We start from the raw sequence: 65,318 nt of genomic DNA, 5'->3' as shown, positions 1-65,318 counted from the left end.
GGCTTTGCGAGGCTTGGGACACCATTCCTACCCATCCTGGCTAATAGCCATTGATGGACCTAACCTCCATGAATGTATCTAGTTCTTTCTTGAGCCCTCATCTTCACAACATCCCCTGGCAAGGAGTTCCACAGGTTTACAATGTGCTGCATGAAGAAAAGCTTCCATTTGTTTGTCCTAAACCCTAAAACACTACAGTTCTCCCATTGCAGCACCTCCCCAAGAGGGGGGGAACGCAGGCGATAGAAATATGACACTGTCCACCTGGGGGGTAGAGCTGTGTCTCTCAGGGGCCTGGATTTTTCACACTGCTAAGAGATGGAGTTTTGCTATGGAAGTGCAGACCAGCCCAAAGGGACGATACCAGCACTAGACACTTTGCTTCAGGTAGGATCATTTTTTTCTCCTGTGTTTCAGCCAGGGACCTCATGTTCCCCTCTTCCCCCCGCACTTCCCTGTCACCGTTTTATCGCAGCAGGGCATGTTGTGTGAGCATGGATTGTGGCCATGCTTTGGATCAGATCCAAGGCCCAGTTCAGGCTGCTTCCTTGGGAAGAGACAGGTGGACTGTGGTGAGCTCAGAAGTTCACCTGGCGAGCTAGGATTTCCTGGTGCGTGTCATTCTCATCGCCCTGGACGTACGAAGGCGTGAAAGTGACCTGCACACTCCCTTCCGTCAGCCCCCTCCCTACACAGCAGAGAGCAGCAAAGGGACGGACTAGTGATCGCCAGCTGGCGTCTTCTCCTCCCTATCGGAAAGAACCGAAGCTTGTCTCTGCCCAGACAATGTGGTTTCAGCACATATGGGGCCAAGTGCAAAGCTCTGACCGAGACGGGAATGTTCTTGGAGTTCCGAGATGTTTCGATGCAGCGTTTTGGCTCAGGCCCCACTATTAACAGAGATCCCAGTTTTGCCTCTTTCTCCCATTTTTTTCCCCGTGCTCCCTTAAAGTGGCTCTGTGTTTACTGCTCCCGATACGAAAGCCAGAGAGTGGACCACCATCAGTGCAGGTGCCCTGATCATACACCCAAGAGCGTAGGAGGTCTCTAGCTGGAGTATTTGCTGAAGAGCTGCTAGTGTCTTTTCTGCATCCTAAGGCGTTTCTTGTTAAAACTGGAAACAAAGCCAGCATTTTGCAGGTGCATTAAACACGCCTGGCTGAGAACAAGGACTCTCCTTGATCTATTGTGATTGCAGCAGAAGGTTCTAAGTGCAGCACTTGTGATTTCAGCTGCCAGTGACACTTGAGGATGTCTCCGGCTATTTCACCTGCCTGCCAAGCAGAAAGAGCTTTACCAGGAGGCAGTGAGAGAGAACTAGACAAATCTGATTTTTGCTCAGCGAGGCTCAGTTTCATTCTTTGAACACCTATGGGCAAATGCGAGCAAACTAGAAAGTGAAACTGCCCAAGGTAGTTTCTGAGCCCAAGATGAGAGGGACCAAAAGGAAACACACAGCAGGAAGTGGGAAGAGTAACACAAATACAAAGTTCTCAGTTACTCAGGTTATTATGAGCAGCACAGGAAAGGCATTTTAATAGGGGATTTTGTTTTTTAACTTTGCCCTTGTTCCTAGAGCCTCTGGTCCATGCATCTGCCCCTCATTTCACATCCTGCATGTAAGGGATGCAGTAAAAGAGAGCTACAACGCCCCATTACCGCACCAGGTAAGAGTAGAAGATCTAAAAGAGACTGTCCTGGAGAAGAAATGAACCCTTTGTGCCCATCCTTGTGTACATAGAGCGTGGGGTTAATCTCTGAGCTGCAGAAGATAGCCTCATCACAAAGAACACCGTGGGTGGTGTTCGTTAACACCCCCTTAGGTGGCTCAGCAGCCCAGGTCAGGATAAAAGGCAGCTGATCTGTGTTTGATTCCTGACTCTGCCACAGACTGCCCTGGTGACCCTGGGCCAGTCACTTAGCTTCTCTGGGCTTTGATAGCTGTTGATAGCATGGGGACGATCGCCCTGCCATCTGGGGGTGAGGGTAAAGTCATTCATGACAAAGGATAATATTGTTCGATGGGGGATGCCAGGCATCTGGGTCATACACACTGAGTCACTCTTAGAGGCAGCCGGTCCCCTTGGTGGTGTGGAAATCAATGTTCCCTCTAATTTTTTTTCCATCCATGTGCGAAATAAATTTTATGTGCACCAAGGCATATGCGGATGTGCACACCCAGGAGAAAGACCTGCTGCTGGCTGTGGGTGCTCTGCTCGGAAGCTGGGTGGCATTTGAATTTCTCCTGGGTGGCTGCCCAAGGGCCCAGCTCGTAGGGAACACAGGTCGATATCTGAGCCCCCAAATAAGTGACTCCTCGTGTCCTGGAGAGTGTTGCACTGGTCCCAGGCACAGGGCACTTTCGGGTGCGGTTTAATATCTGGGAATGGTTCGTGAGCACATCAATCCCTGCTCAACACAGTCCCCTGCACGCCTGCACTGCATGGGGACTGGTTGATAGCTGAGTGTAAGAACGTCACTGGCCCAGGGTAGCTACTGTGTATTGCAGAAAGGCCCAAGCCTTGTCGGGTGTGGGCCCGGCAGCCTGTAACCAGCCAAGGGCTGAAGGAGCAGCCATGCTGCTGGGTTAGACATTGAGGCTGTTGTTCTCCCCAGGATTTCCATGGCTTCACACAGGGGCCTGCGGCTGCCTGGAAATTTGTGGAGAGCCGTGGATGTTATGTTGAAATAACAAGCCCATTATTCTGAAACGATAGGCGTGGTAGTGTGGACGCTCGCCTTATTTCGAAATGACTCCCCAATGTAGACATGCCCTGTGATGTGTCCACATCCCCATTCTCTTGGCAAATCCCATGACAAAATGCCCTTTATGTCACTGTAACAAACTGGCTCTTCTATTGTCCCCCGTTGGATGGAATCAGAACAGCTCGCCTGTGTGTCATAGACCCTAGCTTGCTAACTGAGATTCTCCTTCCGTTCAAGTGTACAGGTGGAGCTGGCAGACCTCAGTTCGGTCCCCACTGGGGCCATGAAGTTCCAGATGGGTAGCAATCTCCCAAGCCCGAGCTGGCCCTGCATTTGTGCAGTGTTTGGGGTAGGGGGTTTGGCAAGCCAACCACAAAGCAACAATGTTCACCACAACAGTGAAGAGCAGGTGGGTGTAACTGATCAAGTGTTGCCACAATTAAATGTCAATGGAATGGCCATATGGGGGCAGCAAACCCCCAGAAAGGAGCCGTGCTGTATTGCACATGCACGCACACCAACAACCAGTGCACGTTGCTCCATTCTGTCTCCAAGAGAATTTGGGGCCTCCAGGCTGATCTCGCTTAGAAGTAGGGCTGCATGCTGACAGGCTGTTATTGCCCCATAGATAACGATCTAGGCACAAGTGGGATTGCTGTGGCAGACACCAGCCTGTCTCCGTCCCCTATCAGGGTCAGTGGGGACTGGGAGTAGGGTTGCCAGATGGTTTAACAAAAAATACCAAACCCCCCCCTCAAAAAAAAAAAACCACCAAGAAAAAATTCTGTTGAGGGGAAAAAAAAGGTAAAGACCAAAATTGTTGAGCCCCAAAAAAAAAAAAAAAAAGGGCACTGTGCCTTTAAATGGCCCTGTTCTCCTCACTCTCTCGCCCCTGCCAAACTTGGCAGGGGACAATTGTCCCCACCAGGCTTCCATCCAAGGGAAACAAGAAATACCAAATGTTTCATATGTTCTGTATTTTCTGGGGTTTTTTAACTGGTTGGGGGACCCAAAAATCAAACTGTCGGGGCGAAAACTGGACACCTGGCAACACTAACGGGAGAAGCAATGTGTTCTTAGCTGTAGGTGCCGCTCGAGCCTTTCCAGAGTGCAGGCCGGGCCATGGATCTATGAGCAAAGCCTTGTACATCACTCGGCGTTCTGACATCAACGCACAAAAACATTTTACTTCCTGGGGTTTGAAATTGGATCCTTGTGCTGGACAGTGGCTGAGCTCAGGTTCATGTGCCTGCTGCCCGTAGTTCACGCATGTGCACACACACACACACACACACCAATTAAAAATTGGGGGGAGGCAGTATCTCAGCACCCCTTGGCAAAGTGACCCCAAATTTGCGCACACCCTCAATTTAGTCTTGCGCTAAAATTTTCCAAGCTGGACCTACATCTCAGGCATCTCAGTGCATCTCAGCTTCTAAATCAGGGATGGGGACCTTTTTAGGGTTGGGGCCACTGACCCACAGAAAAATCAGTCGTGGGCTGCGCACAAGTGAGAAGCAAAAAAACCCAAACCAAACCCCCTCATTGATGTGGCCCCCGACTGAGAAGGAGAAAGACACCCACATTCCCCTCTCACACCAGAGCTAGGGGGCCAAGGCTAGTAGATTTTGTGTGCTCCAGCTCCGAGGGGGAATGGCAGGGGGGCTGGAGCACCAGTGTGGGCTCCCCAATTCTGGGGTGGGGGAGCTGAGACTTGGGGGCCTGGATCCAGGTAAGCCGGGAGCTGCATCCAGCCCCTGGGCTTTAGGTTCCCCACCCCTGTTCTAAATACAACTGGCCAGGCTTTGTGGGGCGCCTGCCCCACATCACTGCCACTGAAGATGTGTTTGGTCCTTCTGAAAATCACTCTGATATGCTGCCTGTGAATGCATTCCTGTGCCTGCCTGTATTTGGAGATCCTGGCCTTTGATCATTAGTCGGTCCCAAAGCATATTATGAGGTGGGCCGGCATTGTCCGCCCCTTTTATAGATGGGGAAACTGAGGCACGGGAAGTGTGCCTCATGGTGCTGAGGGCTCAGGAAGCTGAGGCAGTAAATGTCCATGATTTGGCAACACTTCTAGGCCCACAATTAGGGGCCTCGGCACAGTAGTGAACTGGCATTGCACCTGATGGAGGTGGGGTTGAAATATTAACACAGGGACACTGGGCAAATTCCTGGTCTTGTTATGCCTCAGGCTCATTAACATCCGTGCTGGGGAGCTGGGATCTAGCATTTAGGTCCCCGCTGAGTGGTTCCCAAATGCGCAGATGTGGCCTAAGCTGCCAGCTCAGCGCTGGCCCCACCAGCTGCTCCGGCAGAGGGGTGAGTGGGACAGGAACAGGTGCATCTGTGGCTGCCCTCCAGCCTAACGGGATGCGAGCCTCCAGAACTCCTCACACACTGTCTTATCCAGTGCCCGGTTCTCAGCTCAGGCCCTGCTGGGAGGTGTAGTTTATCCCCCCTCCCCATGGGTAACCAGGGGAGGGTCTTGCTGGGGCCTGTGGCTCACACAGAAATCCTACCCGCAAGGCTTATGTAGAAGAACTACATCTCCCAGCATCCCCCTCTAGTAGCAGCCCACACAGCCCCTTCCTCTGAGGCTCTTACAAAGGGAGCTGGCTCCGATTTGGAGAGATGCACCTTTGATTTGAGGACCATCTCGGCAGAGATCAGCCAAAGCAGCGACCATCTGGTGCTCCCTTGACTGACACCGAGGGCCACCTCCTCCCCGTATCCCCAGCCCTTCCTCTGAGCTCTGACAGCTAATATTCCCCATCCCTGTGTATCCATCAGCTGGTGGTGCGAGGCCGGGGGCAGCCTGCACCGGTTGACGGGGAACTCGCTTTTGCAGGCACGTGAAAACGCGAGCGATGGGTCCCTGTGAGGTGGAGAGATCGGTGTGAAGGCTGCTGATTGACTCCCACCCCTGGAGACGTCACCTGCCGACATGTCTGAAGGGCTCTCCCGCAAGGTAAGGGCTGGGTGTACTGTCAGACCCCAGCGGCTGGGGGTTCGTTGTCCCTGTTGGGCAGGCTCAGTGCAGGGGTTTCCTGTGGCTGTTTCCAGCCATCAGAACCAACCCCCCCAACCTCACCCAAGCCTAGCCCCTGATGCAGGAGAATGGTCCTCAAAGTCACCAATATGTTGGTCACCTGCCCCCAGGAATCGCCTAGTCCAATGGAGCGAAAAGGCATGTTCCTAGCTCTCTGCTTGGCAGCTTTCAGATGTTGGCAGGTGCCGGTGCTGGGCCCTGCGGGGGTTAAATTAAACAACATGTCCGACATGTCAGTACGGCTCTGACTTGGCAGCGCCTGAGTCCACAATGCTGAGAGTCACGGCTGATGTTCCCTGGTGTTTAGTTTCCATGCTGAGTAGGGGAAGGGGGAACAGAGACTTGGCCGCATGTGCTGGAGTCATTCCTCTGAATCCTCCAGCAATGCAAGGGTTAAAAGGGCACACCCACATCACACACACTCCTCGTGCCCCATCCTGTTCCCTTGGCCTGTGTTTCAAACACAGATCTCTAGCCTGGCGAACAGGAGACAAAGGGCCGGGTAGCTCAGACAGCTCTGTGTATAACCCTGTTGCATCAGTTGTGCCTTTTCCTGTCGTTACTCTTATGGAGGGATTGATTCTGCCAGGCACTGTGCCTCCCGCAAGGCCCACTAACTACCTGGAGAGCGGAGGGTGCAGAGCACCATCCAGGGGGAAAGGTGTCTGCTGTTGCCTTATCCCCTGGGGACCTGACTGGCTTCTACCGAGCTTTGTGCTGGCCCTAGGATTTACCTGTGAGTGGCAAGCAAGGGCCGTCTTTTCTGAGCTATTACCAGTCCACTGGCTTTACATGTTGGTGGGAACACCTTGGCTGTGTCTACATTGGCACCCTTTTCCGGAAAAGGGATGCTAATGAGACCAGTCGGAATTGCAAATGCCCCGGGGATTTAAATTTTCCCCGTGGCATTTGCATGAACATGGCTGCCGCTTTTTTCCGGCTTGGGGCTTTTTTCCGGCAAAGCCCCGAGCCGGAAAAAAGCGGCAGCCATGTTCATGCAAATGCCGCGGGGAAAATTTAAATCCCCGGGGCATTTGCAATTCCGACTGGTCTCATTAGCATCCCTTTTCCGGAAAAGGGTGCCAATGTAGACACAGCCCTTCAGCGTGTTCTGGCTCTGGGAAAGTGCCTGTAAGCCAACTCTGTCTGCTTGAAATGGGGCTTTCTGAGCAATAGGGACAGGGCCCGTTCTCATTCAGGTAGGTCACACACTGAACTTTCCAAGGCTTCGTAACCATTCGCCCTGGGAGGAGCGAGAAGAAAGGCTGGAACTGTTCTGCTTAAAGTAGGGGTGACAGGTGAGCGAGCTGGGCTATGACAGAGGTCTATACAATCATGACTGAGATAAAAGCAGGGCCAGATTGGAGGGGGGGCTAGTCGGGCAGCTGCCCAGGGTGCCATCAGGCGCTGCGTGCCTGGGGCCAGGGGCCGTGTGGTGCCTCTTAGAGCTGCCATCAGGCACCACGCACCTGGGGCCGGGAGCCGTGCAACAACCCTTAGAGCTGCAATCAGGCACCGCGAGCCCGATTGCAGCTGCAAGGTGCGCAGCACACCAGGGGCGGAGCTGTGCATGAGTCACACGCCCGCTGCCCGGGGCGCAGGAATGGCTCGAGCTGACCCTGGGTGAAAGTGAATAAGGAAGTGTGATTTACCCCTTCATGTCCCACAAGAACCAGGTGTCACCCAATGAGATGAATGGCCCCAGGTATAAACCAAACAAAAGGAAGTGTTTCAGATAAGCCACAATTAACCCGTGGAACTCATTGCCCTGGGATATTGAGAAAGTCAAAAGTATAACTGGGTTCAAAAATGAATTAGATCAGTTCAGAGCGGATAAGTCCATCAACAGCTATTAGCCAATATGTTCAGGAACGCAACCCCATGATCCAGATGTCCCTAAACCTCCAACTGCCAAAAGCATCAGGTACTGGCGACTGTCAGAGACAGGATACTGTGCTCGATGGACCCAGATCTGACCCAGTGGTCGTTCTTATGTTTTTATATTCTGTTAAGTCACTGAGTTGATGCCAATGCAAAGTTGTTTCCTATTATAGGTTAACAGCCAGTCTCAGTTGTTTGGATATGGAGAAATTCAGCCTGTGCAAGGGCCCTGCACAAATGGAACTTGCTTAGTGCATAGGTCTTGTAGGGCTGAAATGGGGCATAACTGGTCTTTGTGCTGATTAGGGATGTGAATGTGGCCAGGGAAGCTGCTACAGATGGCCTGGAGCGGCCCCTTCACCTGTCCTCCTTTTAATTACCAACTGATTGGTGACATAATAACAAGATCTGAAATATGCCAGGAAAAAACATGAGGGAGAGGAGAAGAATAATGTAGCACTGTGCTATTTTCCACTGTTAGATTTATAGAGCAAACACAAAACAATGAATCCTCTGCAGTTCTAGACCAAAATATTTTCCACCACATATCAGGAGAGAGAGAAGAGCTTGCTTTTGGGCACAGTGCGTTTGTTAACAGGTGGCATTTACCCAGAGATGTTAGAAAGCCTGGGCTAAAGTTTAGTTTGTTTGGAGGGAGACAGATCCAGAGCAGAGAAGTAAAGAGGTCTGAGAGAGTCTTCATTAGCAGATCTGACTTCAATTGTACTGATATTTTTTTTGTAAAGCATTTAGAAGCGAAAGGCTTAGCTCATGACATTTGCATGATTACATTTCAAACAAAGTTTACATAGGTGTTTACGACTTAGGGTAAGAAAGAAAAGGATTCTTTTAACAGAATTTTTTGGAGTGTCGTAGATATATGAAAACTCTGATCTTAATGATTTTTTAAAACCCTGTGTTACTAATTAATACATGGTAACTTGTTAAAACTGGAAGAACTTTACTATGGAGACTGTTTATTTGTTTGGCCTTTCAATTAGAATTTGATTCCAGGGAAGTGATTTCCATTAAGTTTTAGAATTTGTTTGGGGAGGGGTATTGGCATGAAGGCCGGATCTTTGCTATCTGGTAAAGTTCTGGCTCTTGTATGTCAATGGGCATACTCAGAAGCAGCAAGCACTAGTTATGCTGCTAGGTGTTTGTAGGATGAAGACCTTATTTGCAAGCTCTTTGAAACATGGACCTGAAGCCATGTGTTAATGTGCTCTGGGGTGTCTACTCTTTGAGCTAGTGACACACACAACGTGAAAGTTTCAAACCAAGAGAACTTTTGTTTTACAGGTCTCTATTTCACTTGCATAGCATGGATCCGAAACATTCCCCAGAGAAACTGTATAAGCCTGAGTGAATGCCTCTTACTTTCCTTTCTAGTTTCAGTAAATCTTATATTAATACTTGCAAGGGATGAATAACTATTTCTAGTTGACTCAGATTTTTTAAGCTGAGTTTTGGGTGGATAATATGTATCTAAAAGGGATAGTTTTGTGAACTGCAAAAGTCTGCAGTGTGCTAGTGTTTTGTCAGGTGCTTCCTTTTTTGGGAGCAGCTGTAGTGGAGATTCTGAAGATCTGGTGGTCTGTGGGAGTAGGTTGTTAAATTGGGGCTCAGGTGCATATTTTTTATGCATTTACTTAATAGCCATGTATTTGATTAACAAGGAGATCTTGCACGATCTCAAAATAAAAAAGGAGTCATATAAAAAATGGAAACTAGGACAAATAACAAAGGATGAATATAGGCAAGCAACACGGGAATGCAGGGGCAAGATTAGAAAGGCAAAGGCACAAAATGAGATCAAACTAGCTACAGGCATAAAGGGAAACAAGAAGACCTTTTATAAATACATTAAAAGCAAGAGGAAGACCAAGGACAGGGTAGGCCCACTGCTTAGTGAGGAGGGAGAAGCAGTAACAGGAAACTTGGAAATGGCAGAGATGCTCAATGACTTCTTTGTTTCGGTCTTCACCGAGAAGTCTGGAGGTGTGCCTAACTTAGTGAATACAAGCAGAGAGAGGGTAAGTTTAGAAGATAGGATACACAAAGAACAAGTTAAAAATCACTTAGGAAAGTTAGATGTCAGCAAGTCACCAGGTCCTGATGAAATGCATCCCAGGATACTCAAGGAGCTGATAGAGGAGGTATCTGAGCCTTTAGCTATGATCTTTGAAAAATCATGGCAGACGGGAGATTCCAGAAAACTGGAAAAGGGCAAATATTGTGCCCATCTATAAAAAGGGGAATAAGAACAACCCAGGAAACTACAGACCGGTCAGTTTAACGTCTGTCCCAGGGAAGATAATGGAGCAGGTAATTAAGGAAATCATATGCAAACACTTGGAAGGTAATAAAGTGATAGGGAATAGCCAGCACGGGTTTGTGAAGAACAAGTCATGCCAAACTAATCTGATAGCTTTCTTTGATAGGATACCGAGCCTTGTGGATAAGGGAGAAGCGGTGGATGTCATATACCTAGACTTTAGTAAGGCATTTAATACGGTCTCGCATGATATTCTTATTGATAAACTAGGCAAATATAACTTAGATAGGGCCACGATAAGGTGGGTGCATAATTGGCTGGATAACCGTAGTCAGAGAGTTGTTGTTAACGGTGCTAAATCCTGCTGGAAAGGGATAACAAGTGGAGTTCCGCAAGGGTCTGTTTTGGGACCCGTACTGTTCAATATCTTCATCAATGATGTAGATATTGGGATAGAGAGTACGCTTATTAAGTTTGCAGATGATACCAAACTGGGTGGGTTTGCAACTTCTTTGGAGGATAGGGACATAATTCAAAATGACCTTAGCAAGTTAGAGAAATGGTCAGAGGTAAACAGGATGAGGTTTAATAAAGAGAAATGCAAAGTTCTCCACTTAGGAAGGAACAATCAGTTCCATACATACAAGATGGGAAGCGACTGTCTAGGAAGGAGCATGGCGGAAAGGGATCTAGGGGTCATAGTGGACCACAAGTTGAATATGAGTCAACAGTGTGATGCTGTTGCAAAAAAAGCAAATATGATTCTAGGTTGTATCAACAGGTGTGTTGTAAGCAAAACTCGTGAAGTCATTCTGCCGCTCTACTCTGCACTAGTTAGGCCTCAGCTGGAGTACTGTGTCCAGTTCCGGGCGCCACATTTCAAGAAAGATGTGGAGAAATTGGAAAGGGTACAGAGAAGAGCGACAAGAATGATTAAAGGTTTAGAGAACATGACCTATGAAGCCAGGCTTCATGAACTGGGCTTGTTTAGTTTGGAAAAAAGAAGATTAAGGGGGGACATGATAGCGGTTTTCATATATCTAAAAGGGTGTCACAAGGAGGAAGGAGAAAATTTGTTCCTCTTGCTTACTGAGGACAGGACAAGGAGTAATGGGCTTAAAGTGCAGCAGGGGAGGTTTAGATTGGACATTAGGAAAAAAATTCTAACTGTCAGGGTGGTCAAATATTGGAATAAATTGCCAAGGGAGGTGGTGGAATCTCCCTCTCTGGAGATATTTAAGAACAGGTTAGATAGACATCTGTCAGGGATGGTGTAGACGGAGCTTGGTCCTGCCTTGAGGGCAGGGGGCTGGACTCAATGACCTCTCGAGGTCCCTTCCAGTCCTATGATTCTATGATTCATGTATCTAGCTGTTTTCAAAATGTCCCATTTTGATGTGTTTACTCTCTTGAGTTGTTAGGGTGATAATACAGGTAGTCCAAGAATTATCCCTTGTTTTAATATATGTTCTTCTTCCATACCTGTGAACTGTTTAAAATACATATTTATATCTAGGCCGCACACAAGCTCAATATTGGTGTTACACACAAGAAATGTGAACCCGCTGAAAAGAAAATTCAACCTGCCCAAGGATGGAAAATGTTAGAGGGAACCCGGCGCTGTATTCAATCCTGAGTCAGATGAGATTGCTCCTGACATCAAGGAGCCAGAATAATTGCTGCGTCAGCACCTTAGGCTTTGGCCTGGCCTGGTTAGGACTGATGCGGATGGGTCTGTTGCTTTGATCCACACCAGCTTTGTCCCCAAATTCTCATGATTAGGATTGGGAGGAACCCCCAGCTCCCCGAATCGAGCAGAGCTGGAAGTGAGCATATGGTCTCGTCTAGTAGCAATGTTGATCGTGGCACAGGAGCGGCAGAAGCTTCCTGAGAGTTGGGCTGGCCACTGGCACCCAAATCGTAGCCCTGCTTCCTCACTGCCCCATTCCCCCAAATATCTGCCCCCTCCGGCCCTTCTCCCCAGTGCTCCACTCTCTGCTCACTTCTCTACAATCCTCCCCTCCCCCCATCGCTCTCCCCTAGGGCTGGTACCCTTCCCCCTTCCAACACCTGTCTTGGCTGCATCCTGAGCAAACTCCAGCCCTGATCATTCCCCCTGCAGCTTCAACGGGAGACAAAGTCTTCTTACATCCTGACCTGAATTCCTCCCCCCCAGTCCCTGGCCCCAGCCACAGGCCCCTGCTTTTGAGTCGAAATGCCCTGGAAAGTGGCTATAGGCACCTTTTTCTGTTCTCTCTCTGGCAAGTTGCAAAGGACTCGGGATGGTTCACTCCTCTGGAGTGAGTGGGCTGAACTAGCGGGGAACGGAAAAAAAAAAACCCCAAAAAACTGGCAAAAGCGGAGGTTCTAAAACACGACAACGGACAAGGGCAGAGGTGAACTGAAGCAGCTCTGAATTCAGGCTGCCTCACCGTGTTCGCCTTGGTGGCTGCGTGAGGGACCCTGCCACTGCTCTCTGCTTCTCCTGTCCGGGCTGCTCACTCCTCGCACCGTCTGTGGGTAATGCAGTCGTTTGTAGTGCCTAGGGGCCGAAGCTGAAAGAGAGCAACCCGTCCCCAGAGAATGTAGTCTTATAGACACTGCAGGCAGTGGGCGGAAGGGGAAATGGAGGCACAGAGAGGAAGGAATCATAGGGTGGGAAGAGACCTCAGGTCATCAAATCCAACTCCCTGTTAAAAGTAGGACCGATCCCAACTCAATCATCCCAGCCAGGGCTTTGTCAAGCCGCACCTTAAAAACCTCTAAAGATGGAGATTCCACCATCTCCCTAGGGAACCCATTCCAGTGCTTCCCCACCCTCCCAGTGAAATAGTTTTTCCTAATATCCAATCTACACCTCCCCCACAGTAACTTGAGACTCCTTATTCTATCATCTGTTACCACTGAGAACAGCCTTTCTCTGTCCTCTTTGGAACCTCCCTTCAGGTAGCGGATGGCTGTTATCAAATCCCCCCTCACTCTTCTCTTCTGTTGACTAAATAAGCCCAAATCCCTCAGCCTCTCCTCGTAAGTCATATACTCCAGTCCCTAATAATTTTTATTGCCCTCTGCTGGACTCTCTCCAGTGCGTCCACGTCCTTTCTGCAACGGGGGGCCCAGAATTTGATGCAGTACTCCAGACGTGGCCTCACCAGAGCCTGATAAAGGAAAATAATCACTTCTCTAGATCCGCTGGTAAGGCTCGTAGTAATGCACCCCAATAGGCCGTTCGCTTTCTTGGCTACAAGGCCACAAGGACTTGCACAATGTCCCCCAGAGAGTCAGCAGAAGACCCAGGTCCCCTGCATCCAAGCTTGGCTCTCTGGCCATTGAACCACATCTTGCCCTAAAATTGGCTGGTGTGTCTTCCTGCGGGTTTGTTCCGCTCCTGGCCCAAGGAGGACGCATGCACGGTGGGGAGCTGCTGTCGTACCGGTGAGAATACTCCCACCAAACATGCCTGCTTTGCTGTTCCAGGTCCCAGTGACATTTGATGACGTTGCTGTCTATTTCTCTGAGGAGGAGTGGGAGATTCTGGCAGAATGGCAGAGGGAGCTTTACAAGGAGGTGATGAAGGAGAACCTGGAGACTGTGCTTTCTCTAGGTAAGACACTAATTGGCATTCCCTGCCTGCAGTACTGTGGGCAAGGTTCTCTGATGTTTTGTGTTCCACTGAAATGAGCTGGCTCAGGTGTGGAGGTGCACACTACCCTCTCGAGGATGGGGCTGGAACTGGCCATCAATGTATCTTAGGCCCCATACTGCTAGCAGCTAAGAGAGGAGTGCAATGTATGAACAGGGGGAGCCATGTCATAGCACCCTTCCTCCCAAATTCTAGCTGATTGTGACTAACAAAGCTCGTTAGAACAATGAAGTTGCAAATGGCTCTGGATGTTAGAGTGCAGTTGTAGCATTATGCACTCTCCTTCTCACCTTTCTCCCAGCTACATGCAAGGAAATTAAAATATATCTATAGTTTAACAAGATGTCCCTGAATTAAACTCCCACTCTAAGGCCTGGGTGTCTAGACTGAGTGGAAGCCATTCTGGAAGAAGGGCATTTCAAGAAAGAGCCAGCGTTACTCTCACGATAACTCTCATGACTTATCGTGTGTCTTGTGATATTCGCTGTTCTTCTTAAAGCCCCAACTCCTGGAATCGCAGGTGATTACATGAGTCCCAGCTTTCCTTAAAAGAAAATCAGTTTCTAGCCCTCCTGGTCACACCGAAAAGCTCTTCTGCGTTTCTCTTCCTCCCCCCGACCCCCAGCCTGAATCCTAAAGCTTGTCATTGTCTTTCTTGGCAAGGATTCCAGCTCCCCAAACCTGGCATTGTGTCCACGATGGAGCGAGGGGGAGAGGTCTGTGCCCAGTATCCCAGGGACGCTGCAGCTGAGATCTGCTTTGGGGGTGAGTGTGTGGCCAAGAGCCCTTGGCTCACCAGGTTCTGTAGGCAATTCTGAAGTGCACCCGTTTCTCTTCTCCTAAAGAGTTTGCACCGGCTAAGTGTAAAATCTGCACCCAGCATCTCCGATCCTGGTGGAGCAGGACCGTGTTGCTTCTATGACCTGTAACAATGAGCCCAGGGCCAGTGTCCCTGGTTTCCCATACTTGTGTAAAGCAGAGAGGTCCAACCCCGAGAACCATTAGCAATAGACCTGCCAACGCTGCCCAGGCTTCCTCCAGCTGCCAGAGGGGAGTGGCTAGGGCCCCGCCCCCAACAGAATCTTAGCGAAGGGCCTTTTGCAGTGTGGGGCTGGTGCCGGGCTGTTTCGGGGAGTCAGTGGCATAACATTGTGTTTGAACCTTCCAGGAGACGGCTGCCTAGGAGCGGACCGAGAAGCAGAAGCCATTAGGTGGGCTGCTGAGCAGCACCAGCAGCAGCCTAGAGAAAGTCCCTCCCTACCCAGCTGTGATGCTCTCGTTCAGTGGGCCTGCAGCAGCCGCAGTGAGTCCAAGCTGCAGGCGCAGCCTGGCAACCAGCTGGGGAAGGCTCTTGAGTTCCTGGGAACTGGCGCAGGAGCAAAGCGCAACAGGCACCAAGACGCCTTCAGGCTGCAGCCGAACCGCCAGCAGAGCCAGGCGGAGGAGCAGCCGCGTCCGTGGCCCAGCGGCGAGGGCAGCGTGGCCGGGCAGTGTCAGCCGAGAGCCGAGCAGGAGGCGAGGACGTTCCAGTGTCCCCACTGCGTGAAGAGCTTCCCCACGCGGCCCAAGCTCACTGAGCACCTGCGGGCGCTCTTGGGAGACCGGCCCTTCAAGTGCCTGGACTGCGGCAAGGCCTTCGGCAAACACTCGGTCTTCGTGGTGCACCGCCGCAACCACACGGGCGAGCGCCCCTACCCGTGCCCGGCCTGCGAGAAGCGCTTCCGGCACCGCTCCCACTTGACGGTGCACCAGCGCACGCACGGGGACGAGCGCCCTTACCTGTGCGCCATCTGCCAGAAGAGCTTCATCAGCAAGTCCCGGCTCACGGTGCACCAGCGCACGCACACGGGCGAGAAGCCCTACGCCTGCGCCGAGTGCCAGCGGCGTTTCAGCCACCGCTCCCACCTCATTGTGCACCAGCGCACGCACACGGGCGAGAAGCCCTACGCCTGCGCCCAGTGCGGGAAGAGCTTCATCAAACAGTACAACCTGCTGGTGCACCAGCGCACGCACACCGGGGAGAAGCCCTTCCGCTGCCCCGAGTGCGCCAAGACCTTCATCCAAAATTCCAACCTGGTGCTGCATCTGCGCACCCACTCCGGCGAGCGCCCCTACCAGTGCACCCGGTGCCAGAAGGGCTTCATCCGCCAGTCCCAGCTCACGGTGCACCAGCGCACCCACTCGGGCGAGTGCCCCCTGCCGCTGCCTCACGGGCAGCAAGAGCTTCCACCGGCCGACCAGCCTGGACGCTCACCAGCGGACTCCCCTGTTGGAGAGGGCCCTGCCATGCAGGCAGCCTGGCTGTGCCGTGCTGAACCCCAGGCAGGGCACCTAGGAGGGAAGCAGCCGACGGTGCCGGAGGCTGTCGGAGCCTGCTCCTATTCAGCCATGCCTACGTTCTTCTGGAAACACCAACAGGATCATAGGTGGGCAACACCCAGCCAAGCACCATACCTCACCCAGCACCCAGAGCACACCTCAAGACCTATGTAATGCCGCAGACCCTGCTGCCAATAGGCTCCAGGGACAGCCATGCCTTGAGCACTTTCATGACCCCTGGAAGCTCCCCCAGCATGCTGGTAGGGACCACTGCAGTGATGGGAACGAGGGTCTGTCTCTCACCCAGGCCAACAAGGAAATTCCAGATTAATCCTGCCAGGGCGTTCTCAGCTCACCTGCTCATCTGGCATGGGTAGGCAGGGGCGTGCACCCGGGGAGGGGTTCTCCCGCACAACACTGCGCACACCTGCACTGAGCGCCCCCCCGGTCCTCGCTGTGAACTGGCGTTAGCGCGCACATGGTTCTGCCCCACTGTTATGATTCTTTCTTTGTACTGCAGACGCATCTAGTCAGGGCCCAGGTGCTGTACAACACAGCACAGAAAGCCCCTCCCTGCCCCCAGTGACCTTACAGTCTGAGAAGAGAAAGCAAATGGCACCAGACAGGCAGGCGAGGGAGCCTAGGGAAGCAGTGACTGGCCAGCAGGATAGCACTGGGCTTGGCACGCCAGCTGCCTTTCCTTTCCGGTTCTGCTTTCCATCACATCTGTCTGTGTCCCCTGTTATCTCTGTTCTGCCCTCGCGCGAGCTCTCTCCTTGCCCTTCTACAGGGCCTGCCACTGCAAAGCCCGTGTGAGGAGGGGCTCAGCCCTGGTTTATCAGCATTGGGCTCTGCATTGCCCTCTGGCTACGCCAACTGGGCGTCCCACATTTTCCGGGACAGTCCCGATTTAAAATACTCTCCCCTGTTGTCCCCAGAAAGCACTGAAATGTCCCGGACATTCCAATATTTCAGCGGGGGGACGGGGAGAGAAAGCGCCGAGGCTCCCGAACCCCAACCCTGTGCGCTAATGGGCACAAACGGGAAAGCCTTCACGAGGCACGGCCCTGTGAGGCAGTGTGTGGAATCTGGCCAATGGGAGCAGGGGGAGGCCATGCCTGAAAGCAAGTAATTGCCCCCCCTCCTCCATGCTGCCACCCCGCACCCCCAGCCAGTGCACTCACCACCCCGCCACCACCCCGCACCCCCAGCCCGTGCACTCACCACCCCGCCACCACCCCGCACCCCCAGCCCGTGCACTCACCACCCCGCACCCCCAGCCCGTGCACTCACCACCCCGCACCCCCAGCCCGTGCACTCACCACCCCGCCACCACCCCGCACCCCCAGCCCGTGCACTCACCACCCCGCCACCACCCTGCACCCCCAGCCCGTGCACTCACCACCCCGCCACCACCCCGCACCCCCAGCCCGTGCACTCACCACCCCGCCACCACCCTGCACCCCCAGCCCGTGCACTCACCACCCCGCCACCACCCCGCACCCCCAGCCCGTGCACTCACCACCCCGCCACCACCCTGCACCCCCAGCCCGTGCACTCACCACCCCGCCACCACCCTGCACCCCCAGCCCGTGCACTCACCACCCCGCCACCACCCTGCACCCCCAGCCCGTGCACTCACCACCCCGCCACCACCCTGCACCCCCAGCCCGTGCACTCACCACCCCGCCACCACCCCGCATCCCCAGCCCGTGCACTCACCATCCCGCCACCACCCCGCACCCCCAGCCCGTGCACTCACCACCCCGCCACCACCCTGCACCCCCAGCCCGTGCACTCACCACCCCGCCACCACCCCGCATCCCCAGCCCGTGCACTCACCATCCCGCCACCACCCTGCACCCCCAGCCCGTGCACTCACCACCCCGCCACCACCCCGCACCCCCAGCCCGTGCACTCACCACCCCGCCACTACCCCGCACCCCCAGCCCGTGCACTCACCACCCCGCCACCACCCCGCACCCCCAGCCCGTGCACTCACCACCCCGCCACTACCCCGCACCCCCAGCCCGTGCACTCACCACCCCGCCACCACCCCGCACCCCCAGCCCGTGCACTCACCACCCCGCCACTACCCCGCACCCCCAGCCCGTGCACTCACCATCCCGCCACCACCCTGCACCCCCAGCCCGTGCACTCACCACCCCGCCACCACCCCGCACCCCCAGCCCGTGCACTCACCATCCCGCCACCACCCCGCACCCCCAGCCCGTGCACTCACCACCCCGCCACCACCCCGCACCCCAGCCCGTGCACTCACCACCCCGCCACCACCCCGCACCCCCAGCCCGTGCACTCACCACCCCGCCACCACCCCGCACCCCCAGTCCATGCACTCACCACCCCGCACCCCCAGCCCGTGCACTCACCACCCCGCCACCACCCCGCACCCCCAGTCCGTGCACTCACCACCCTGCACCCCCAGCCCATGCACTCACCACCCCGCACCCCCAACCCGTGCACTCACCACCCCGCCACCACCCCGCACCCCCAGCCCACGCACTCACCACCCCGCCACCACCCCGCACCCCCAGCCCACGCACTCACCACCCCGCCACCACCCCGCACCCCCAGCCCGTGCACTCACCACCCCGCCACCACCCCGCACCCCCAGTCCGTGCACTCACCACCCCGCCACCACCCCGCACCCCCAGCCCGTGCACTCACCACCCCGCCACCACCCCGCACCCCCAGCCCATGCACTCACCACCCCGCCACCACCCCGCACCCCCAGCCCACGCACTCACCACCCCGCCACCACCCCGCACCCCCAGCCCGTGCACTCACCACCCCGCCACCACCCCGCACCCCCAGTCCGTGCACTCACCACCCCGCCACCACTCCGCACCCCCAGCCCGCGCACTCACCACCCCGCACCCCCAGCCCGCGCACTCACCACCCCGCCACCACCCCGCACCCCCAGCCCGTGCACTCACCACCCCGCACCCCTAGCCCGTGCACTCACCACCCCACCACCACTCCGCACCCCTAGCCCGTGCACTCACCACCCCACCACCACTCCGCACCCCCAGCCCGCGCACTCACCACCCCACCACCACCCTGCACCCCCAGCCCATGCACTCAGCACCCTGCTGACCCCTTGGTCAGATCTTGTCACCCGATTTTTGGTGCAGAAAATACGGTCACCGCAGCTCTGGCTGATCTGTCAAACACGAGCCAGATGGGCCTGCTGCTTTTTCTCCCTTTACCTGAGCCCTGCTGCTCTCTAGGAGGCAGGGGTCCCCTAGCTGGGTTCTCCATGTGGGCAGCACGGCGGCACTTGTTTCACCTCCAGGCTGCGGCTGGCAGGCAGCACCTGCTTGGCTTTTGCTCTCCTCCCCACAAGCTATCCCAGCTCGCAACAACCAAGCTAAAGCTACCTCAGCCCCCTTCCAGGCCCATGCCCCGGGGGCCTGTCTCCTTGCATGCACCTTCCTCTCCGTGGAGTCGTCTCTTTGCAGCCGCGTTGCCAGACAGGTGCTCCCAAATCCACCACAGGCTCAGCATCTGGCCTGGCTAATGGGGACACCCAGACCAGGGAAAAATAGCCACAGTTTCCTGGTATGGGCGCCACCAGCACAGGCCCTGTGTTCATCTCCCCTCCCCCTGCTAGACTGGCGTGCTAAGCGTCATCCTCTGTCTCCACCTGGGGCTATAAGGCTCCTCGAGGAGACCCGCCCCAGAAGGATAGCAGAGTGTGAGGGCGTTGTCACTCACCTGTAGGGCACTGAGGATGACTGGGTCTCTTGGCTGTCAGCTCTGTGAACCTGCGATATCCAATTGCCATCAGCGTCACTTGTTTTACTCTCTCAGAAGGGGAGTAGCCGTGTTGGTCTGTAATTTTAAAAGCAATGAGTAGTCCTGTGGCACCTTAGGGTATGTCTACACTAGTTCGTTAGTTCGAGCTAGGTAGGCAAATGAGGGCAACCGGGATTGCCAATGAAGCCCAGGATTTAAATATCCCGGGCTTCATTTGCATCTTTCCGGGCACCGCCATTTTTAAATCCCCCTTAGTCCGAACTCCATGCCTGTGGCTACACGCAGCACGGAGTAGGTAGTTCGAATTAGGATCTCTAATTCGAACTACCGGTACACCTCGTTCCACGAGAGATCCTAATTCGAACTACCTACTCAAAGCCGTGTGTAGCCGCGGGCACGGAGTTCGGACTAAGGGGGATTTAAAAATGGCGGCGCCCAGAAAGATGCAAATGAAGCCCGGGATATTTAAATCCTGGGCTTCATTTGCAATCCCGGTTGCCCTCATTTGCCTACCTAGCTCGAAGTAACGAGCTGGTGTAGACATACCCTTAGAGACTAACAAAAATACAAAGAATCACGAGCGTTCATGGGTAAAACCCACTTCATCTGATGAAGTGGGCTTTTCATAGGTAAAACTAAGGTAGAAGTATTGCTTTACTTAGCTCCCCCCTGCTCATTTTGTTGCTGGTACTAGACTGTTTTCCATGCCAACATTTCCATGAACCTAGAGTCATTTTGAAGTCTGACTCTAACACTGCCTCCCCTGGCAGAGGCCTGAAGTGAAAGCCTAGAGCCTTTAGGACTGGCCCTTTGAATTTACTTGCTTTCCTAAGTTTAACACAGACCATTGTGACAGCATCTGGTCTCAGTTACGCCAACATAAATCTGCAATGATTCCTCTTAAGTCATCAGTTAGACCCTGAAGTCAGACATGCCCATTGGTCCTTTTTAAGCATGTTGCTATTGCCTTCTTGTGGCATGGTTGGTTGTGTGTGTGTGTGTGTGTGTGTGTGTGTGTGTGTGTGTGTGTGTGTGTGTGTGTGTGTGTGTGTGTGTGTGTGTGTGTGTGTGTGTGTGTGTGTGTGTGTGAATCCAGAATCCAGTCCAGAATCTCTGGGTCTTTTTGAGTACTTTTATGTCTGGCTTTGAATGTGATAATAGCCCCGAATGTCTGGTGGGAATTATGTAGTAACCCGAAAAATTGTTGGCAGCTGTACTAAGTTATCTTCAGGCAGGACCCTCCTCCCTCTTGGTACTCCCTCAAAACAGACGTGAACAGGACTGCAAATGCACTGATGCAACCCAGAATTCAAAACTTCAGCCAGTTTGCATAATCAGTAAGTGCTTTCTCTCAGACCCCTGTCTTTCCATTAGCTGTTTAATCTCCTTCTCTTCCTAACCCCCTTAAACCCCTCTACTACAACTGAATTGCGTGGCAGCCATTTTGAATTGTCATGCCAGCAGTGAATATATGATTACAGGGAGGATGTGAACATTCAAAATGGCTGCTGTTGGGCCTGCTAATTTAATTTGGGGGCTTTTTCCAAATCATTGGCCAGTCTCAGCCCAAGCATTGTTTGTAGTCTGCTTAAAAATCCAAGGGAAGGCTGCCTGGAGCAGGAGCGAGGCTTTTGGTCTCTTGAGTTTAAAACTGGATGTGAAACAATACTGCCCAAATTCAAGTCAGAAACAAGCATATTCTTGTGTTTGGGGGGGGCTCTTCCATTTTTAAATGATTGTGTGGAGAAATTATTTAATTTTATTTAAAATATGGTGTATATCTAACATTACCTAATTTCTAATAGTTAAATTTCAGTGAATAATCACTTTTGTTTTGTTATTGATGTTAATGAATCTCACTCTAAATATATCTTGAAGAATGAACTTTTTCCTCCCAGTGCTTCAGTCTGGGTTGGTTTTTTTTAAAACTGTGATGGAGTATAAGTAATGCAAGAACCCTAAGTAATCATGTGTGAATGTCAGGCAAAGGGTCATTAAGATTTTGTGATTATGATAAAAGGCAAATTCTTCAAAAAATCATAACCAAACTCAACACCCCCTCCTATTTTATCAAACTGTATTTAAAATTAAATCCAGTTCCGCAGAAGGACCCTCTTCTTCTTTTGTGTTAGCTGTTATGAACATAAAATGAATGTTTAAAAAGTGCAGTGTGTTTGCAGTTTGTTTACAAGGTGGAGTAGTTTACAGAAATGTGACTGAATAAAAGAAAACGTTGGTCGGGCTGTTTGAAAAGCACAGTGCATAGTTAACCTGTGGAATTCATTGGCCCAAGATATCATCGGGAATGTCTACACTACAAAGTTAGTTCGAACTAACGGACGTTAGTTTGAACTAACTTTGATAGGCGCTACACTAGCGCTCCGCTAGTTCGAACTTAATTTGAACTAACGGAGCGCTTAGTTCGAACTAGGTAATCCTCATTCCACGAGGATTAAGCCTAGTTCGAATTTACTAGTTCGATTTAAGGGGTGTGTAGCCCCTTAATTCGAACTAGTGGGAGGCTAGCCCTCCCCAGCTTTCCCTGGTGGCCACTCTGGCCAACACCAGGGAAACTCGTCTGCCCCCCTCCCGGCCCCGGTCCCCTTAAAGGGGTATGGGCTGGCTACGGTGCCCATGCCAGGTGCAAGCCTGCCAGCACCCAGCCAGCAGACCCTGCACCTGGCATGGATCGAGCCAGCCACCCGATGCCCCCCAGCCCTCCCTCTCTTCCCGGGACCAGGCTGGCGGCTCCCGGGAGCTTGCCCGGGACCGCAAGAGGCAGGCACCCGCCTGGGCTAGTGCGGACATCGTGGACCTCGTCCACGATCTCCACACTAGGCACAGGAAGGTGGCCGGCTAGGGCAGGAGAGCTGCCAGCCTGGCCACCCAGGAGCAGGTGTGCATGAAAATCAAGGTGGTCCACTGAGACCCCCGACCCTGAGCCCTGAGCTTACAATGGCCGTCCTGGGTCAGACCAAAGGTCTATCTAGCCCAGTAGCCTGTCTGCCGACAGTGGCCAACCCTAGGGACCCTGGAGGGGATGGACCGAAGACAGTGACCAAGCCATTTGTCTCGTGCTATCCCTCTCCAGCCTTCCACAAACCTTGGGCAGGGACACCACTACTACCCCCTGGCTAATACCACTCCATGGACCCAACCTCCATGACTTGATCTCACTTCCCTTTAAACTCTGTTTTAGTTCTAGCCTTCACAGCCTCCTGCAGCAAGGAGTTCCACAGGTTGACTATTTGCTTTGTGAAGAACAACTTTCTGTTACTAGTTTGAAGCCTGTTACCCATTCCTTTCCTTTGGTGTCCTCTAGTCCTTCTTTATGGGAACTAATAAAGAACTTTTCTGTATGCACCCTCTCCACCCAACTCCTGCTTTTAGAGACCTCTATCCTGTCCCCCCTCCGTCTCCTCTTTTCTAAGCTGAAAAGTCCCAGTCTCTTTAGCCTCTCTTCATATGGGACCTGTTCCCAACCCCTGATCATTTTAGTTGCCCTCCCCTCTCCCAGCATCTCTCTTCCCCTCTCCCACCTCCTTTTCCCAGTCTCCCCCAGTTTTGTTCAATAAAGACAGATTCCATTTTTTGAACACAATTGTCCTTTATTTTGTACATCAAGAAAAGGGGCTAGGGAAGGGTAAGTGGAAGGAGGTGAGGGAGGAATGGGGTACGCGCCCCCGATGGGGAGGACTGGGCTGGCTCTGCGGGCTTTTGGGGTGGAACCTCTCCTGCAGCCCCCCAATTGCCCCCTCTCCCCAGATGGCAGCCTCCGGCAAGTGCAGCAGGTCTGATGGCCAAGTGCTGTGATGTGCCCAGTGTGGGTACTCCGGGCATCCAAGCCAGGACTGCTTTGCAAGCGGGGCACCCCTGAGAACTCTCTGTCCGGGGTGGGGGTCGAGACCCTTTAAGCACAGCCCTTGGCTAGCCTGAGACAGCATCTCCACGCTCTAAGTCCTCCTCTGATGCCCTGCCGGCACTGCTTCCAGCCATCCTTAAGCCTGGTTCAGGGTCCACTTAATGTGGACATGCTAGTTCGAATTAGCAAAACGCTAATTTGAACTAGTTTTTTAGTCTAGATCCGTTAGTTCGAATTAGCTTAGTTCGAATTAACTAATTCGAACTAAGTTAGTTCGAATTAACGTTGTAGTGTAGACGTACCCATAGAGGGCAAGAGCTTCATAAGAATCAAAACAGATTATATATCAGCAAATGCACACAGTTAAAGTTATTTATGAGGGTGATTAAATATTGTGCTTCAAAGCATAACCCAATTATTAAGGGCTTAAGAAAAATTTCCTCCATAGTTTGGGCATGTTTTTATCTACTAGGCCATGATAGGGTTTCTCTCATCTATGAAGTATCTGGCACTGGCCCATTGTAGCAAAATGGATACCCAACTGGACGGACCATTGTCTGACTAGGTATGGCAATTCCTGTGTTGACTGTCTGGGAGAAATCATCTCTGGTAAATGGTGATACTCAGAATGGAGAGGGGTAACTAGTGGTATCTCCCAAGGGTCAGTCCTGGGACCAATCCTGTTCAATTTATTCATAAATGATCTGGAGAAAGGGGTAAGCAGCGAGATAGTAAAGTTTGTGGATGATACTAAACTGTTTAAGATAGTCAAGACAGAAGCAGACTGTGAAGAACTTCAAAAAGATCTCACCAAACTGAGTGATTGGGCAACAAAATGGCAAATGAAATTTAATGTGGATAAGTGTAAATTAATGAACGTTGGAAAAAATAACCCCAACTATACGTACGGTATGATGGGGGCTAATTTAGCTACAACAAATCAGGAAAGAGATCTTGGAGTTATCGTGGATAGTTCTCTGAAAACTTCCACACAGTGTGCAGCGGCGGTCAAAAAGGCAAATAGGATGCTAGGAATTATTAAGAAAGGGCTAGAAAATAAGACACAGAATATCTTACTGCCCCTGTATGAAACTATGGTACGCCCACATCTTGAATACTGTGTACAGATGTGGTCTCCTCACCTCAAAAAAGATATTTTGGCCTTGGAAAGGGTTCAGAAAAGGGCAACTAAAATGATTAGGGGTTTGGAACGGATCCCATATGAGGAGAGGTTAAAGCGACTGGGACTTTTCAGTTTTGAAAAGAGGAGACTAAGGGGAGATACGATAGAGGTCTATAAAATCATGAGTAGTGTGGAGAGGGTGAATAAAGAAAAGTTATTTATTAGTTCCCATAATAGAAGAACTAGAGGACACCAAATGAAATTAATGGGTAGCAGGTTTAAAACTAATAAAAGAAAGTTCTTCACACAGCGTGTAGTCAACCTGTGGAACTCCTTGCCAGAGGAGGCTGTGAAGGCTAGGACTATAACAGTTTAAAGAGAAGCTAGATAATGTCATGGAGGTTAGGTCCGTAAAAGGCTATTAGCCCGGGGATAGAATTGGTGACCCTGGCCTCTGTTTGTCAGAGGCTGGAGAGGGATGGCAGGAGACAAATCACTTGATCATTGTCTTCGGTCCACCCTCTCTGGGGCACCTGGTGCTGGCCACTGTCGGCAGACAGGCTACTGGGCTAGATGGACCTTTGATGTGACCCAGGACAGCTGGTCTTATGTTCTTATGTCCATAGCTGGAAAATGAGTGGTTAGTCAAAACTGATTCCCCTCTGTCTTATGATGCTTCCTGGTCTGTTTTCTGTTGGCGAAGCTCTCGCTTGCTGGAACAAAGTGTGCAGACTCCCTGTATTTCCCATGTTCCATACAGGCTATATGGGAGTTGAGGAAGTTCAGAGACTGAGCCAGATTATCAGGGGTTTTGAGCACAACTCACTTTGAAGTCAGCCAGCCAGCCATTTATTTCTAGTGCCATAGATCTGCTGGGATCTAGGCCCCATGAAATGCTGTGTCCTTTGCATTTGGACCATTCATAATTAGGGTGGGCCACAGTTTTTGCTTGCCTCACCCTAACAGCCTCGGACCTCGTTTCCAGAGCTGCTGAGCGCCTGCAGCATTTCCTGCTCTTGGTATGTTTCGAAGGACTCTCTCCCGTGTCCATTCCCACTTTGTTACCTACAAAAAGCTTTTCCCATTCTCCATATAAGGAACGGGCCTCTCTCTGGCGTCGAGTGAATTTGAAGAAGTGGTTTCAGTCTGAACCTTTTGCCACATTTCCTGAATTTATAAAGATTCACCATCATGTTTTGAAAGTAAGTACTGGGAATTACCAGTACAACGCCTGGTGTGTTTGTGGGTGAGGGGGCAGGTCTGGGCTCCTGACAGGGGTGGGAACTGGGGACCAGACTCCCTCAGCCAGCCCTTTGTGACTGCCCCTGCTGGGGTAGAGGCAACCAGGACTCCCGGGCCTGCCACGCCCCAGGGCAGCTGCCCCTTTTGCTCCCCTATTGCTGGCCCTGTAAAAATGCACCCAAACTTGGCCACGTTATACAAGATTCTGAAAATGGCAGTTCGCGCTCTCCTGCCACAGGTTTGTTAGTGCCTGCTGGCAGCTAACGCCTCCAGAGTCCATCTGCTCTGACACGGGCTGGTGTGAGGTGTCGACCACTGTGCCCACCTCATGAGGGGGCCCGCTGTGTTCCAGGGACGCAGGGAACGTCAAGCTGTTGGAAGAATACCCGACTTATTAGACCTAAGGGGCTCAGGCAGGGGTGGGGGCCATTTTTGGGTTGGAGGCCGCACAAAATGGAGGAACAGAAAACAAATGAACCCTCACTGACATGGCCCCTGGCTGAGAAACAGAAAGATGCTTCCCCCACATTCCCCTCACACACCAGGGCCTGGGCTTGTAGATTTTTGTGGGGGAAAAGCCTCCAGGCAGCATTACTGAGCCAGCCTGGGCATTGGGGAGCAGCGGAGTACAGAGCCACTGCCTCCTGCCAAGCAGAGACTGTGAATCGGATCTGGCTCCGGCTTGCCTGACTTGGACTCACAAGGCTCGGGGCTCCACTCCCCACCATGGGGAGCCGGCACTGCCACTCCAGCCCCATGGGGGGTGCTGTGGTGTGGGGCTGGAGGGCCAGCATGGGCTCTCCAATGCTGAGGGGGAACCCCAAATCTTGGGGGCAAATCCAGGCAAATCAGGGGTTCTCCAGCCCTGGACTCGATGATCACAGTGGTCCCCTCTGGCCTTAGAATCTGTAAGTCCGTGAGACTCTGACTCTCTCTCCCCTACTTCACCCTGGCTGCAGCCACTGACCCCCACAACAGAGTTCCCAGGAGGCATGTCTGCCTGCTGACGTGCTGGAAATCCCCCTGGGTGGATCATATTGACACTACCAGGAGGGAGAAAATTCAATTTTTAGGTTTTTTTATCATTTATTTAAAGTTTTTTTTCCAATTTTTAAGAGACTGAAATTTTCACAGTTGTGGTGACATTGTGGAGGTGGGTCAGACAATGGTGCATTCATGACAGTCAAATACATTTGAGAGCCAAAACTTAGTGCTTTAGGGCCATGAAAACACCCTGCCAACATCGCCTGGCAGCATGCACAAAGTAAACAGCCTTCGATCATGGTCTATGATGTGCCACGGCAACTTTTCTCTCACTTTGCCTCAGTGTGTGTTTCCAATATTGCCAGTGCAAATGTCTGTGGGTGGTAAAATCATCATTAACCGACATTTACCAATAAAAATCAAATTCTTCCCTGCCTGGCGCAGAGTCAGGTTTCACCCTCCTGACAGGAAGAAGAGATTCACCATGTTCTGTGTTTTATGGGTGACGCCCGGAGCTACTCAGGACAGACGGGCCCCTACAAACGGATTTGTCTCCACGAGAACATCACCTCTCACACGCGGCCAGCTTGCTAATGGAGTCACTCAGTCTAGACCCAGGGCTGACATCCCGGTCATGCATTTGCTGATCCTGTCAGCAGACACTTGCTGGGGGCTGCTTTGGGCTCCTCCCAATCTCTCGGCCTGCTCTCTCTGATTTCTCGCCTAGATACCCTTTCCCGGGAAGAGGGATGCAGCAGTGGCTGCGAGGGAGGTAAAGGTACAGAGGAGAAAACGGGACAGGATCAGGGGAGGGGGTGACTAGGGAGAGGCACTTTTCTAAGGGACCTACCTCACCTACTAACAGCACACCAGATTGGCCTCTGCTCTGCCCTGCCCTGCCATCCCTCTCTCAGACTAGCCCCCATCACACCCTGGCTCCCCCAGTACCCTGGTCTTCATTCACTCATCCCACATTCCCAACTGTCCAGTTTCCATGCACGCTGCCAGGGACCTTAAGGGGAAATCAATGCCTATTGGCTCCCTGCTGAAGAAACAGCGCCCTCTGAGCTGCCAAAAACAGGGCTGCTGCTTAGCATGCTCCTTGAACAGCAACCGATAGTCCTGGCATGGCACCTCCCTGGGAGGAAGGCACCCCCAGTGCTGCTCAGACTCAGGAGCCCGCTGCCCCAGAGTGCTAGGGAAAGAACAGCTCTCCAGGAAAAAGCATCTAGAACAGTTATGGAGGGTCAGAGCGAGAGATCTCACCAATGCCACCGGCTGCCTGCGGTTATGCCCTGCATCCTGAGCCACGTGGCCCATCCCGCCCTGCCCATGGGGTGCGATTTACAACGGTCAATGCAGGATATATGCCTAGACCCAGAAACTGTTGATGCAGCCCAATCCTGGGGGTTCTGTGTTCCCCCAAGCCAGCAGCATGTGGGAGTCAACCGATACTTTAGCGGCCTGTAACAGACGTGGTGCAAAAGGGTTTCTGAGCCCCTGTTTGGGCTCTCTGGGAAATTGCTGCAGCCTCATGCTCAGCCAGCCACGCTGACCAGGTAAAGGGCCCAGAAGATGGAGTTTTGGTCCCACTTCAGTGCGTCGCTGCCCAGAAGCCAACCCTTCAGCTTCCTACCCGAGCAGGGCTCATAGGCATTGCACAGTCTGTCTCCCTGTCTCTCCTACGGCGCTCTCCCCCTCCAGCTGCTGTGGGAAACAGCCGCCCTACGGGTGTTAGATAGAATCCATGGCTGAGGGGAAGGGAGACGAATGGCACACGGGTGTTTTGCTGGGGGAAGGTGGGCGAGTGGTTATTAGACACACCTGGCAGACAGGCCCGCCAATGCGGGGAGGGAGGGGCAAAGGGGGAAGTTGCCCCAGGCCCTATAAATCGCCACCAGAGTGCTGTGCCATGTGCTCTATCCGGCTCCAAGGGTTTAGGGGGGGTGTGTTATGGTCCGGATGGAGCTGAGGGCTTGCTGCCCCCAGCCACGTCCCTTCTGGGGGTGCAGAGCTAACCCCCCCCCACACACGCATCTTGCCCAGGGACACACGAAGGCTGTCAGCCCCGCTGCTGTGGAGTTAAAGGCTAAGGAAAGCAGGTACAGCTCTTTTTGAGCAATAGCCCAGACCTATCACGTCCCCTCGTGGAAATACCCCTTAAAAGGGTCTTTGTGGGAGGAAAAAAACCACTGAGATCCCCGCCCCCCCACTTCATTACACTTGTTGGGGAGAGGCAGGATGTGCCTTCCCTGTGGAATAAGCCAGGGAGTCTGCTCCACAGATCCTAGGGGGATGCACATGAGGCCAGGGACTTTAGCACTTCCTGAAAGTGAATCACATAAGGAAGTAGGGTTGCCAGCTGGTTTAACCAAAAATCCCGAACACGCCCCACCCCACCCCAAAAAAAACCCACCGGGGAAACAATTCTGAGAGGTATTAAGCAAAAAAAACCCAGCATGGCCCCTTTAAGAAATGCCTTTGAGGCTTTTTGGCCCTAACGGGCTGCCAATGGCCATCTGCCATCTTGTCGTCCTGCTCCGGGCCAGACAGCTCCTGTGCGGAACCAGGTAAGCACCCAGGATTTTCACCTCCTGGCCAGGAAAAATTAGAAAATACCGGACATTTTAGGTGACCGGTATTTTCTGAATTTTTTTACGGGACAGGAGGCGAAAATACTGGACTGTCCAGGTCAATACCGGACACCTGGCAACCATATAAGAAATCACTTTGCTGAATTAGGGCACATATTATGAATGCCCCCCCATTAGCACAGACTAAGGGGACGGGGAAAACCCTTGCTAAAATAGTGGCAGCACATCACTGCCTCTCTCCATTTGCCACCTGGCTTCTCAGGCCTAATCAACGTCTCCATTTGAATGAGCCCATATGAGGTGAGTGGTGCTAGCTATGCTGGTGGGAAGGGGCTTTGGTGGGAGGGAATGCGGCACATTTGCCTTGCCTGGGCCTGCCGACAACACATACAAGGTTGTTCTGACCTGACGTCTGCTAATATTTTATTACAGTTAATCATAATAATTATATGAGATGCGAGGTCATGCTGACCTGCGTTTTGCTGCCAGGCCTTCTGTTCTCTCTTCATTACTGTCCTGCCCCCCCAATGCGTTATGAAAATTGGCATATAATATGCATAATATAAAGACACTTTAGGCAACATGCATCATGTGCCATTTTTGTAAAGTTACACTCTGCTGAATGTGCATGTTCTATTTCTGTGCATGTATCAGTTTTGTGTGGGAAGTTAGAAATAAGAAGTGCGGAGCTGTTTATAGTGCTAGATGTTACTACTCACTTAGTACCTACGGAGACATAACGGCCCGGTGATCAAGCCAATGATCTGTAAATGGCCTTGTTTCTCCTGTAGATTCAAACTGAGGCTGGACCTATAGACATGTGGCCAGGCCACCTAATGCTGGCCCTCATTTTAGATCTTGTACTTTTCCACGCAAGGCGAGAAAACTTTGAACTGAACACAAAGAATTCCCACCTTGGGCTGTGGGGCTATAAAGGTTGGAAACCAAAACAATAAGTGGCAGGCACCAGCAGTGTTCCCGCTAATCTTTTCCATCCATGTGCAGAATAAATATTTTATGTGCATGGAGATGTGTGTGTATGTGCACTACCAGTCAAAACAAAACAAAAAAACCTATCTGGGGTGCTCTGCTAGTCAGCTGGGCGGCATTTGACTCTTTCTTGAGCAGCCGCACAAGCGCCCAACTTACAGGGAACACTAGTCCCCCCCCCCCCCCCGCTCCCCATTTACCACCCAAGATGCCTGCTGGAAACGTCTAAGACTGAACAGGGGGAAGGATTGATTTGTCTGTTTTCACCTGTAATCAATCACTTAAATTCTACTTTTTATACTTAATAAAAATACTTTTGTTTATTATTAAGCCCAGAGGGGGAGCAACCACTGTGCATATCTCTCTTTCATTGATAAAGGGGGCAAGACCTTATGAGCGTTCTCTGATAAAACTTTTATACAGAGCACGATGGATTTATTTGGGGTTTTGGTTCTCTTTGGGGCAGTGCTCCGGGTGCTGTCAACGACCTTATAGCTGAGTGCTCTGTTGTGCCTGTCCATACTGGGGGCTCGCAGTTTCCGGCAGGGCGGATGGAGCTTTGGGTAGGGTGCCCCGCCTCTGGGCTCTGGTGGCCCCACGTGGGCAGACAAATACCGACAGCCCCTGCTAAAGCTAGCATGCCCAAAACAGCAGGGTGGCACTCATGGGCATGCCCTGTCTGTGCCTTGTGATGGTACCCCATGCACATGGGTGCTGCCTTTACAAAAGGGCACCCCGTTACCTGTGGCAATTTCAGGGACCTGTCCCAGGGAAAGAGCAATCGTGCCCACCGAAGGATTGCAAAGCATTGTACAAGGGGGAGAGCTGTCATGACCCCTACTGTAAAGAGGGAAACTGAGGCACCTAGCGGCTCACAGCCTGATTTTTCAGACGTGCCCAATGGGTGTGCGGCAGCCTGCCAACAGGGCTCACAGGGATCCATTAAAGACCATGGCAACAAGACAGTGCCTGAGTTAGGGGTAGGCCCAGGAGCCCCAATGCCTCCGCTGCTACTCTAACCACTACACCTGGGGGGGAGGGGGGTCAGCAACGTATGGCACACGTGCCATAAGTGGCACGCAAGCTGATTTTGAGTGGCATGTGCAGGGTGCGTGGTAGGCGTTCAGCCCCCCCTTTCCCCATGCAGTGGGGAGCCTGAGCTGCCGCTGGGCCCCTCACAGCCTGCACTGAGCTGCGAGGCTGCAGCACCAGCTCTGGGGGGCAGGGGGAGAGGCTGCTGGTTGGACTGCATAGAGCACTCCTGGTGCACAAGCAGCCACCTCCCCCTTCCCCAGCAGCCAATTCGGCAGTGGGAGGAGGTGGCACTGGGGCTGAGGCAGAGGGTTCTCCAGTGTCCGGGGCCAGCCTGTGACTGCGTGGCCATAGCAGCGACTTCTCTGGTGACTGTGTGACCACGGCAGCGGCTCCTCTGGTGACTGCATGGCCATGGCAGCAGCACCTCCATTGTCTGGGGCCGGTGCAGGATCACGTGGCTGTGGCAGTGGCTCCTCCAGCAGCCAGGGCTGAGGCCAGGGCCGCAGGACGTCTGCGGTGATGGCTTCTCCACCTCAAGCAGACAGGGGCCGCTACCCAAGACAGCAGTAACGACACCACCTGGGGAAGGGTTAGAGCAGGACCATGTGGTAGCTGTTCCTGGGGTTGGCTGTGGGGCGGCTGCTGTTGCTGGACCTGCGGCTGCGGTGTGGCATGGGAGTGCCAGGGAGCGGCTGTGGTGGTAGCTGCTGCTGCGGTGGGGGATCAGGCTGCCGTTCTTCTGTCATCGTCACTGGCGGAGCGGTGCTGGAGACAGAGGCTTGTGTGCTGCTTAAAGTATCAAACTACGAGCCCGCAATCAGAGAGCTCAGCAAGGGAAAGCCAAGCCAAGGAGCACACTAGACGGTAAGCGTTGCATCTTAATTTATGAACTGTTTCTTCACGCAGCGCACAATCTGTGGAACTCCTTGCCAGAGGATGTGGTGAAGCCCAGGACTTTAACAGGGTTCAAAAAAGTGCTAGCTAGATTCGTGGAGGTTAGGTCCATCAATGGCTCTTAGGCAGGATGGGTAGGAATGGTGTCCCTAGCCTCAGTTTCTCTGGAGGTGGGTGATGGGGGAAGGATCACGCGAGGATTCCCTGTTGTGTCCCCTCCCTCTGGGCATCTGGTCTTGGCCACTGTCAGCAGACAGGATACTGGACCATTGGTCCGACCCAGTACAGCCGTTCTTATATTCTTATGAATGAAGCTGCTAAAATGTAAGTAGGACTGTTATTGACATTAGAAAGTATCCATGACATGCAGACTCGTAAATAGGAGTGAGCTACATCTTGGCACGCCCCTTCTGAAACGTTGCTGCCCCTGCCCTAAACACACGGGCTGTGTCTACACTGGCCACTTATTCTGGAAAATCAGCCACTTTTTCGGAATAACTTGCCAGCTGTCTACACTGGCCCCTTGAATTTCCAGAAAAGCACTGACAATCTAATGTAAAATCATCAGTGCTTTTCCGGAAAAACTATGCTGCTCCTGTTCGGGCAAAAGTCCTTTTCCGGAAAACTGTTCCGGAAAAGGGCCAGTGTAGACAGCAGAGATTTCTTTTCCGCAAAAAAGCCCCGATTGCGAAAATGACGATCGGGGCTTTTTTGCGGAAAAGCGCGTCTAGATTGGCCACGGATGCTTTTCCGCAAAAGCATCCTGCCAATGTAGACGCGCTTTTTCTGAAAATGCTTATAACGGAAAACTTTTCCGTTAAAAGCATTTCCGGAAAATCATGCCAGTGTAGACGTAGCCAATCTGCCTGGCAGAGGGGGTAAGGACCAGGGTCCCGCTCGCTCCCTGGCATGGGAAGTGCAATCCAAGGCCATGGCTTTGCTTGGCCAACACAGGCGCCATTAGCCAGCACTGCCCCACACAGCACAGCCCGGCTGCCTGCTGCTAGTTCCAGCCCCCGGGTTGTATGGCCCATTCTCAGAAGCTGGACAACAGCAGTTCTGTGCCGGAAGCCTCTGTCTCCCGCTTGGGATAGTGGGGCTGGCTCCGGCAGGGACACGAATCCTCCCTTTGTACCTGGGGCTGCAGTACCCCATGGGGAATGCTGAAACAGGGCGGAACCACATCCTTCACTACCTGCCCATAGAGAGATCTGTGGTTAGAGCTGGGAGGAGAAGGAGGTGCTAGGACAGCCAGACTATTCCTAGGCCTCCCTGTGGAGCGGAGTTTAGCTAGAGCAAGGGGAGGCTGTGAGCAGGACTAGACCCTAGGGAAGGGCTACACCCTGCTCTGGGTGACCCTAAACCTTTGCCTGCTAGAAGATGAGACAGGACCACAGAGGACAGATCACCCAATAAAGTGACGACTCCTCCCCTGGTAAGGTCAATGCTTCATGGAGCTCCCTCGTCCCCTCCTGCCATTCTTCCCACGTCCCCTACTCCGCCAAGGAGAAACAGACAGTGACGTCTTCAAAAGCCAGACAGTGGGCGGATCGTTTGATCACTGCCCTGCTCAGTTCACTCCCTCTCAAACACTTGGCACCGGCCGCTGTCAGAGCCAGACGGCTTTGGTCTGACCCAGGCTGGCCGTTCTTAAAGCGGGGAAGAGCTAATCCGTGGCTAGAGAGCAGGGCGGAAGGGGAGCTGTGTCTGCCCTGTGCCACGGAGCAGCAAAGGGCGCTGCTTCATATCATAAAAGGCAGTCCCGGTGAAGCCAAACTTCCCATTTTACACCCAATCATTCCTTAGTGCCTCCGCCCCCGGGTTCCCGGAGCTGCAGATCTGTGACGGCCTTCCAGTGTAGCGGAGAGCTGGCCACGGGACTCCATAAGCGGGCAAGGCAAGCCCAGACCCAGGAGCAGCCGCCTGTAGTGCTGCTCTTAACAGCTGGTTCCAGGCACACCCAGGGCACAGGCAAGCAGGCCAGGGAAGGGGAAAGATCAGCCACCCAACAGTCAGGCAATGTAATTTGGTGACATGGATTGGTCTCAGCCTTATCACATTGCAAACTCAGGACTAATTTAGTGCTTGCTCCCTACCCTACATCCCATTGGGTCATTGCTGCCTCCTAGATCTCTCCATCCCCTTGGATCACTTTGCCCCAGATGCATCCGCTGTGCGTCTGGAAACGCCGTCACACACCGGCTGTGTCTCTACTACAAAGCTTTGGGGGCAGAGTGCTTTCGGGTAGATGTGAGCGCGCGGGGGAGCAAAGCACCCGGTGCACATGCCGCCTGCGTCCACGGTAAGCTGTGCGCTTGCGTGGCCACACAGGAGAGAGACAAACACTGCCCAGCTGATTAGCAGAGCGCCCACAGCTAGGTGTTGTGTTTCCACTGGTGGTGCACAGTCACACATGCCTCGGTGCACACGCATTTATTCCGCACATGGAGAAAATCCACATGTGGATGGGAAAGATGAAAGGGAACCTTGGAGGCAGTTATCCAGTGCTTCGTGCAGCAGCGCTAACATGCAGCGTAGCTGTAGCCCTGTCAGGCCCAGGCTATCAGACACACAAGCCAGACGAGGTCAGATCTTTCATTGGACTGACGTGTGCTGGGGGAAGAGACACGAACGTTCAGCCTAGACAAGCTTTGCGTAAACTTGGTAGCTTGCCTCTCTTCCCCACTGTTGTTGGTCCAATGAAAGACATGACCTCCCCTGCTTTGCCCAGCATAGCAAATGGCATTCAGGGACATGGGTATCTATTGGCAGAAAAATAACATCTGGGTTGGCACGCCCTGGCTACGTCTACTCTGGAGGCTTTTTGTGCAAGAACAGCTGTTCTTGCACAACAACGTGTGGCGCGTCTACGCTGCACGCAGATTCTTGCACAAGTAAATTTACAGTAAAGCATCAGGAAAGAGGCTTCTTGCACTAGAGTTATTCCTCTCCCCACAAGGAATGAGCCCTCTTGTGCAAGAGGCAGTGTGGACGGGCAACAAGGGTTTCTTGCACAAGAGAGCGTCCACACTGCCATGGGTACTCTTGTGCAAAAGCACACGGCCGTGGGGATGCGCTCTTGCACAAGAACTCTTGTACAAAACAGTTCTTGCACGAGAAGCCTGCAGTGTAGACGCAGCCCCTCTGTCTCCCCGGCTGTGTCTAGACTGGCAAGTTTTTCCGCAAAATCATCTGTTGCCAGCTGTCTACACTGGCCGCTTGAATTTCCGGAAAAGCACTGACGATCTCCTGTAAAACCATCAGTGCTTTTCCGGAAATACTATGCTGCTCCTGTTCGAGCAAAAGTCTTTTTCCGAAAGACTTTTGAGCAAAAGGGCCAGTGTAGACAGAACAGTACTGTTTTCCGCAAAAAAGCCCCGATTGCAAAAATGGCAATCGGGGCTTTTTTGTGGAAAAGCGCGTCCAGTTTGGCCACGGACGCTTTTCCACAAAAAGTGCTTTTGCGGAAAAGCATCCTGCCAATCTAGACGGGATTTTTCTGAAAATGATTTTAACAGAAAACTTTTCCGTTAAAACCATTTCCGGAAAATCATGCCAGTCTAGACGTAACCCGCCAGTATAGCTCTACCAGCCATGTAGAGCGCAGACAAGGCCTGATTCGCCTGTGTCTGAACGTGGGGGGGACACAGCAGCCAGGACTGTGAGTAGGGTCCCTTTTCTCCTCCTCCCCCGGCCGCCAGCAGGACAGCCCCTTGCCGTAGGCTACTGCCCAATTAACACTGCGAGGCAACCTCAGGGAGCACTCGCCACCGAAAGTTCTCCTGGCAGCTGGGCAGGGCGTGGCAGCTCGCAGCTGAGAACAGCGCCTCCGACCCTACCGGGGCAGCTCTGCAGCCTGGCCTACCCCAGCCTTAGCTGTCCACCAGGGTGGGCGTGCCAGTGTGGACAAGGAGCCAGCCTAGGTCAAAGTGAGGCCCAGGATCAGGGACCCTCCGAAGGTAGGGCAGCAGAGCGGGCTCTGGAGTGGACAAGGAGAAAGGGCATTTGCCTGGGGAGCACAGGCTGGGGGGTTCAAGTCCTGCCCACTCTGGGAGCAGCATGCACTCCCCTAAATGTGGAAGGGCTGCAGCCTTTGCAAACGGAGGGGATGTGCTGCACCAGTACTCCCAGGACAGCTCCCTGCTGCTGGTTCCCCTCATGGAGACAGGGCCTCAGAAGAGGGGTTTCATGACGGCCCTTGTGTCCTCAGCCAAGCTCTGCTGCCCCCTCATGCCAGCCGCCAGTCCCCATAGGGCTGCAGCCTTCGCACACACATGCTAGGAGCTGTCATGTCAGACACCCAAAGGCCAGAGAGGCACATGAGCTGCTACACCAGCCCCACTGCACCTCCCCCCTGGAGAACAGGAGAGAGTGTGCCTGAATGGCCCTTAGCTTGGGGCAGAAAAAAGGCCCAGCCCAGCAGAACTTAGTGGCACTTTATTTTCTATTGTGCGAGAGTACCAGAGGGGCAGGAAGGCAAGGACAGCTCCGTGCCATTCCCAGGAGATCGGAAAGCAGCAGGCAAGGTTCCGGGCAGCGGGCGCCGCAGAGGAGATGCCTGTCATGGCTCAGGATGGCAGAGGGGGATTTAGCCATATGAAGTTCCCGTCGCAGGGGAAGCAGCGTGGGCTAGTGGTTAGAGCACAGTGGCTGGGATTCAGGAGACCCTAGCTTGAGTCCTGGCACTACCAGACCGAGGGCTTTCCTGCCATCCCCTCCTCTGGGCCTGGTCAGGGAAATGCCACCCAAGCGTGGAGTATTCTCATCAGTTTCCAGCGCCCCTCCCCTGCTTCCCCCCTCACACAGAGGTGCCTGCTTGTGGAGCCTGGATCTCTAAGGCTGGCTGCAGGCTGGGGGGCGGCCCAGGCTCGGCCCTGTGAGTTCGCTGATGGTCTTTGAGAGACTCCTTGTAGCGGAAGCACCTCCCGCACACCCCGCACTGGTAGGGCCGCTCGCCGGTGTGGATGCGCTGGTGCTTCAGCAGGTTCTGCTTGCGCATGAAGCTCTTCCCGCAGGTGGCGCACTGGAAGGGCCGCTCGCCGGTGTGGACGCGCCGGTGGTGCTGCAGGTACTCCTTGCGGCTGTACAGCTTCCCGCACTCCTGGCACCGGTAGGGCCGCTCGCCGGTGTGCAGCCGCTGGTGGTTCCGGAGGTGCTCCTTGCGGCTGTAGCTCTTGCCGCACTGGGCGCAGGCGTAGGGCCGCTCCCCGGTGTGGGTGCGGGCGTGGTAGGTGAGCCGGGACCGGTGGAGAAAGCTCTGCCCGCACTGGCCGCACTGGTAGGGCTTGGCCTTGCTGTGGGGCCTCAGGGGAGGAATGGGGTTCGGCTGCTGCCCACCTTCGCTGCAGGCCTGAGGCCTCTGCCCGCTGTGCGTGGGCTGGGGGGCGGCCAGGCTCGCGGGCTGCAGAAAGCTTTTCTCGTAATGGACCGGCTCACCCGCCGGGGACTGGGCCTCGGCTTTAACGGCACCGGAAGCCAAGGGCCTCGCCCCCACACGGCCGGCCTGAGGGACGGCTCCGTCTCGGCTCTCACGGGGACCTCCGCGCCCTCCAGGGCCTGCCCCTGCCGAAGGGGGTTCCAGCCCTGAGAGCGGGCCTGGGAGTGCAGGGGATTTACCGAGGGTAGCGCCACACCGATCCTCCGCCCCGTGGGTGTGCTGGGGGTGTCTCTGCTCGGCCCTCCAGAAATCCCGCCCTTCCAACGCCGCCTGGTTCGGCTCACGGCCGGGGCGACGCTCCTCAAAACACTGCGCCTCAGGTTTGGTCACGAGCTCACCACCTCCTGGAACACAGAGAGAATCCAGACACCCGCCACGGCAGGAGAACGAGCCCCCGCCGGGCTCCAGCCCCCCACCGTGCCTGGCATGACAAGGCATCTCCGCCTTGCACAGCTCTGGTGCTACGCGGGCAAGGACCATTGGCGCGTCCACGAGGACAGAACGCCAGGATCCGAACGGACCAGCGCGGGTCGGGGAGCAGGTCCAATTATTCCCATTTCACGGAGCTGAGCCCCACCCAGCCCACCGCTGCCATCTCTCGTGAACTAGCGCGTGCAAAGCCCAGCAGGAGCCATGGGCCGAACGGCCACATTCAAGCGGTCACTCACCGACGCTCAGCACCAGCACCCTCTCCCTCTCCTCCGAGTCCTGCCGGCTCCGGGCGCAGGCCTCTCCCCCGGGCTCACTCTGGCTCGCCACTCCCGCTGGGCAACCGTGAAACTCTGCCGGCAGGAAAGAGAACGACAGGACAGCATGTTCCACAGAGAGCAGAAAACCGGCTCCCCACACAGGTACCAGTCCAGCCCGTTCTAAAACAGTGGTGGGAACCAGCTGGCCTGCAGGCAACATGCGGCCAACTGGGGCTCCGTGTGCGGCCCCCTTGGCTGCCTCCCTCCTCCACGCGCCTCTTGTGCACTGCGGCACCGGAGTCCCACACTTCCTATGGCTCCTCCCCCCCAGCACTTTGGAGCACGAGACTCACCTGATTTGCCTCCCTCCCCGTGGAACATCTGCAAATCAGCTGTTCACAAGGAGGAGGGGGGGGGCCATGGGTGGAACCCCAGTGGGCTGCGGGTTGCTGCGGCCCACAGAGGTGCAGGGGGGCCACTCACGTGGCCCACCCCCTATTTTTGGCTGCCAGGGGGCAGAGACCTGTCCCAAGACCCGAAAGGGCAGGTTTAGCTGCTGTAATTGGTGGGGAGCCAGGCGTGAGCCTTGGTGAAGGGTGGATGTGTGACGCGCTAGTAGCACTTGCGGATGCTGCTGCAGTGCAAACAGTGATCAGGAAGCTGATAAGGGCAGCAGAGAGACCCTGAGCTCGTCTGCAGCCAATGTCACTTCTGCCTGCGGCTCCTCTGTAACTTGAGGTGCGGCAGCGGAGGTGCCCGATGCAAGCTCCACGGCCGGGGGTCTGAGCCTGGCTTAGGCCACTTCCAGCTCACCCAGCAGCAAACTGGGCCCCGGTGGGTTAGATTAGGGCCGTCACAGGCAGCTGGGTGCACGCTGACCACGTGGTCCCTGCTGCACTGTTGCCTACAGCCGCAGTTTTCAAACTAGGGGTCGTGAGTCAGCACCGGGGCATGGCATGTCGGGCACTGGGTCTTGTTGCTGCAGGGGGATCAGCAGGGCGCTAAGGCAGCTTCCTGGCACCACAGACTGCGCTGCACCCCAGAAGCAGCCGCTGTTGCTCCTGGGAGCAGGGAGAGCCCGCCCAGAACTCCGTGCACTGTCTGTCCCAAGCACTAGCTCCGCTCTCCCATTGGCTGGGAACCTGCTGCCGGCTGCTTCTGGGGTGCAGCATGGTCGGTGGTGCCAGGAGAGGCGGGAAGCTGCCTTAGCCTCCCCATTGCACTGCTGGCCAGGAGCTGCTTGAGACAAGCCCCCCCCCCAAACTGGAGCCCCAAAAGTCTCATCCTTGGCCCCACCCCAGAGCCCACACTCTGATCAAATTCTGTCGGGTCGCGCTATCAACCATTTTCTTCAACTGGGTCACGAGAAAAAACGGCTGAAAATCGCTGGTCTACAAAACCGACGTAACTTCCCCCACCCAATGAGCCATTGGCTGGGAGCAGGCAGAGACTTCTCTTCCAAGCCCCAGCGCTTCTCATGCATCTGTCTGTCTCCTACCCCTTCCCCTGTAGTTATGCATCTCAAGCAGCAAGGTGGCAGCAGCAGGGACTTCTTCTCATCGGCTGTGACCCTCTCTGCACTGCCGGGGACACACTCAGATCTCTGGGGTGAACAGGCCTGCTCTGTCCTTCCTCGCGGCGGAGGAGGGTTTGGTTAGGTCTGTTTTTCTTTCCAACGCCAGCTGCTGTAGGCGATTACTGACCTGTCCCTGGTCCCGCGGGGATCTTTCTCTCTGCTAAGCCCCCCCGGTCCCTGACACACGGCTCTTCCGCCCAGGACAGCAGATAAGGTTTGGAAACGGCACCATCTGTTCATGGAAAAGGACATCAGAGGCGGTTACATTCCACCCTCGGTCACTGGGTCTCTGCCACTTCCCGAGGACTTTGAAGCAAGCGCCCTGTCATTGCCAGAGGCCCAAGGACTCTACCGAAGAGATACAGTGGCCGAGGCCACGGCGGATGAGGAGAGGGACGAGAAGCACAAGTAGGACCCAACTGGAGAAGACGGTGGCAGGTGCAACACAGCGCAGACCGTAGTACGGTCATGCACACACCTGCCAGACCGAGCCAGGGAGACCCTGGACCGTCTCTGGTGAATTAGAGGAGTGGGGGGAACCCTTCCCCTGTGGTTATGCATCTCAGGTAGCTAGGCTGGCAGTAGTAGGGACTTCCTCTTATCCGTACCTCTCTGGGGACACACTGGCTGGCACGAGGGACCACTGAGGTCCTATGGGCTGCACACATGAATCAGCTCCTAACCGGAGAGGACAGCGCGGGGCTAAGAAAGGAGGACATGAGGGAGGACTCTGAGGGCTGCCAGTCTGTGCGGAAGGCTGTATGGGGAAAGCAGCAGCGGTTTAAGGATGTGTTGCTGCATTAATACCTAGTTAGCATGGTCTCCTCGTATCTCCACAAGAACTATAACACCCCCGCCGCCCATCACCGCGACCAGAGCCCGCCCAAGCTACGGGCTGACTGGGCTACCGCCCGGAGCGCCCCATTGTAGGGGGCGCCATGCGGGGCTGCCGGACCGCCCAGGGGCGGGGCCGGGCGCGGCGCTGTGCTCCCGGGACGCACGAATGGCTCGGGCCGGCCCTGACTGCGACCCACCAGGGCTGGAACCACCCACTTCCACACGCCCAGTTCTGACGTGTCTCCGCCCGGTCCTCCGCCATGGTGGCCAACTGAGCCCTCCAGGCTCCTGTGGGGGAACCAGCACTCGGGTTTCAAGCAGCAGCTTTGTTTGCCTTGTAGCGGCCCAAGCTCGGGTGGTCCCAGCGGGCAGCGCACGGAGACCAAGCGGGTGGCTGTCGTAGCGTCAAACACCCCCCCTCCCCCCGGCACGCCAATGGCACCCTCCTTGCATCCAACGTGGGCAGAAGCAAGCCCACGAGGAGGGAGTTTACATTAGGTTCTGAGGGAGAAAACGGGCCTAATGCTTTTATATTAGCAGCCCCGCTACCACAAAGGAGCTTGGGAAATGGGGGGAGCTATCAGGGCCCTTTTATGCTAGCAGAGCCGTAATGTAAATGAAAACCCAGCCAGGGGGCGTTGGCCCTGGTAGGCCCCCCTCAGTGCAAACACCCAGAAGGCCGCGTATTGCCGTATTCGTGGCAATAGGCTCCCCAAGGATTTCACAAGGCTGCCCAGCTCTGCAGGAAAAACTTAATATCATGAGCTTTCCTGGGCACAGCCCACTTCTACGGCTCTGTAGGGTTCGCTGTAGGAACGACCCGACGCCAGGAGCAGCCCAACACAACTTTATTTTGCATTGCATCTGCCATATAAAACTACACCGCCAAACACTTGACAGAGTTTAACTGCACGCTTATGAAATTAAAATGTAAAAACAATGGGGGGGTGGAGGGGGGGACACAAAGAGCAAGAGGTGAGAAAGAATCAATCCACATCCAGAGGGAGGAGAACTGTGGGGCGAAGAGGCGGGAGCTGCAGAGAAGTCTCTCTCAATCTTGCCGCTGGGGTGTGGAGGGAGAGAAAGGAGGCGGGTTTCTAGAGGAGAGACCCTGGAGTGAGGCCATCGGGAGGTTAGTGGGGAGGGAGACGGTGTCTCTTTGGGGGCGGGAGGAGGTGGGGAGCAGCGTTCGGCGCATGCACCGGCCTTTCTGGCTCTCTGCGGGTTGCGTGGAAGGGACTCGTCTGGGGGTTGGGAGACGGGTATGAAAAACGTGCTGGGGGGGGGTCCCTCCAAGGACGTGCCAAACACCCAGGCCGCCTCGTGCCCCCATGGACGTATTTGGTAAAAAGCTTCATTTCCGGCACTGGTTTTCACTTTGCTGCCTTCGATTTGACTCCGTTACGACCCAGTCCCAAGCTGCCACGTGGTTTTGTCCAAGGAGTCCCAGGAGCTAATCCCCACCGCCCAGGGCCTGCGGGAGCCCAGGCGGGGCCCCCAGCTCCGCCCCGTGAACCCGCTGATGGTCTTTGAGGGACTCCTTGTAGCGGAAGCTCCTCCCGCACTCCCCGCACTGGTAGGGCCGCTCGCCGGTGTGGATGCGCTGGTGCTTCAGCAGGTTCTGCTTGCGGATGAAGCTCTTCCCGCAGGCGGCGCACTGGAAGGGCCGCTCGCCGGTGTGCAGCCGCTGGTGGTTCTGGAGGTGCTCCTTGCGGCTGTAGCACTTGCCGCACTCGTCGCATTTGTAGGGCCGCTCGCCCCGGTGGATCATCTGGTGCCGCACCAGCCCCGAGTGGCAGTTGAAGCTCTTGCCGCACTCCCCGCAGGCGTAGGGCCGCTCCTTGGCGTGGCTCCGCTGGTGGATCTTCAGGCTCTTCTTCACGCTGAAGCTCTTCCCGCACTCGGCGCAGCCGTGCGGCCGCTCCTCCCCCGGCCCGCCGGCTCCTCGGGGGCTCCCGGCGCCTGGCAACTCGCCGAAGCCGCTGTCCGCGCGGAAGGATTTACCCAGTCTGTTCTCACCGGGGTCGGCTGGCTGCGTCACCGAGCCACGCTGGCTCCCGTAGGCCGGGGCTGGGTACAGCGGCTCCCCGGAACCTCCCAGCAGCCCCAGCTCCTCCGGGCCTGCCTGGCGGGGACGCTGCTCCTCCGACTTCACCAGGAGCCCGTCGCCTGCCGGAAGAAAGAAAGAGAAGCTCATGCCTGGCTCTTTGGGAGGGGGGAAAGGCCCCGATCCGCAGCATGGTCCCACGGAGCCGAGGGTCTCAGTGGCCTGGGCTAGGCTGAACCTGGGCGGCCCTCTCTGGAAACCGGCGGAGAGAAGGGTTTGAGCTCTGGCGGGAACATCCAGGTGTTTGCAGAAGGCCAGCCCCAGCCCCGGGAGAGAGGGACGGGGTCCCCCAAGCTTGCGCATCATTTCTGTCCCACTGCCCCACCCCTCTCGCAGGCCTCAGGGTGCATTTCATCCGGCGAGAACAGAGTCACCGCCACCCAAAGCTCGCGCTGGTCCCCGCCACGTAGGAAATGGGTCCTCACGGAGCACCCCCCCCTCTTTGTTTGAACGTGGCGCAACAACCGTCTCCCCTCCGAGCACCACTCCCAACTGAGGAGCTCAAAAAAACTCCACAAACATTAACCCCTTCGCCTCCGGCTAGAGGAGCGAGCGCTCCCTACTGGCCTGACCGCCTCTGGACAGCCCAGGAGAGCTGGCTCCTGGCTCCCCATACCGACAGCGTGCTCCCTCCCGCCCTGCTGCCAGGAGAGGCCGAGAACTCCGGTGTTCCAACCCCTTCTCTAAGGGCATCATTTGTCCCAATTCTACGCTACTCTAGGCTGGTCCTCAGTGCCGCAGTATCGGAGCATCTTCCAGGCGCGCTGCAAGCGCCGTGACGGCATCCGTCACGTGGCACGCGGACGGGGGCGCGGTAGCTTGGGAAGAGACGGTGTGTGGCAAGCTGCCGTTCTAGGCATGTTCCTAAGACAGTCGTCAAACAAGCAGGAGAGCTACGTTCCCAGCTCTCTCAAAGCTGCCTGGCAGGACCTCAGCCACGGCACTTCGTCTCTCTGAGGCTCTGTTAAGAACAGCCAGACCGGGTCAGACCAAAGGGCCATCTAGCCCAAGATCTTGTCTTCCAACAGTGGCCAATGCCAGAATGCACAGATCAGGTAATCACCATGTGATCCAACCCGTCACCCATTCCCAGCTTCTGACAAACCGGTGAGGAACACCACCTTTGCCCATCCTGGCTAAGAGCCATTGATGGACCTATTCTCCATGAATATATCTAGTTCCTTTTTCAACCGTTCTCTTCCTCATCTGTACAGTGGGGATTTTCTCTGCCTGGTTTATTTAGCTCGTGAGCTGTTGCAGCAGGGCTGCCTTTCACTAGGTGGCCATGCAGCACCCGGCACAATCTCATCTAGAGACTGTAGGGCCAGTGGTTCCCAAACTTTTCGGCATCATGCCCCCGTTTTGATTTTTGACAAACCCTCACTCCCCCTTCTCCCAAAATAGCAGCAGAACTTGTTGAACAAACAAAAAAAAAGGAACTGACCAGGGCCAAAAAACAAAAATAGCAGCAAAACTTAAGAAAAAAAAAAAAAAAAGGTTGCCCTTTTAAGAGCAGAGCAGGCATTGCCCTTTTAGGGCAGCCATTCTGAAGTCTTCCCGGGATGCTCCATCCTCTCCCCGCCCCAGCCAGCCCGAGCTGTGCGTGTTCCAGCGGATGCCCGAGCCAGAAAAAACAGAAAATACTGGACATTTCACATGGTATTTTCTGAATTTTTTTACTGGACAGATCGGGCTTTTTCTTGGAGACGGGAGAAGGAGTTTGATGGGGAGTGCCTGTGTCGCCTTGCATCTCCCCCCCCCCCCCCAGTTTAGGAACCTATGCTCTAAGCGCTACTGATACCCAAAGGAACCATCATCATTGGAGACCCCAATCCAGACACGCAGCTGAGAAAAACACACACAAAGTATTTTCTCAGCTGAGCACATTCAAGTCATAGGCTAAAGGCAAAACTTCACAGCTAGGTGACTGTTCCTAGCTGGTAGCAGCCGCTGCCCAGAGTCTGGTCACACGTGGAGTTGAACAGGTGCAGGGAGGTGGGGAAACACAACCATGAGACTCCAAGGTCTCTGGCCAGGTACAGGATGCAGAAGTATTTTGCACTGTTTCAGAACAGGTGCTGTTCCAGGTGGCGGAAGTGGAAATGAAAAAGCCGTTAATTGCTTCTCAACAGCGACAGTCACTGGGGTTCTAACCACCTGGGACCACGCACTGGACCATCCTGCCCAGAGACCAAACAACGGGTGAAGTTCACTGCTAGGCCTCGTGCAGTCACTCAGCGCAGAGATCGGCTTTACCCGCTGTTACCTGGGTAGCTCTGGGCCATCTAGGCCGGTCCATGGGAAAGGAAGGCAACGTCCCCTTCTATAGGAGACTAAGGCCTTGTCCGCCTTACAGGGCATCCCCGCCGTAAGTCACCCCAATCTACATCCGTTCCACACTAAAGTCACTGACGCTTGTAAGGACCGATGTGTTATAAGTCCTCCCATTCCCCGCTGTTAAGTCACGCAAAAAACCCAAACCTCAAACCAATTTGCACAAATGGAAGGCCGCTGCGGGGAAAAAAAATTCCCCACTTAAGTTGTTTCTCTATAAGTCCAAGTTTTAGGGAGTGTATCTTGAACTTATACCGAGGCCGGCCTGTAGACCAGAAAAGACCGTTGTGAGCATCGAGTCTGACCTCCTGAATCAGAGACCTGCCCTCAAATTATCCCCAAAGCTGATTTTTCTCAAACAACATCCAATCTTGACTTTCAAATAGTTAGGAATGGAGAACCCACCACGACCCACGGCAAAACACTCCTCTGGTAAACGACTTGCTGTTAAAAAAAACTGCATCTAGCGGCCAGTCTCAATTTGTCTGGCTGCAGCATCCTGCCGCTGGGTCGCTTTAGACCTTTCGCTGCTTGTCTGAACACGTTCCCCAGGTAGATACAGTAAAACTCCAATAGTCCGGCATCCAATAGTCCGGCACTCGTGATAGTCCAGCATCAAAATGGCAAGAGCCTAGTGAGTGAGCTTCAGCAAAAAATGAGTCACAAGGTAACAGCGGCAGCAGCTGAACTGAGCAAAAAAGGTAAAAAAGGCTTAAAAAACTAAAATATTACAGTATACTGTATACAGTATGTACAATAAAAAAGGTTAAGAACACTTTGTATACAGTATTTAATGTATACAGTATATATATAACCATCTTATAGTACCTCCTGATAGTCCGGCATATCTGATAATCCGGCACCGCCTAGGTCCTATAGGTTCCGGATTATCGGAAGTCTACTGTACTTCCAGACTGCGACCAAGTCACCCCTTTCCTGTCTCTTTGGCGAGCTAAAACACACTGAGCTCCTTGCGTCTGTCACTGTCCTAGAAAAGGGCCCCTGGACGGCTCTACTAGCAAACCCGCTCCCTGGAGATGCAGCTTAGCACTTGTGCCAGGAGGGCTGATACCAGGTCCCCAGATGAAACGGGCAATCACAGCACAGAGACTTGGATCCACACTGGGGCGTTGGATGGCACAACTCTGTGGGGCGCGGGTTAGGGTTTGTCATACTTCTCGTTAGACAAAGTATTGTCATACTTCTCGTTAACACAGCTATGCGATACATTCAAGGGAAGACGCCGTGAAAGGCTGTGTGAGCTTCAGGGAAGACGCCGTGAAAGGCTGTGTGAGCTTCAGGGAAGACGCCGTGAAAGGCTGTGTGAGCTAAGGAAAAGCTGCCCACCAGGCAGTATCTGCAGCAATCACTCGGCGCGAGATTCTTTGGCCGGTGATGTACACGAGATCAGAGCACATGATCACCCTTAAAACTGACAAAGTGGCGTCTGCCACGAAGACAAAACAAACTTCCTTCCCAACCGCAGGTGAGTTCCCAAAGGGCAGCTGGACTGCCGACTCCTAAGATTTGGTCACTGGTTCTGGCTTCTTTTAAGCCACTGCTCACCTGGGCCTGGGCCGGTGAGCATTTCTCTTTCAGCCAACTCCCACGGTTCCCGGACACAGGGCTCTTCCTCTTGTTTAATCCAGGATAAAAAGTCATGGGCAGAAATCAAAGCGTCGGCTCCTGAGGGAGAAAACGAAGACACGGTGTTTTCTACTATCTAGAGCCCTGCAAATCTGTGACTATCTGTGGCTCCTTTTTTTCGGATGCGGATACAAATTCTTGTACCCGCACGTGGCTCTATTAATGTCCACGGAACCCTCCGCTCTCAAGCTGATGGCCAATCTCTGTGCTGAGGTGGGGGAGCCAGGAAGGCTGCAAGTAAGTGCATGAGGCAACTGAGGTCTGCACAGTGCCGTGGGGTCAAAATGTGCACAAGAGGAGGGATTAGAAGCAGACAGAGAAAATGGAGGCCTCCCCCAAGCTTCAAAATCAGAGGCCGCTAAATTTAGGCCTCAAGTGACTTGCCCAAGGATGTATAACAAGCCAGTGGCAGGGCCAGATCCATGAAATGGGCAGAGCAATGTTACAGAGTTCGCCACGGCAGCCTCGCTCACTTTCCAGCTTCGCTCACCTGCACAGGGGTCCACGGGGATTCCCCTCTCCTCCGAGAACTGATGCTCCCCGACAAAAGGCCCCTCCTCCTGTTTGATCCGGGAAAGAATGTCGGGCGTTGACATCAGGGATTCTGTGTGACAGAGAGAGAGAGAGAGAGAGATGTTCGTGTACCAGGCTCTGAACCCTTCACCGCCCGTCCCAAAGCAATGCCATGTCCGCATGACGGAGGGGGCCTGTTCTGAGTAGACACGAACATGTGAGGAGCCTTGGCTGAGGGGCAAACCCGTGTTATCTCACTAGACGTGGAAGTGACGCGCCAGGGTAATTCCCCCGCTTGGAATGTCCAACCCACCCCCGTTCACGAGGCCAGCTCTCTCCATCGCCAAGCCCCCTCCGAGTCGGTTTCCTCTGCAGCCACACACATACACACACACTCAGCTGACTTGGGCTAGGGCTCAGGCTCCGTGGGTCCCAGAGCCCAGCTGCAACCCAAGCCCAAACGAATACACAACCGTGTTATAGCCTTGCAGCCCACGTCGGCCAACGGAGTTTTACTGCATTATAGACATATCCTAAAAGTCCCCTTTCCGCAGCATGCCTCCTAATAAGTGACCCAATATGAACTGAATACAGTGCAGGTCTGGTTTCCCCATCTCCAAAAAGGTATTAGAAGTGGAAAAAGGACAGAGAAGGGCAACAAAATTAAGAAGGGTAATGGAACAGCTCCTACATGAGGAAACTAAAAACACTGGGGCTCTTCAGCTTAGACTACGTCTTCACTTGCTGCACTGGAGATCGATCTTCTAGTGTTCTATTTAGTGGGTCTAGATAAGACCCACTAAATCAAATGTTGAGGGCGGCTCCGATCGGTGCCGGTACTCCTCACAGTCACTAGGAGTAAGAGAGTCGGCCTCCCGCTGTGAAGACTGTGCCAAGCTCAGCTTACGGCAAGCTGACTGTAGCTGCATATTTTACGCAGCTGAAGTTGCGTAGACCTGGCCTTACAAAAGATGACTAAGAGGGAGTGGGGTGGGTATGACAGAGGTGAAGACCATGAAACGAAGGAGGAAGTGTTCTTTACCCCTTCACGTAACACAAGAATCAGGAGTCACCCACAGCAATTAATAGGCAGTTGGGCCTGTCCTCACACAACGTACAGTCAACCGGTGGGATTCACTGCCAGAGAAGGTTGTAAAGGCCAAAGCTATAATAGGCCCTCCCCGTACCTCCCAAAAAACAAAAGTGCAGCTGGTGGTGGCACTCCAGCCCTGTGGTGAGTCTCTGAGCCTCAGCATTCTCCATGGGGCTGGAGAGCAAGTGTTGGCTCTGCACGACAGGGGGAAGCCCCAAGACTCACAGGCCAGATCAAGGCAAGCCGTGGGCTGGATCAGCTCTGCCTGGTGGGGGGAGGAAGCAGCACTGCATGCTGCTCCCCCCCCCATTAGGGAAACAGCAGCGCAGGGAAGCTCTGTCCCTGTGCCAACCTGCAGGCTCCACCCCCGTCACGCCCATTGGCCAGGAATCGTGGCCAATGGGAGCAGCGGAGGGAAGGGAGCTTGCAAGCATGGGGCAGTACAGCGCCACCTGTGCCCCTCCCCAGGAGCTGCACCAAGCACCCCAATCCCCTGTCCCCCCACTCAGACCCTGCACCCTAGCCTGCTCCTGCACCCTACCTCCAGCCCAGCCCGCCCCACCCCCCAGCAGCTCCCTCCTACACACAGAGCCCCTCATTTTTGGCCCCACCCTAGAGCCTAGGGGGGCCCACAAAATCGACTAGTCCCAGGCCCCCAGAAGAGTTAACTTGGCCCTGGGGGAAACCCTGAGTCTCAGCACCTCCTCTCCCCTCTTCCCCACCGTGGGGCAGGAGCATGCGAGGAGGCAGGTGTATTTTTTTTCTACTTCTCACTTAGAGGCCAGGTCAGTGAGGGTTGTTTTGTTTCTTGCTTCTCACTTGTGTGCGACCCCGACAAGTTAATCTGTGGGGCTGCAACCCACAAAAAGTTCCCCACCCCTGCCCTAAGCCTTTCACTGCCAGAAACTGGGTCTGGACTACACGGGATGGATCACCCGATGGTTACCCTGTTCTGGTCATTCCACTGGAGCATCTGACACCGGCCACTGTCAGAAAACGGGATACCGGGCCAGATGGACCCTTGGCCTACCCCCAAATGGCCGTTCTTATGTAAATATATATAAGAACTGAACGCAAAACTTTCCTGAGCTCCCTTCTACTCCTGCGTTATGTTCCACACTAGCTATCACACAGCACGCTAGCGGCAAAATCAGGAGCAGAACCCCGGAGGCCTGACCCCAAGTCTGCACGCTCCTCAGCTAGAACTCACCACCTTCCTAAGGACCTAAGAGCTGACACACTGGGTCAGACCAATGGCTCAGCTGCCCAGCATCTGGTCTCCAGCAGTGGCCAATACCAAAGCTTCAGGGACATTGATCTGAATAGGGCAATTAAGAAGTGATCCCTCTCCCCCCCTTCTACTCTCAAACTTCTAACAGCCAGTGGTGTAGGTACACCCAGATCATGGGACTGCGGCCCTGTTATTCTCCACAAATGTATCCAGCTCTTTTTTGAACCCAGTGGCCAGCACATCCCCCAGAGAGGCCAAGCAGGAGTAAAGCCATACGCCCGTGGTGTCCAACCAGTTCTGAATTAGCCACATTATTCTGAAAATGTAAATTATATAGTGGCTACTGCTATAGACAACTAACCACACTCAACCGGCCAAACAGCCACATGTGGCTAGTGGCTGGACACCACGGCCTTACGCAATGTGATCTAGCACCCACCCGAAGTGCAGCTATCTCGGAGAAAAGGAGCAAGCAGCAAGAGGCACAGGAGGGCAGCCCAATAAAAGCATACACCAAAGGGAAGATGGTTAAAAGACCAAAAAGAGCAGAAGCAGAAGTAGTCAGGACTGGAGAAAACCCATAAGCCACACTACGGGACACAGTCACGTGGCTTTCCACCTACTGCCTCGGAGTGGTTCTAATCTCACGTCTTACCTGTGCAGGGGTCTGGCGGGATCTCTCTCTCTTTTAAACACTGCTGATCTTGGACACACGGCTCTTCCCCCCGTTCGATGCGGGGCTCAGGGGCCTCTTTGGAGCGGGAACGGTCTGTGGCGAGACAAGACATCAGGGCAACCCACGGTTTCATTTGACACCTTTCACTGATTTAAAGCCAACCCCCCTTCATCGCCGGAGCTTGGCAGCAAAAGCTATTGACAAAGACCCGGTGGGGAGCTAAAGCATTCAGGGGAAGGTGAGCTGCGCTCTGAAGTCAGAGATCATCACGGGGAGACGAGCTTATGGTCCAACTAAGCCACTCACCTACTATAAAACTACAGGGGCTTAAGCCAGGCCAAGGCAGGGCAGCCAACACCCGCCCGTACGAAGCAGAATTTTCATCACTGCCATGCTGAACATACACATGTACAGATCACCACGGGGCCAACTTTAGCCCTGCCAACAAGCACCACTGCAGATAGAACGAGCCCTGGCGATGGATGGATTGGACCCACAACAGAGTAGGGGAGTCTTTCCCATTAAATCTTAAATCCACACACCCTCCCATTTAATCAGAGGCGCTGATTACCCCATTGGGCCAGAGAGATGGGTGGGCCAGCTCTGTGCTCTGGAAAGGGGCGGGGCCTCAGGCAGAAGGGGTGGAGCCAGGGCAGCAAGATGCCACGCCAGCCCCCCACAAGCTTCCAGTGCCCAGAGCAGGGCAAACCCCTCTCCTTCGACCTTAGGCTGCCTGCAGCAATTTAAAGGGCCCAGGGTGTTACTGCTGCCACCACAGCAGCAGCGCCTGGGAACTCTGGCCCGTTGTCCCCTTCCCTCCCCCCATCAGCGGGTCTGGGTTTAATTGCTAATCTTCTGGAGAGTATAACCACCGCTCCAGCTGTGACAAAAAGGGGTTCTGCCCCCGCACGTCACAGATCCACGCTCCTTCCGGGACGCGAGCGAAAACAAATGTTTACCCAGGGAGCTCAGAGATTCGTAGTTCTCCTTCATCAGGTTATTGTACAGCTCCTTCTGCCAGTCTTCCAAATTCTTCCACTCCTCCGCCGAGAAATAGACAGCCACGTCCACAAACGTCACCGGCATCTGCAATCACACGCGTGGGGGAGGTCAGGGGCATCACCCTGTGTCATACAGGAGTTCAGAGCGGACAATCGCAACGGGCCCTAACAGGCTATCTGTGTACGCTGGCCGTCCCAATCCAACGCCCAGGGAACTGCACCCACACAGCCAAAATCACCATTCCTTTCGGGGCCCTTGGTTGGCAGGCCCAACTGGCCATGGAGACTGAACTGCTCTAGTTCAAAGGTCCTTCCAGGGGAGGGTTGCAGTCCGGTGGAGGGAAGCTCAGAGTACAGCTGGCTTTGGTCTCCGGGGGCCACCAGCCAACACCTTCCCCCGACACCAATATCATGCACAGGAAAGAAAGCGGAGTTACACTGACCCCCCGTGTTATCCAGCATTCCCCCGCCTCGCTCCAAGCCACTCCATGGCAGGGACCTGCGCATCCTGTGGGCATTACAGAGCATTTCAGCACCGGCTTCTACCCTCGGAGCACTAGCTAGGGTAGCTTTACCTTGGGAACTTCCCCCTTTGTGCCAGGGGGGAGTCTCAGGACCCAGAAGTTCCTGTTCTTCAGCAGGTTCTCCACGTTCTCCAGCCGCCGCTGCAGCAGCCCGTACTCCTGGATTAGAGACCCTAGCACGGCCCACTTGCTCTCCAGCTGGTTATTGAACTCCATTGCTGTTTTTTCACAGTCTATTAATTTCTTCTCGGCAGTCCCCGATCGCCCCTCCAGGCTCAGCAGGCGCGTGGCCAGCAAATCGATCTTCCTCTCCATGGCCTGCACCGTCGCCACCACCGTCCAGAGCGAGGCCTCTGCTGTGTGCAGCTGAGCTTCTCTCATGTGAGCTCGCTCAGGGACAAGCGGGGGCTGCAAAGGCAGCAAATGTTGTGCCTCGACGTTCCATTCCTGGATCTGTTTGCAGGGGGAGAGAGAGAGAGAGAGAGAGAGACTGGCTGAAGCCACGTTTGTTCCGTGGTAAAAGCGCTAAAGGCTCAGGGAGGGCGCAGATCAGAATCCCAAACGCTCCCATGTCTCTCTGAACCTCACTCGCAGGGAACAGGCCTGGATTTCTCAGGGTCTCATGCTCTCGCCTGCCAACTCCAGTGGATCCCATCTCCAGCCAGTCTAGAAACGCACAGTCATCCTTACTCCTTCCCCCCAGCACTGTATTTCACAACCCAGGCTTCTAACCCTAATTGGAAAGCAAGTGCAGAAGTGGCAAAAATCCACAGGCCAAAAGGAGAAGAGCAAAGTAGGTCAGTTCCTATTGTAGCCATTTCCTTCTCTCACAACAACAGAGGAATGTCCAGCCAGGCCGGGCAAGCCGAGGAAGAGAATATGATCCAAGATAGGAAGGGAACATGTGCCGGGGAGACAGAAATTAGCTCCAGTCACCACAAACTAAGTGCACAGCACTCAAGAGGCATCAGAGCAAAACACCTCCTTGGTCATACACCGCCACCTGGATAATGGACACGTATCACCCTGTGCTCGTTTTTTTCAGTGGTGCCTGAGTATTTGGATCATACTTATCAGTGGGGTAGCTGGAAGAGGCACCTCTTCCCAGGAACACCAGTTACAATCGGATCCCACGCCCACTGAAATCAACAGGAATCTTTCCATTCATTGTTGTCACAGCAGGGCTTAGAAAGCCTAACCGAGGATCAAGGCCGTGTAGTGGGAAATGCTGCACAGAAAAATGACAAGAGACTTTGTTCCACAGAGCTCACAATCTGCAGGTCAGGGACAGGACACAACAGAGGGACTAAGTGAATGAGGAGGGGGCAGGTTCGCAGGACGAGGGCAACAAAGAGCAAAAGAGTTTAGCAGAAAAGTAGAAGTCAGAAGATTGGCCAGACTGGGTCAGATCAAAGGCCCATCTAGCCCAGTATCCTGTCTGCTGACAGTGGCCAATGCCAGGTGCCCAAGAGGAAAAGAACAGAACGGGTAACCATCAACTGATCCATTCCCTGCCACCCATTCCCAGTCCTGACAGAGGCTAGGGACATCATTCCTTCCCCTCCTAGCTAATAGCCGGGGATGGATCTATCCTCCATGACTTTACCTAGCTCTTTTTTTAACCCTATTAAAGACCTGGCCTTCACAACATCCTCTGGCAAGGAGTTCCACAGGTTGATGGTGTGTCGTATTGAAGAAATTATTCCATTTGTTTGTTTTAAACCTGCTACCTATTAATTTTATTTGGTGCCCCCTAGTTTTTGTGTTATGGAAGCAATAAATACCTTTTCCTTATTTACTTTCTCCCCACCAGCTATGGTTTTATAGTCTCTGGACTCTAACTGGCTTTGGGCTGACCTTTCACATCCAGTAGGAATGAATAGCCAAATTTTCATCATAGCAAATGGTGAGGAGTCAGATGCCCAAAGGATCTGTACCGGGATCAGTGATTAATATATTTACAAAGTGTGAAGTAGGGGATAAATCTGATGATGGCAAAAAGTAATTCAGGTTAGTCAGGACTAAAGACGACTGAGGCCAGGTCTACACTTAAGGGAAAGGTAGAATCAAGACACGAAATTCCAGCTATGTTAATTATGTAGCTTGAATTGATGTACCTTGATTTGAGTTACCCTGCTATCCTTTACTCCCTGCAGGAACAGGAGTAACGGCCACAGACAGGGTGCCCTCTGAGATCGATTTAGCGGGTCTTAACTAGACCTGCTAAATCAAACTCTGGAAGATCAAACATGGCACTGTTGATCTTCCCTGGGGAGAAGACATGGCCTGAGGAACTTGAGTGTAACCTTTCCAGGCTAAATGGATGAGCAGTACAAGCGCAAATGAAATTCCATGCTGACAAACACAACATGACTCACACTGGAAGATGTATTTTGAGCTTCCCAGACTAGCTGTGTGTGATTCAAACTTCAGTCAACAAATCAATGTACAGCTGTGGTCAGAAAAAGCAAACAAAGTGACAGATGCATGCACAGCAGGACAAAAAACAATACTGAACGATCTCAGAGGGGTAGCCGTGTTAGTCTGTATCTGCAAAACAACATGGTGTTCTGTGGTACATTAGAGACTAAGGGGACGTCTACACTGCATGGCTATTTTGGGATACCGGAAATATCCTGAAATAACTACCCCGTGTCTTAACAAGCTGCTCGTTAAGTCAAATATTTGCTTAAATAACGGGCACGTTTTTTTGGCATCCCTGTAATCCTCGTTCCACAAGGGTTAAGGGATGTCTCGAAATAGTGCGTTATTTCGAAATCTGGTGCTGTGTAGACATGCTAAATTTCAAAATAAGCTATTTTGAAATAGAATAGAAATAAGATACGCAATTTGTACAGCGCAAATTGCATATCTTATTTCGGGTTTAGGGTGCTATTAGGGGATAAGCGTTTGTAGGTAAAACCTACTTCTTCAGATGAATTGGGGTGGAGTTTACAGAGGCAGGTTATTATTCCAGCCTGAATTTTTAAACATTCTTCTCCCCCTTTCCCACTGGAAAATGTTGATTTGTCTAACCTGAAATTTTTCACAGAAGTGGATCAGTTTTGATTAAATTTTTGCCAGGTAGATTTCACGGGTCTAACATGGAATTTCTAGTCCAAACCAAACTTCTCATTCCAACATTTAGGACACTCATCCGAGCAGCAGGTAAGCAGGCCCCTCACACTTCACTAAAGGATAGAGCCCTGCAAATCGGCAGATAGCCACTTTATATCGCTAAGTATCTGCACCCACGGATGTGAATATCCGCAGCTCATTTTGGGGGATGCAGATACAAATTTTGTATCTAGAACCCTTCAAATTTGAGAATATCCACTTTACATCTGCAGGTACCTGCATCCACGAATGTGGATGTAGAGATCCACAGATCATTTTTGCAGCTGCAGATACCAATTTTGCTTAAACATCTATCTCCTGGGACTGTGCAGGGTTCTACCAATAGGCTACAGACTATTCTAGAGGGAATTTTTCATGGGAAAAAAAAAATCAGAAGTCCCTGGTTTCCCGCTGAGCAGAATGAAAATAAATTCAGAAACCTCAAATGTTTTTGCAAACTTGAATGTGTGTTTTCTTTCAGCTCTGAACTGGTGTTTACACCATCATACAAGTCAATGAGATGCCCTCAGCTGACTCCTGGGGTCAGCTCTAATCATTCTTTTGGTAGGGGGGGGGATCAGAGATGGAGAACAAGAGCTTAAGAAGCCTGAAAAAGACTTCCTTATGGGAAGAGATTGAAAAACCTGGGAATGGTTAGTTTAGAGCGGGGTGGATAATCCAGGATTTACCTGGATCTGGACCCTGAAAGCTCAGGGCTCCCCACCCCCCGCACTGGGGAGTCCATACAGACACTCCAGTCCTCCCACCATGCCTCCATGGGGCTGGAGCACACAGAATCTACTAGCCTGGGTCCTACTAGGTGGGCAATAATTTTTTCAGGAGGGGGGCACTTAATAAATGTTGGTACATGGTCCTGGGTTGGCTCCACCCCTCTAACCTCCCAGATGGGGCAGAGATGAGGGTGGAAGGAGTGGGGATGCAGACTAACCTCCCTCCAGAGCTGTCTGTGACTGGAGGCATAAGAACGGCCGTACTGGGTCAGACCAAAGGTCCATCTAGCCCAGTATCCTGTCTGCTGACAGTGGCCAGCACCAGATGCCCCAGAGGGGGTGGACCGAAGACAATGATCATGCGATTTGTCTCGTGCCATCCGTCTCCAGCCTCTGACAAACAGAGGCCAGGGACACCAATTCTACCCTCAGGCTAATAGCATTTTATGGACCTAACCTCCATGAATTTATCTAGCTTCTCTTTAAACTCTATTATAGTCCTAGCCTTCACAGCCTCCTCTGGCAAGGAGTTCCACAGGTTGACTACATGCTGTGTGAAGAAGCACTTTCGCTTATTAGTTTTAAACCTGCTACTCATTAATTTCATTTGGTGTCCTCTAGTCCCTATTTTATAGGAACTAATGATTAACTTTTCTTTATTCAATGAAGAATAAAGGCTTCGAAGTAAACACACAGCAAAAGGCTCTCGGCTCTTAGCCCTGCTCTGGAGTTGCTGCAGCTATTTAAAGGGCTCGCGGCTCCAGCCCCTGCCAGGGTAGCGCTCAACGTGTCCAGACTTTATTTCCAACAGGCTGCCTCAGACCATTTCACCCTACATGCCATGACCAGGAGTTGGGAGCCATTTAAATAGGATCCCGCTGCCTGAGCCACTGCCTGGATATTCGGTGGCACCGGCAGCAGGATATACATTGAAAGCGGCCAGAGGCAGCCCGTGGGCCAGATCAAAGCATTGGGTAGGCCGCATCCAGCCCCCAGGCCGCATCTTGCTCAGCCCAGCCCTGCCCTCGGTTCTGGTGTGCGAGGGGAAGATGGGGAGCGTCTTTCGCCTTCTCTGTCGGGTGCAGGTTTGGTTTTCTTTTCTTTTTGCTTCTTCTTTACGCGCAGCCCCCGGCTGATTGTTCTGTGGCTCAGCGGCCCCAACCCAAAAAAGGTTCCCCGCCCCGAGGAAGCGGAAAACGATACCGCTCTCCGGAGCGGAGGCTGGTCTAGAGCCAGGCCATCCGCAGCCCTGTCCCCCTTCGCTCAGAGCTGCAGAGCAAGGGGATAGCCCATCCAAGTGGCTTCGAACAAGCAAAACTGCCCTTTGCCTGCAGGACTGGCTGCCCCGACGTGTGCGCGCAGCCCAGAGCCCTGGCACGGAGGGGCGCGGATCCGCACAGGGATGGACCGGGAGAGCCCCCAGAGGAGGCAGGACACGTCCAAGGACTCCTGCTTCCGGGGGGGGAGGGCTGCTCTGATGCCTGCCCCGCTGCGTGGGAAAACTTTCCTGCCCAGCCGCCAAGGACCTGACCCGCGGCCGGCCCCGAAGCGCCCTCGAGCCAAAGGTCGGGGCCGCGCCCCGCGGCTCTTTGCTGCCCGTTCTACGCCGCTGTGGCCGCACGCGGCGCCCTCCCCAGAGCTGGCTGCATCCGGGGGGGGGGGGCCTCTCTGCAGCGGGGCCCCCCACCCCGAGCTCGCCAGCGGGGTCGGGCCCCGCCCCAGCGCCGCTCCCCGGCGGGCCCTTACCTGGGCCGGCGCCCACTCGGCCATGGCCCCGCGCGGCTGGCTCCCGGGGGAAGCGGCCCGAGCTCCGCGTGTCCCGGCCCGGGGCTCGCTAGGGGCGCGCGCTGGGCCCCGCTGCCATGCTGGGGAGGGAGCGGCCCGAGTGCAGCCTGGGAGCCGCCGCCGCCTCGTTGGTCCTGCCAAGAGCACGGGCGGCCGGCGCGCCAGGGGCGGCGAGACCGAGCAGTGCCGCCTACCGGGCACGGCGCGGCCAGCTCGGCACCGGCGGGGCCCTCCTGGGCGAGCCCGGCCGGGGGGTGCTGAGCCGCGCGCAGGAGCAGGGGTGCTGGCCCGCCCGCAGGACCCGGCCCCCGGCCCGCCTGGTGCTGAGCCGTACACAGGAGCAGGGGTGCTGGCCCGCCTGCAGGACCCGGTCCCGGCCCGCCTGGTGCTGAGCCGCCCGCAGGAGCAGGGGTGCTGGCCCGCCCGCAGGACCCGGCCCCCGGCCCGCCTGGTGCTGAGCCGTACACAGGAGCAGGGGTGCTGGCCCGCCTGCAAGACCCGGCCCCCGGCCCACCTGGTGCTGAGCCGCACGCAGGAGCAGGGGTGCTGGCCCGCCCGCAGGACCCGGCCCCCGGCCCGCCTGGTGCTGAGCCGCACGCAGGAGCAGGGTGCTGGCCCGCCTGCAGGACCTGGCCCCAGACCCGCATGGTGCTGAGCCGCCCGCAGGAGCAGGGGATGCTGGCCCGCCTGCAGAACCCGGCCCCCGGCCCGCGTGGTGCTGAGCCGCCCGCAGGAGCAGGGGTGCTGAGCCGCCCGCAGGAGCAGGGGTGCTGAGCCGCCTGCAGGACCCGGCCCCCGGCCCGCGTGGTGCTGAGCCGCCTGCAGGACCTGGCCCTAGGCCCGTGTGGTGCTGAGCCGCCTGCAGGACCCGGCCCGGATGGTGCTGACCCATAAACAGGGGGATGCTGGCCCGCCTGCAGGACCCGGCCCCCGGCCCGCCTGGTGCTGAGCCATACGCAGGAGCAGGGGTGCTGGCCCGCCTGCAGGACCTGGCCCTAGGCCCGCGTGGTGCTGAGCCGTACACAGGAGCAGGGGTGCTGGCCTGCATGCAGGACCTGGCCCTAGGCCCGCGTGGTGCTGAGCCACACGCAGGAGCAGGGGTGCTGGCCTGCATGCAGGACCTGGTCCCAAGCTCAGCCCGGGTAGGGCTGGTCCGTACACAGGACGAGGGGTGCTGGCCCACATGCAGCACCCAGGCCCGGCCCGGATGGTGCTGGTCTGTACACAGGACCAGGGGTGCTGGCCCGCCTGCAGGACCCGGTCCCAGGCCCGGCAGTGTAGACATACCTTGGAAAGTCCGGCATCCACCATTTATTAAATATACTCATCTGGCCAGGATGGGGCTGTCCAGGAATTCAGGCCCATCTCGTGTTTAAACTATCTGGGGTGAGTCACTGACACAGCTGGCAATGGGGGAATGACCCATTGCTCTGTCCTTTACTCTATTTCACTGTTCCAACCTTAGGCCACCCTGTCCCCGGAGTGAAGGGGAGTGGGGAAGACGCTGCCCGTTCTCACAGCAGAGCTTTGTGTGGAATGCCGGAGCAGTCAAATCACCGGCCACAGGTACTAGGATACCTTGGAATTGAGGAACGAATCTGTGCCTAGCCAGAGGAAAGAGCTGTGCCTCAGTTTCCCACTCTGTGCAGAAGAGTGGTAAGTAGCCAGTGGACCTGATTCAGCACTCCCTCACAGGCTCTGTGAGTGTGATTTGCACAATGGAGTCACACTGGGGTGAGGAAGTGAGACGCAGGGCCGGTATTTGCAGCAGAGGAAATGTCGGGAAGGAGAATCCTGCCTTTGCCACTGGCTCACATAGGGCACTTACAGCATCCCCACGCTTCTGTTGGCCCATCTGCAAAATGAGGATAATGATACTGAGCCCCCAACCGTGCAAGTGTGATCCAAGGACAAATTATTAAAGATGTGACGAGCTATATGAAGGCTGATCTACCAGTGTCAGGAGAACGCCACAAAAATCAACGAAACTATGCTTGCCTAAGACCCACTAGATCAGAATGAAGTCCTCACTGCAACTGCCGGTGTGCTCAGCCCTCCAGGGATGGATCGTTTTACTATTCAGTTACTCTAGCACAGTGGTTTTCCAGACTACAGGCAGTCCCCGGGTTACGTACAAGATAGGGACTGTAGGTTTGTTCTTAAGTTGAATTTGTATGTAAGTCGGAACTGGTACATATTGTAGGGGAAACTCTGGCCAAACATTTCTCCAGAGCTCAGTTTTATTCTCCCACACCTCACTTCCCTCAGTCCTTTATTCTCAAGCTGAGGTGTCTGCTGAGAAAAGCCGCTCCGCATCTCCCTGGTCTGCTGGAGGGGGCGCTAGCTTCGCATCTCCCTGGTCTGCTGAGGGGGAAGCAGCTAGTGCGGGGTTGCCTCACCCCATTTGTAAGTAGGGATCCGATGTAAGTCGAATCCATGTAACCTGGGGACTGCCTGTATACTCTTTTCAGGAGCTGGATTTATTTTGCATGCCCCCCCAAGTTTCACCTCACTTAAAAACTACTTGCTTACATAACCAGGCCTAAAAATACAAGTGTTGCAGCACACTGTTACTGACATATTGCTGACTTTCTTATTTTTACCATATAATTAGAAATAGAAATATTGCACTTAGACTTCAGTGTGTAATATATAGAGCAATGTAAACAAGTCATATGAAATTTTAATTTGTACTGACTTCACGAGTGCCTTTTATGTAGGCAGTTGTAAACCTAGGCACACTTCTAGAGGAACTGATGTATCTCCAGAAGACTTCTGCGTACTCCCAGGGATATATGTACTCCTGGTTGAGAATTACGGCTCTAAAGCACCTCCACTAACAAACTGACCTTCCCAGGAATCCTGGAATCCTCATTTTAACTAGGGTTGCCAGGTGTCCGGTTTTCACCTGGACAGTCACCGGTAATTGCATCTTCTGTCCAGTAAAAAAAAAAAATCAGAAAATATCGGACATGTTTTTCTCGGATGGAAGGCCGGCAGGGACATTTTTCCCCTGCTGCGTCTGGTGGGGCGTGGAGAGCGGGAATTTGCCCAAAGTTACAGAGGGAACAAGTCAGCACTGAGGTCAGGAATGTAGAAATACCCTGTGCTCTGATCAATTCTTCAAACCGCATTGGATCCCTCACACCTCAGACAGAGCAAAGCAAAAATCTTCATCACAGAACACCAGCATCAACAGCTCCACCTAAAGGCTGCAGACCCAAACCCTGGAACAGAACAGCTTTGCTAAAACTAATTTTTATTATGGCCTTTTTGCCATTCAAGCGAGTATCAAGGCAGACACAAATGTAAAACTTTGTTCTTGTTTTATACACAGTTTTCTCCATGGAGAGGCTGTGAACTCAGGCAGTCTTTTTTGATTGTGACTAAGGGTGTTTCCCAATTCAAATGCATAAAGTATTATTAAATAAAAACAAAAGGGGTTGAGATCTCGGTCATTCAGAGAACAGATGGCCAGGCTTGAAATTACACAAATATAAAAAGTTGAAAAGGTGTTTACTTGCCAAGATCTGCATTCAAGCAGTATTGCAGAGGAGACCCCCAAAGTACATACAAATCACACCATTTTGCCAGTTACACCCATTGGCTAACCACTAACTGCTGCCATTTTCTTCTCTCTCATAAGCAGCTTGGGGGATCACCAGGCCTGGAAGATGCAGCTTGTACTGTCATTCCTAGATTCATTTGGTTCTACTCATTTTGTCAGTGCCTTGACTTCTCCCTTCAGCGTGTCTTCCTCATGCCCCACTGCTGTTTCCCCTGCCCCACTGCATGGCTATTTTTAGGGGTGCATCTTCCACAAGGTGGCCCCCAATTTAATCTTTGGGGGTACAACTACAAACAGAAAGCAACAGGAGTTGTTCTCCTGTATGAAAAAAGCTGCATGGCAGCATACAGTCCCTTTGCTGATGCTTTCCCTGCACAAACAATCCGGGGGAAGATTGCTCTTGGTTTTTTGGTTTAGACACATGCTACCTCAGCACATACAGGTTTAGGATAGTCAAGACAGAAGCAGACTGTGAGGGACTCCAAGATCTCACCAAACTGAGTAATTGGGCAACAAAATGGCAAATGAAATTTAACGTGGATAAGTGTAAAGTAATGCACATCGGGAAAAATAACCCCAACTATACGTACAGTATGATGGGGGCTAATTTGGCTACGACAAATCAGGAAAGAGATCTTGGAGTTATCGTGGACAGTTCTCTGAAAACTTCCACAGAGTGTGCAGCGGCGGTCAAAAAGGCAAATAGGATGCTAGGAATTATTAGGAAAGGGCTAGAAAATAAGACCCAGAATATCTTACTGCCCCTGTATAAAACTATGGTACGCCCACATCTTGAATACTGTGTACAGATGTGGTCTCCTCACCTCAGAAAAGATATTTTGGCCTTGGAAAGGGTTCAGAAAAGGGCAACTAAAATGATTAGAGGTTTGGAACGGGTCCCATATGAGGAGAGGTTAAAGCGACTGGGACTTTTCAGTTTAGAAAAGAGGAGACTGAGGGGGGATATGATAGAGGTCTATAAAATCATGAGTGGTGTGGAGTGGGCCGATAAAGAAAAGTTATTTATTAGTTCCCTAAATAGAAGAACTAGAGGACACCAAATGAAATTAATGGGTAGCAGGTTTAAAACTAATAAAAGAAAGTTCTTCTTCACACAGCGTGTAGTTAACCTGTGGAACTCCTTGCCAGAGGAGGCTGTGAAGGCAAGGACTATAATAGAGTTTAAAGAGAAGCTAGATAATTTCATGGAGGTTAGGTCCATACAAGGCTATTAGCCAGGGGATAGAAATGGTGTCCTTGGCCTCTGTTTGTCAGAGGCTGGAGAGCGATGGCAAGAGACAAATCGCTTGATCATTGTCTTCGGTCCACTCTCTCTGGGGCACCAGGTGCTGGCCACTGTCGGTAGACAGGATACTGGGCTAGATGGACCTTTGGTGTGACCCAGTACGGCCGTTCTTATGTTCTTATGTAGGTTCTTGTGGGCTGCAGTTTCTCCTGAGGGGGAGGAACAGACACGCACTTGGGGTGTGTCTGTTTCCCGTCACCACAGTGCTGTTCTTAATGCCTATTCACTGGTCGGCCTTCAGCACCGGTGTTGATTCTCATGCCACGGTGCCCATCTTCAGTACCTCCCTGGGGTTGGGCGCAGTGTGAGAGTGACCCAGCTCCATGTGTGATCCTGTTGGGACTCCTGGGAGCGGATGCTCCTCCCAGACTGGTAGGGCTGCTCCCCAGTGTGGACACGCTGGAGTTTCAGGAGGATGAAGCTTTTCCGGCAGGCGGTGCAGTGGAAGGGCCGCTCCCTGGTGTGGATGTGCTGCTGGTGACAGTCAGATTGAAATACTTGCAGAAGCTCATCCCTGGCTGACTGCAGGTAAAAGGCCGCTCCTCTGTGTGAGTCCTCTGGTCCTGGGCATAGTGCTCCTTGCAGCCAAAGGCCTCGGGACACGGCATGGAGGCACAGGAGCTCGGGATCTGAAAGTATCAGTTACCGTAACGGTTACGTGCAGGCTCCTGGCCCCTCCCGGTGAGCCAGCTGCCGCACCGTGTATCAGAGCCCACAGTGTGAGGTGGCAGCTGGCTCCCTGAGAGCAGGGCCAGGAGCTGGAGCGGGGCTGGAAGCCAGCTTAAAAGAGACAGCAACGCAGGGCGGTAGCTGGCTCCCCAGGAGCGGGGCTGGCAGGCGGGAGCTTGTGTGCGCCGGCAGCCAGCTTAAAAACAGGCTTACAGCATGCACTGGCTTCCAGGGAGCCCGCTGCTGCCCTGCGGACTTTGAAGTATAAAGCTTATACTCTAGAGCCCGCAGTGCAGCCGGCTCCGTGAGATTCAGCAGGGAGAGGGCTCCCTGTGTGCTCTGGCTGCTGGCCCTGCTCCCGGGGAGCTGGCTGCGCTGCAGCTTCTGCAGCATAAACTTTATACTCAGAGTCCACAGTGTGTAACTGCTGAGATTACACAGTTACCGAATTCATTGCTTTTTCCCATCCCTAGTAGAGGCGCTCACCCGTGTGGGTGCAGTGGGGGCTGCTGAGTTTGGACTGCTGTGCAAAGGCCTTGCTGCACTTGCAAAGCACCCTGCCCCCATCCCCTTAGGCTCCTAGCTATTCAAACAACACATGGCCCCTGCAGCTAGTGCGGGGGTGGAGCAGGCAGGGAGCCTGCCTGAGAAGGCTGCTGGCCAGGAGTCAGGCGGGTAAGTCTCTCGGTCAGAGCCTGCCTCTGGCACCCCAATCCTCTGCTCGCTCCACCCCATATAACCCAAACCCTCTGCCACCCTCTTGCACCCCTATCCCCTGCCCAAGGTCACAACTCAAACCCCTGCACCCCAGTCCGCTGCCCCAGGTCTCAGCTGCCTCCTTCACCCAAACTCCCTCCCATACCCCAGACCCTCTCCGGCAAGCTCCCTTCTGCACCCAACCTGTCCCAGACCCCGCACCGCCTCCATTAATATCATAGAAGAGTGCAACCCGTGACCACGTTCCAAATTCTTGGAGTGGCCCCCCCCATCAACAATTATTACTCACCCCTGCTTTAGGACTTCCCTAACAGGGCCCTCTTCTGATTTGATCCCAGCCCATCACCCACTGCAACAGAACAGAATCCAGCCCTGGATTTTGTTTTTTTAATTTCATTTATTTGGGCCAGAAGAAGCCACTGGGACTGCAGCCACTGGCTACATATGATAACCCCCCCCCCCACAACTAAACATAGCAAATACAACAGCTTGGGCTGAGAGCTGTACCAGTGCCACCGAGACCCACTGGCCCGAACCCGAACAGCCCAGCTGGCTCCCAAACTCCACCGTTGTCCTCTCACAGCCAGCTAGTTTCTCCTTGGATCTCCCAGTTCTCCCCTCTAGACTCAGTAACCACCAGGCATGAGAATCCACCTTCCTCTTCACGGCAGCCAGAACAGTCAGGGAAATCTGCACCTAGCAGCTGGGGTTTCTCTCAGGGGCCCCCTCAGAAGAGGCGAGGGGCTGTACAGGTGGGGGGTGTGAGGAAGTCAGGACCAGACGCCAAGCTCAAGTTGGGGGGGGGGGGCGCAGTCCCAGTTAGCAAAGCAGGGGAGAGAAGGGGGGGGCCTGCCAATCCCCCAGGGCTGCCACCCGCCAACACACCCACCCACCCTGAGGCAGCAGCACAGCCCCGGTCCCTGCTCCCCGCGTGGGCAGCCCTTACTGGGCCTGTACGTCTTGGCCCCTCCAGGTGGGGCTTCTCCAGTGGCCCAAACTCCGACCCCGCCGTGGGCTGGGCAGAGTCCAGGCATCACTGCTGGTGGGGGAGCCACGGTTACAGGGGGGAGACCGAGCTCTGCCCCTCCCATCCCCATGTCCTCAGACCATAGGGCTGCCGCCAGCCAGAGAGCTGGGGCCCAAGCAAATGCAGGCAGGGACGGGCACTTGTCCCTATTCTAGGGCCCATGGACAAAGCATTGAGTCCACCGAGTCCCAGGAATCTGGGTCTGGAAACAGAGCAAAGCTCATAGTGGTCCTTGGACTCCTGGGCTGAGGTAAAACCGGGGGGTAGGCGGGGAAGCAGAGGTGGGGTGATAAGAAAAGGGGCTGAAGAGATTTTTAAAGCAACGACATTTGCTTGATCTCATACAG

The 65,318-nt window shown here is 54.1% G+C and overlaps 2 protein-coding genes across 2 annotated transcripts; one reads left to right on the top strand and one right to left on the bottom strand.

Moving 5' to 3' along the window:
• Positions 1–5,301: 5,301 nt before the first annotated feature.
• On the top strand, positions 5,302–17,155 carry LOC102458234 (uncharacterized). The gene is made up of 4 exons (XM_075919776.2): positions 5,302–5,680; positions 13,398–13,524; positions 14,227–14,328; positions 14,732–17,155. The coding sequence occupies exons 1-4, from the start codon at positions 5,657–5,659 to the stop codon at positions 16,054–16,056; spliced, it is 1,578 nt and encodes a 525-aa protein (XP_075775891.1). The 5' UTR covers positions 5,302–5,656; the 3' UTR covers positions 16,057–17,155.
• A 19,634-nt stretch (positions 17,156–36,789) lies between these two features.
• Positions 36,790–57,846, bottom strand: LOC102457744 (uncharacterized). Its single transcript, XM_089776023.1, has 11 exons — positions 57,646–57,846; positions 52,103–52,504; positions 51,486–51,612; positions 50,506–50,619; positions 47,504–47,617; positions 46,933–47,052; positions 42,380–43,094; positions 40,452–40,507; positions 40,216–40,320; positions 38,492–38,605; positions 36,790–38,167 (listed from the first exon to the last, which is right to left on the bottom strand). Exons 1-11 carry the CDS (start codon positions 57,667–57,669, stop codon positions 37,185–37,187), a joined length of 2,874 nt encoding a protein of 957 aa, XP_089632149.1. The 5' UTR covers positions 57,670–57,846; the 3' UTR covers positions 36,790–37,184.
• Between the last annotated feature and the right edge of the window lie 7,472 nt (positions 57,847–65,318).

This window comes from Pelodiscus sinensis, chromosome 2 (genome assembly GCF_052426305.1).
Source record: "Pelodiscus sinensis isolate ZL-2025 chromosome 2, ASM5242630v1, whole genome shotgun sequence".
Lineage (NCBI taxonomy): Eukaryota > Metazoa > Chordata > Testudines > Trionychidae > Pelodiscus > Pelodiscus sinensis.
This window is presented reverse-complemented; position numbering and strand designations above follow the sequence as displayed.

What these genes read in the sequence shown, in the direction of transcription:
- LOC102458234 (XM_075919776.2), top strand. Translation starts at nt 5,657, where the DNA reads ATGTCTGAAGGGCTCTCCCGCAAG. An exon ending in GGAGACTGTGCTTTCTCTAG is followed by an intron (nt 13,525 to 14,226) that starts GTAAGACACTAA and finishes TTTCTTGGCAAG; the next exon opens with GATTCCAGCTCCCCAAACCT. An exon ending in AGCTGAGATCTGCTTTGGGG is followed by an intron (nt 14,329 to 14,731) that starts GTGAGTGTGTGG and finishes TGAACCTTCCAG; the next exon opens with GAGACGGCTGCCTAGGAGCG.
- LOC102457744 (XM_089776023.1), bottom strand. Translation starts at nt 57,669, where the DNA reads ATGGCCGAGTGGGCGCCGGCCCAG. An exon ending in GCCCTGGGCGGTGGGGATTA is followed by an intron (nt 40,508 to 42,379) that starts GCTCCTGGGACT and finishes CGTCTTCTCCAG; the next exon opens with TTGGGTCCTACTTGTGCTTC. An exon ending in GGTGCTGGTGCTGAGCGTCG is followed by an intron (nt 38,168 to 38,491) that starts GTGAGTGACCGC and finishes TCTGTGTTCCAG; the next exon opens with GAGGTGGTGAGCTCGTGACC.